Raw genomic sequence first — 72,089 nt, 5'->3', positions numbered from 1 at the left:
AAAGTTTCTTAATTGATAGGACCTTTCCGGATTCCCATAATTTTTATCATAATTTTTATTGTGAGTTTTATGTCCTATCTGTAAATTCTTAATATCTCCATTGGGTAAAAGGGGTACCAAATTTGTTTGGAAATCAACATTATTATTATTATTATTATTATCGGTTATTTGTAGAGTGCCAACAGATTCGGCAGCGCTAAATCTGTTATATTTCTACTGTATGTTGGTTATGTTGTTCGTTAGTACTTTTACTATTATAAGAATATACCTGATTGGATGAAAAATCTTCCATGTCTCGTCTTAGTTTTTTAATCTTATTAAGCTCTAGGTCTTTTGAGAAATTACTCACTCTAGTTGTATGTTATTGTTTAAAAAAATGTTTCCATTTATCTATTAGATGAAAGGGTTGAAGTTTCTCTGTTACTTTATCTATTTGTTCTGTTAAGATCTTTAATTTACACTCTCTATATCTAATTAGTAATTTGATCAAAGATATAGAGCAGTTATGTAACGTTTGTTCCCATTCTGTCTGGAATTCGACCTCATCAAGGTTAAATGCTGGAAATTTAAAAATTCTCAATCCTCTAGGTATATAATCATGGATAATATAATTATCTAATAGAACTAGATCTTGCCATTCTTTGGCATCTTTTAATAGTAATTTTTCTAGCTCTCTAAATAGTTCTAAGCTATCTTCTATATTTTCTATCCCACAAGATGTTCTCAATAAATCTAAATTACGAGATCTATTTACTCTGCTAATATTATCCCCAAATTTCTCCTGGTTAGGATAGATAGCGCTGACTCGCTGAGTATTTGTTTTCTTTTGTTAAATGTCACAGTACATGTTAGCATTCATGGTTCCCTTAATGAACTGTAGCTCCCCAGTGCCGGCAGCACTCATGCAGACCCAGACCATGACACTCCCACCACCATGCTTAACTGTAGGCAAGCACACTTGTCTTTGTACTCCTCCCCTGGTTGAAGCCACACACGCTTGACACTATCTGAACCAAATAAATTTATCTTGGTCTCATCGGACCACAGGACATGGTTCCAGTAATCCATGTCCTTAGTCTGCTTGTCTTCAGCAAACTGTTTGCAGGCTTTCTTGTGCATCATCTTTAGAAGAGGCTTCCTTCTGGGATGACAGCCACGCAGACCAATTTGATGCAGTGTGCGGCGTATGGTCTGAGCACTGACAGGCTGACCCCCCACCCCTTCAACCTCTGCAGCAATGCTGGCAGCACTCATACGTCTATTTCCCAAAGACAACCTCTAGATATGACACTTAGCATGTGCGCTCAACTTCTTTGGTCGACCATGGTGAGGCCTGTTTTGAGTGGAACCTGTCCCATGAAACCACTGTATGGTCTTGCCCACCGTGCTGCAGCTCAGTTTCAGGGTCTTGGCAGTCTTCTTATAGACTAGGCCATCTTTATATAGAGCAACAATTTTTTTTTTCAGATCCTTAGAGAGTTCTTTGGTATGAGGTGAACTTCCAGTGACCAGTATGAGAGAGTGTGAGGGCGATAACACCAAATTTAACACACCTGCTCCTCATTCACACCTGAGACCTTGTAAAACTAATGAGTCACATGACACCAGAGAGGGAAAATGGCTAATTGGGCCCAATTTGGACATTTCCACTTAGGGGTGTACTCGCTTTTTTTGCCAACAGTTTAGACATTAATGGCTGTGTGTTGAGTTATTTTGAGGGGACAGCAAATTTACACTGTTATACAGGCTGTAGACTCACTACTTTAGAGAAAATAATAAAATAACTACCTTAAAAAAGATAAGATATTTTAAAAACTCTGGCGCTGCAAAAATTGCTGCTAAAATTGGAAAATAGAAAATTGGATGAATATGATATGACTTACTTAGTTTAAAAATCGATATTAAAATATTATCAGACAAACTTTGGTCTTAATGATAACTTATGAACATTTGTTACATGTGCAAAAATATATTTTTATTAGACACAAAATAAATAAACAGATAAAAAATATAGCTGATCAGCTAGTACAATTAAAAATAAATAAGTGCAATATCAATAAATAAAATAACATAAACACAACAGAAATACAAAATAAAACTTGATCCAAAGAAAGTCCATAGGCCTTCAAGGGTTAATATGGGTTTGATCCAGAGCGGAATGAATTCAGAAACTCCTTCAACAGCTGAGATGTCGAATGCCAATTATAGCTGGAAGGAAGACCGTGTTTTGGTCTCTGCAGCAGCGGTCAATCACTGAAAGATAACAGTGGAAGCGGGTGTTTCTCTAATGTAGAAGCCGCCCATTCTGACGTTACGTGACGTAGTCATTACAGACCGGCTTCGATACTGTGAGAATCCCTGAGTGGAGCAGTTATCCGACATCGGCTTCTACATTAGAGAAACACCCGCTTCCACTGTTATCTTTCAGTGATTGACCGCTGCTGCAGAGACCAAAACACGGTCTTCCTTCCAGCTATAATTGGCATTCGACATCTCAGCTGTTGAAGGAGTTTCTGAATTCATTCCGCTCTGGATCAAACCCATATTAACCCTTGAAGGCCTATGGACTTTCTTTGGATCAAGTTTTATTTTGTATTTCTGTTGTGTTTATGTTATTTTATTTATTGATATTGCACTTATTTATTTTTAATTGTACTAGCTGATCAGCTATATTTTTTATCTGTTTATTTATTTTGTGTCTAATAAAAATATATTTTTGCACATGTAACAAACGTTCATAAATTATCATTAAGACCAAAGTTTGCCTGATAATATTTTAATATCGATTTTTAAACTAAGTAAGTCATATCATATTCATCCAATTTTCTATTTTCCAATTTTAGCAGCAATTTTTGCAGCGCCAGAGTTTTTAAAATATCTTATCTTTTTTAAGGTAGTTATTTTATTATTTTCTCTATTTTATTTGTGGAGACAGGGGTTCTCCATTACCTACTGGCATATTGGTATTTTAGAAAATCCTGCGCAGGGTTACACACAATTTTATCTATACTCACTACTTTACATTGTAGCAAAGTATCATTTCTTCAGTGTTGTCACAAGAAAAGATATAATAAAATATTTACAAAAATGTGAGGGGTGTACTCACTTTTGTGAGATACTGTGTGTGTGTGTATATATATATATATATATATATATATATATATATATATACACAAACAATATACTCCTTTCCATTCAAATACATTGTCATATGCCATATACCTTTTAACCATTATGTACATTATTTTATTTATGTATATATATATATATAAATAATTTGTATCAGATAGAGGGCCAGATTACAAGTCGTGCAGTAAATCTAAATTTACCGTTAGCCGGACAATGGACAATTAGCAAAACTATCAATGTTAATGGCAGGAACCCACCAGGGTGCAGGTCACAGTAGTAAAACTTTTTCAATCTGTCCCCACTCGCTGTATTTATTAAAGTGCCTTTTATTGTTTAAGTAATAATATATAATATCATTACTTTAAATGCATATTAAATTGAAACATTAATTCCTCATAAAGGCCTACATTCCAGGCTTTCCTAATTGACACACAAAAAAATACAAGTGCTCTTCATGCTGCCCAGCCACTCTCACAATTGACCAGGCCACATTGATCTGCATTCAGTTGATTTAGCATTCTCTACTCTCCTGACAGTCTCCTCTCTCCTTGCATGTCGCAGCTGCCTATCTTTTTCTTTGTGGTTTAACACAATAGCTTGCTTAGTATAATTTTTTATTTGAAGCAATTCATTCATCATCAAAAAGGGCCATCACTTTGTTGGCATGGGCGGCCCCATATTGTTTTTTGTGCAATCAACAGATTAGTGCACCTGAAGACCTACTGTAAGGGTTAAAACAAATGTTCACCAAACACATTACACTGATATTAGCACTCTCTGATAAAAATATTTCAAATATATTTTATTAAAAAACATTTCTGAGAGTTAAAACGGATATGGTATACGGCAAATTATTTGACTGGAAATGGCTATTAACATAGACACATAGATATTGACGGCAGATAAGAGCCATAGGCCCAGCAAGTCTGCCCGATATTACCTAACAGTATAAACTTATATAGTTCGTAGGATAGCCTTATGCTTGTCCCATGCATTTTTAAAGTCCCCCACAGTGTTTGTCGCTACTACCTCTTGAGGAAGTTTATTCCATAAATCAATCACTCTTTCTGTAAAGAAGTGTTTCCTCAAATTACTCCTGAATCTACTTTGCTTCAGCTTGAGATCATGACCCCTTGTTCTTAAATTTTCAATTTTATGTAAAATACCCACAGCCTCAGTTTTACTAAGCCCTTTAACGTACTTGAAAGTTGCCCCAGAAATGTTGCTGTCTTTTTACTTGTCCCTCCAATAAATCTTTGAACTGCATTGGGGTGCTGTTGCTTTGTTTGATCGAAAGCTTTTGCTTTAGCACAGTTGGTCTAACACAGTATGGGGATAGCGTGTGAGCAATAAGTGTTGGAATTTTTTTGTACAGAGCATCCCATTGATGTCTATGGGAGAAAGGTTAATGCGGTCACGATATCCAAAGTCCTGAAGTTAAAGCACATCGGACTTTCGCTTACGTGCAAACTTTTTATTTTTAACTTGTAATACACATGCTAACCCACCCTCGTTAAGTTTACTTTCAGCGCAGTTAGCGTGCGAGCGAAAGTAAAAGTTAGCGCAACACTTGTAATCTAGCCCAATGTTGGTTAGCCATGCAGGGTACCCATTTAGGATATTGACATTGATTTTGGATTTGTAAGTTTTTTGTAGGAAACTAACTATTACCAACTTTCTCAGCAGAGGCTCAATAAAGCATGTCCAAAAACAGACTTTTGTTTGCAAATCTTTTGCAAAGCAAAAAATAATTTCTGATGCATAAACAAAAAAGACGACTATTTAATGTTGATTTTAAAATATTTAGAAGAAATATTACATTTGAAACATAGAACAAATGTGGAGCATTTTATCAAACTAATATGACAATAAAAAGTCAAAATTAAATTATCATGGTGAAGATAAAGCATTTATTGTTGAGATTTTTCAATTTACTTCATTTGCCAAATTTACATCTTTCTCATGGTATCCTTTGTTTAAAAAGCATAACTAGGTAATTTTATAAAACAATGCACTACTGGTAGCTAGCTGGTGATTGGTGGCTACACACATATATCACTTGTGATTGGCTCACCAGATTTGTTCAGCTAGATTATAGAACAATCTTCTATTCATTGAGTTTATTAAAACCTTAGTAAGGGGTTGATTTTCTGTACAAAGTTTTGCAGGAGAACAATGACAGTAAAGGGACATAACTTTAAATAAACAGTAAAGGGACAGTAATGTCAAAATTTACCTTTAACAATTCAGAATATGCAATTTTAAATTTCCCAGTTCACTTCTATCATATAATATGCTTTGTTCTCTTAGTATTCTTTTATTGAAATGCAAACATAGGTAGGCTCAGAAGCAGCAATGCACTACCGTGAGCTAGCTGCTAATTGGTGGCTGCACATATATGCCTCTTGTCACACAGGATTTGCAGCACCCAGTAGTGCATTGCTCTCCAAGAAAATGAAACAAATTTATTAACAAAAGTAAATTTGAAATCTGAAAATTGTTTGCTTTATCTGAATCATAAAAGACAAAAATTGGGTTTATGTCAATTTAAAGTCTATGGGGCATATTTATCAAGCTCTGTATGGAAGACCGCTGCTCCATAACCTGTCCACCTGCTCTGAGGAATCTGCAGGGGGCGGCATTGCAAGAACAACTGGTGCATGATAAATGCCGAGAGCGTATGCTGTCGGCATTTATCGATGTGCAGCGAACATGATCCGCAATATCAGATCATGTCTGCTCGCACATTATTAAATAGGCCCCTATATCTAAACTTTGCATGTTTATTTTATAATATTATTGCTGTGAAAAAGAAGCATGTTATCTCTGCAGATACAAATTCACAGTTTTAAAACTACTAAATAAATAAATATCAATAAACCAATAAACAATATACTGTTGTAGAGAAGCTGCAGAATCTGAGCTCGCTTCCATTGAGCCGTTAAAAATGGAGCCGTAAGCTACCAAAGTGGCCGACAGCTAAATGTAATTTACAGCTCCATTTTAGTACCAGGTTTCCATTGAAAAGGATTTTGGGCAATTGAAAAATAGCTGAATGCCCTTTTAAGGGCAGTAAAAGAGCTGAATGCCCTTTAAAGGGCAATGCCCATAAAAAATGCCCCTTTAGGGGCAATGGGTAGTTTAGGATTTTTTAGTGTTAGATTTTTTTTTATTTTGGGGGGTTTGGTGGGTGGGGGATTTTACTGTTAGGGGGAACTTAGTTTTTTTTTAGAGGTAAAAGAGCTGTTTAACTTAGGGCAATGCCCTACAAAAGGCCCTTTTAATGGCTATTGGTAGTTTAGTATTAGATTAGGGGGTGTTTTTTTATTTTCATAGGGATTAGGTTTATTTTTTTTCGTTTTGATAATTTTGTTTATTATTTTATGTAATGTTAGACTTTTTTTATTTTCAGTAATTTTAGCTTAATTTAAACCATTTTTTGTTGTTTTTTTTAAGTAATGTTAGGTTTTTTATTTTAATTGCAATTTAGGATTATTTTAATTTATGTAATGGGGTTAATTTAGGGGGTGTTAGGTTAGGGGGCTTAGTGATTAATTATTTGCATTGTGGGGTTTTAGCGGTTTAGGGGTTAATAGATGTATTAGGTTAATTGCGATGTGGGTTAATGGCGGATTAGGGGTTAATAGTTTAAATAGGTAGTTTGCGTTGTGGGGGCATTGCGGATTAGGGGTTAATAGTTTTAATAGCTAGATTGCATTGTGGGGGTATGGTGGTTTAGTGGTTAATACATTTAGGGCTAGATTTATCAAGCCCCTGCGGCAGCAAGTTCTCACAAGAACTTGCTTGCCGCTATTTATCAAGCAGCGGTCACCAGACCACTGCTTCCCTAACATCTTCGCCACCTCTATTGTGGCGAAATTAAATCTCCTCGGTCGAGTCCGACCGAGGAGATTGACAGCTCCTGCCCGCGCGTGATTGGCTGTGCGCGGGCAGGGGCGGGATTGCATGCGAGTGCAAAATTGCGCTCGTGTGCAATGTTAATTACCTGCAGGTAATTTTGCCCCGCCACAGGCGAGCTGAGCATACAGGGGCGCATATACGCGCCCCTGTATGCCTCAGCGTTGATAAATCTAGCTCTTATTATAAGTTGCGATGTTCGGGGGATTGCGGATTAGTGGTTAATGGTTTAAATAGGTACTTTGCGATGTGGGGGCATAGCTGTTTAGTGGTTGATACATTTATTATAAGTTGCGATGTGGGAGGGATGGCGGATAGAGGGGTTTTAAAGTGTCGGGTCAGATTTCAATGGGAAAAAGGTTTTAAAGAGCACCTGATTCCTGTTTTACACATAGTTGAGCTGGGTGTAGTTCTTGTTAGTGTATCGGCAGCCTCCAACAGTGTAGTAACGGTTTACGTGGGCATTGGAAACCGGGTATAATTTAAAGATTAGTGGCTTCCTATACTTTCTATGGGACACGATAATGTTTTCGGCAGCCGGAGACCGATTGCCGAAATTGAGTTATAACGGGCCGTTGGAAGCAGTCAATAAACGATATTGCTTCTGACAGCATATTTATCGGTTTACGAGTGCACGCAAACGGAATTACGGCTCAATGGAAGTGAGTTCTCTGTTTGCACAAATAACTGCTAATAATAATAATAATGATAGAGAAGGTAGTGAAAAAGTATTAGTCATAATGCAGTATTAATCATAATATATTTTTACTAAGGATTACTAGCACAATGCAATTAGTTCAAACTTTCAACAATTTTTGTTGAGAATGTTACACAATTCAGAATTAACAGAAAAAGAGAAAATCATATCTATGACTTCAAAGATAGGTGCAGACAGAATTACAGCTATAATTAAACATTTCTAGAGCTAAACATGAAACTGAACAGTTGCAGTTCAGCTGTTTTTACTTAAAGCTTAGCACTGACAGACTTAAAGATTCTTATCTGGGTAAAATAATAGTTGGTGGGCTGAGGCAATGTTACTAAGGTTCACTAATCACGACAAGGATTACACCTGGGCAGTAATGGATGACCTCACTTAATGCCATAAAGAAAAAAAAAAAGACATGTTTAATGGATTCTAAGTAAATGATGAATTGAAAAAAGGAAACAATAATATATTTTTAACCACTGACAGTGTTCAAAGCTGTGATCTCTTCACATGCTTTTTGTTACCATAATAAGCTGCCCAGGTTTTTTTTTTTATAACCTTCAAAAAATGTATTTTATGAGGTCTAAGAAGAATATATGGTTTATTTATTCACATTATATCTGAACAAAAAATAATCTGCTGGAGTGGAACAGATATAAACAACAGGGAACCCTTTACATTTTACTTTGTTATGAAGCAACTTTCATTTTTTTTTCCGTTAGTGAATGTACTCATATTTTATTAATGGGAAATTAAACATTACATACATAAGCATAGTATTGAGGTCGTTACCCGCCTCCCTCTGGTCATGGGTGCCGCCATTTTGAAATCTATTACCGCATCCCAGTGCTGATGTGTTTGCACGTGTGTAGCAACTCTCCTCCAGACACCTACTGTATAATGTAGGTTCAAAAATGACAACACCTATACTTGGAGGGGGGTGCATGAAATACATTTAGGGCTATAATGCGTCTGCATTAACTCATGTGTATATTACAAGTCGAAAGTAAACGTGACCGCACTAAATTTTGCCCTCATTGGATTAGCGACACTGAAGACCTTGCGTAAAAAATTACGGCTAAAAAAAAGTAGCAACACACATAAATACATTAAAATACATTTCCACTTGAGTCATATGTACACTATCTGATACAAATTATACAAAATATGTGTGTGTATATGTACAGTATATATGTGTGTGTGTGTGTATATATATATATATATATATATATATATATATATATATAAATAAAACACATAATATACACATGTATACACATATAGACATATATATGCACCTTAGAGCCATTTCTAGTCAAATACCAGAAAACAAGAACAATCATTTTTATTCAATATTTATATTTAATAATGTGTTGTAACTGCAATTATTTTACAATCCAGTGTTCTTCACATAGGGGAACATGTTCTATGTATTTTTAAATAGATATTCCTGTATATACATAGCTGTATGTGTATATATATATAGATATATATAGATATATATAGATATATATGTAAAGATAAATATGTATATATATATTTAGTTAAAAATAAATAGAGCATTTTCTTCTATGTAAAGAACATTGAAATGTAAAGTATTTGTAACTACCTTCAGGTTAGCGCTGTAGGTTTAACTCCTGTCCGGTTGGAGTTTCATTGATAAGTTATTTTTATTTTTTTCAATCATAGGGGTTGGTCATAATCTTTCCTGATATCACATTTTCAAATTTGGATGATATTGTCAGTATGTTTTACAAGTGATCATAATCCTAAATATCTTCTGCTGACAAAAGGCCTCAGCTGCAAAAATTTGTTTTTTAACTGAAAACCTCACAAAAACATTTATGTTATCGGGATAGAAAGTACTTGTAGAAATCCAAACAAAAATGTCAAATACAAAGGCTATTTGGTAGCTTAGTGTTTCATTAAAGCTGTTTGAAATAATATTTTTGTGCAATGTGTCATGTTAGTACTAACATGTTTAAAATTAACCTATTATGTTCCACAACCATTGTGATATATGCTAAACTATATTATTACTATTTGATTAGGGGCTTCCCGTGGGAGTTGTCATGGAGTTGGGAGCTGAGAGCCTGTGATGAAGAGTGCACAAAAAAGGAGCATGCTCAAACCCACCACCCGACTGTATCCCTAGGCACTGAATGCTATCTTTGCTGGGACAAAGTAAAACTCACTAGCTATAGGTCAAAGTCTGCTGACATGATGAAGCCAGCTGAAAGCGGACACCGCCAGACTCTCTGGTGGAACATGGTGTATATACCCCACAAATCGACTTGTGGATACAGTACGAGAAGAAGGACCCTAACAGTGTGATGGACGGATCATACTGAAGTTGCAGACACAGCGGTTTCTGTAGAGATCGACATCGGTTGCCTTCGGTGGGATATCTGGAACAGCCGGGCAGTCTCCGGGATAGGAGCGGTGAGTTCTGCCTAAACCGTGAAAGGGCCCTGTCATAAAGGGTCAAATAAGGCTCCACAATCACCTCAGAAGGTAGGGAAACTCCCGTGTATTCTATCTGGCTTCCTGCAAGTACCTATCTATATGTGGAAACAACACATAGTGGCATGTTATGAACAACAATATGTAGTGGTAGAACCAACTACAAAAAGAGTATACTAACTAGCACTCCTCACCATTTTAACCACTAAGAAATAAAGAATATCAATCAAGCTGTACTGTATAAATAGATACTGGTTTACACTTGAGAGCATACATGAATGTCCTACTATTGAAAACACAAAAAAGGTTAAAAGGTAAATTTTATTAATTAAATGTTAAAAAATGAGGAAAAAATAAAATTAAAAACAAATAGTGAGAACACAATAATGGAGCACCAGTGTAACAATAATGGGATAACCGAGAATATTGTGCTGTCAGAATAATTCTGACCTAGATAATAACTCTAAATGATATCACATTGGCTGAGACTATATAATTCTTATCCAACAAATAGGAACCAAAAGTTCTTATCTCACCACATGAATATATAAGTGGTGAAAATTCTGATATTAATATATTGGCAAGGTATGTACTGTGTAATTGTTCAACTTAGAGTGTATACTATACAGGGATAGGCACAGACAAAGGCTGTGGCTGACATTTTCCAAAGTACAGACCTTAGTGAAGGACACCAAGGTATATTTGAAATTAAAAACATTGTTTTATAGTGCTTGGTGTTATTATACTGATGCAAATACCACTGATCCTATAACCAGCCCTCCTCTGGCTATACCCATGAGCCAGTGTCACTACTGTGTCATATAGTGCTGGGTGTTATTATACTGATGCAGATACCACTGATCCTATAACCAGCCCTCCTCTGGCTATACCCATGAGCCAGTGTCACTACTGTGTCATTATATAGTGCTGGGTGTTATTATACTGATGCAGATACCACTGATCCTATAACCAGCCCTCCTCTGGCTATACCCATGAGCCAGTGTCACTACGTGTTATTATACTGATGCAGATAAAACTTATCCTATAACCAGCCCTCCTCTGGCTATACCCATGAGCCAATGTCACTACTGTGTCATTATATAGTGCTGGGTGTTATTATACTGATGCAGATACAACTGATCCTAAAACCAGCCCTCCTCTGGCTATACCCATGAGCCAGTGTCACAACTGTGTCATTATATAGTGCTGGGTGTTATTATACTGATGCAGATACCACTGATCCTATAACCAGCCCTCCTCTGGCTATACCCATGAGCCAGTGTCACTACGTGTTATTATACTGATGCAGATACCACTGATCCTATAACCAGCCCTCTTCTGGCTATACCCATGTGCCAGTGTCACTACTGTGTCATTATATAGTGCTGGGTGTTATTATACTAATGCAAATACCACTGATCCTATAGCTAGCCCTCCTCTGGCTATACCCATGAGCTAGTGTCACTACTGTGTCATTATATAGTGCTGGGTGTTATTATACTGATGCAGATACCACTGATCCTATAACCAGCCCTCCTCGGGCTATACCCATGAGCCAGTGTCACTACTGTGTCATTATATAGTGCTGGGTGTTATTATACTGATGCAGATACCACTGATCCTATAACCAGCCCTCCTCAGGCTATACCCATGAGCCAGTGTCACTACTGTGTCATTATATAGTGCTGGGTGTTATTATACTGATGCAAATACCACTGATCCTATAACCAGCCCTCCTCTGGCTATACCCATGAGCCAGTGTCATTACTGTGTCATTATATAGTGCTGGGTTTTATTATACTGATGCAGATACCACTGATCCTATAACCAGCCCTCCTCTGGCTATACCCATGAGCCATTGTCACTACTGTGTCATTATATAGTGCTGGGTGTTATTATACTGATGCAGATACCACTGATCCTATAACCAGCCCTCCTCTGGCTATACCCATGAGCCAGTGTCACTACTGTGTCATTATATAGTGCTGGGTGTTATTATACTGATGCAGATACCACTGATCCTATAACCAGCCCTCCTCTGGCTATTCCCATGAGCCAGTGTCACTACTGTGTCATTATATAGTGCTGGGTGTTATTATACTGATGCAGATACCACTGATCCTATAACCAGCCCTCCTCTGGCTATATCCATGAGCCATTGTCACTACTGTGTCATTATATAGTGCTGGGTGTTATTATACTGATGCAGATACCACTGATCCTATAACCAGCCCTCCTCTGGCTATACCCATGAGCCAGTGTCACTACTGTGTCATTATATAGTGCTGGGTGTTATTATACTGATGCAGATACCACTGATTCTAATCAATAACTTATCTGTGAAATGATAATATAGCGATATATTTCCTTTTTTATATATTCACCAGATACTAGAAATACTAGATGAACTACCAGAAACGAAGGGGTTAATGACAGGATATAAACCTATAATTGCATTCTTTAATATCGGCAACTTTATAACATCTACATAAATATCCAATACTGATGCTTTGGACTTATATTCATTGCTTGCAATAACAATGTTACAATATATAGAACTTGGGCCCGATCCGATATGCAGCGTCGCCCGCAAATGCCGGCGACGCTGAATTTTGCGCTGGTTTGGTATCCAATATACAGCGTAACCTAGAAGTTACGCCCGTATATTTCTGCCGTCGCCCGTAGTTTTTTGGGCCATAGGCAGGTATCAAATATATGGAAGAATGAAAACAGCATCAATCTGCAGGGAGGTGCACGTACCCAGGTCCTGCCAATGACCTCCAATAATGTCCAATTTCACAAAAAGAACAGCACCAACCAAAGATGAGTAAAAGTGTATCTTTATTGGGACATCTCCAAACACAGCACAGAACACGACGTTTCGGTCAGATGACCTTAATCATGTGATTAAAAACAAGACCTATAACCACTCCTTATATACCCACCTTGGGGGAGGTGATAATTACCTATACAGGTGAATTTTATGCATTCTGTTTCAACATTGAACTCTTTAGCAACCTCTAGTGGTAAAACAAGGTCATTTATCATTCTTACATATTACTTGGTTAACTCACAGGCAAAAAACACAAAAAAAAAAAGGTATGGCAATATATATATGTACATACATAAAGCCTTATAACATTTCAGAAGATATATGAAAAAATGCAAAACCCCTAACCAAAGATATGATAATATCCCACACATATATGATTAAAATAAATGTTTCAAATCACATAGCCAGACTATTGACAGAAATGAATAAATCTCAAGTGGAACTAACTCACATTGTAATGTTCCAATCTATCTCTTTATTCATTCCATATGGAATGAGGGATTGCAGAGTATAAATCCAAAAAGTCTCTCTACTTTTTAGTAATTTTTGTCTATTCCCCCCTCTTCTTGGTCTCTTAACTTGCTCAATTATCTGAAATCTCAATTGAGAAATACTATGTCCTGCAGTCAAAAAATGATTGGCAACAGGGGCTTCTTTAATGCCACACCGTATGTTAGATTTATGTTCATTTATTCTATCTCTTATTCTCCTAGTCGACTCTCCTATGTAAATTTTGGAACAAGGACATTTAATTAGATAGACTATATAATCAGAGTTGCAAGTAAAGAAGCCTGGTATTTTATATTTCCTTCCAGTAAGAGGGTGAAAAAAGCTATCTCCTCTAATGATATTATTACAATTACAGCAATTGAGACAGGGGAAACATCCTAATTTGGGAGTAGATAACACTGTTTGAACTTGTTTCTTTTTTGGACCTATATCTGCTTTTATTAATGAGTCTTTAATATTTTTACATCGCCTGTATGCAGGCATAGGTAACTGTTGGAAATCAATAACATTAGGGTTCAAGTCTTTGATGGTGGACCAATGTTTCTTAATAATGTTATTGATCTTATTACTTAAAGGGTTAAATCTAGATATGAAAATCATACGTTTATTTTTATTCTTCTCTTGTCTCTTGTCTAAATTATATTCTCCTTTAAGAATAGTTTGTCTGGGGATATTTTCTACTTCTTTAATATGGCGTTCAATCAAGGGCTTTGGATAACCCCTCTGTAGAAACAGATTACCCATTTCTCTAAGTCTACTGTGAGCTAGCTGATCATCTGAAACAATTTTTTTAACTCTTAAGAGCTGACTCTTGGGAAGACTGTTGATAAGAGGTGGATAGTGTGCACTTTCATATTTCAATAGGTTGTTCCTATCACTTTCTTTCCTAAATAAATCAACCTTTAGTTCTCTACCATTCTTTTGAATAGTAGTATCCAAAAAATCTATAGATACCTCACTACATACCAATTTAAGTTTAATGTGTCTAGTTGAAATGTTGAGGTCATCTACAAAGGACTGCAATGAGCCAATGTCACCCCCCCACATGCCAAAAATATCGTCTATATATCTATACCAACATAATCCATATTTTTGGAATGCTTTCTGAGTGTATACAAACCTCTCTTCATAGATATTCATAAAGACATTGGCATATGTGGGGGCGACATTGGACCCCATCGCAGTCCCCTGGCATTGAATGTAAAAAGTATCCTGAAAAAGAAAATAATTGTGGTATAAAATTAACTGTAGTAGCTCAAGAATAAAATGACATTGAGAATTAGAGAATTTACCACTAGACATAATGGTTTGTTTCATAGCGCCCATCCCGCTCTCATGTGTGATTGATGTGTACAATGATGTTACATCTAATGAGAATAAGATAAATTTGTCACTTTGTAATTGTACGGAATCTAACTTTGTTATAAAATCCCCAGTATCTCTAATGTAAGACATAGATTGAGTAGCAAACGGTCTTAGTACTCTGTCAAGATATTTAGATACATTAGATAGAATAGAATCTGTGCTGGCTACTATGGGGCGTCCAGGTGGAGCAGAACTATCTTTGTGTATTTTGGGCAGTGTGTAAAGGACTGGTATAGAGAATGAATCAGGTATTAAATACTTCTGTTCTTTTATAGAAATAAGTCCATTACACACTGCCCTATTCACACAATTAACAAGACATTTCTTGATCTCAAAAGATGGATCAGTATTCAAAACCTTATATACATTCTGGTCTGAAAGTTGTTTCTCAATTTCTTGTATATAGTATGTTTTGTCTAGGATGACAGTTGCGCCGCCCTTGTCGGCCTGTTTACAAATAATATCTTTGTTCTCCTTTAATTTAGACAGGGCAAGCCATTCAGCCTTAGAGAAATTCTTATGCTTATTCGATGTTATAGATACACGATTTTTTTCTTTCAATATATTGATATCCCTTAACACTAGCTGTATAAATGTTTCAATGCTATTGTTATAGACATTAGGTGTAAAAGAACTTTTGTTTTTAAGATCTAAAGTGTTTAAAGATAAGGGATTTTCATCATGCAGCAATTCATTACATCTCAATATGTCATTATTCTTAGACTCTAATGTTGCAAAATATGCCTTTAACTTAATATTCCTAAAAAAAGAAAAAAGATCACGTTGTAATTCAAAAAAGTCACATTTAGTAACCGGACAAAAAGATAGTCCTTTCTGAAGTACTTCTCTTTCGACATCATTAAGAGCATATGCAGAGATGTTTACCGTTAGTTCCGGTTGCTCTGACGTTCTTTGCTGCGAGTTATTCTCTGAGCTTTTGGTGCTTTCGCAGCTGACTTCTTCTTGCTTGCGGCGGTGTTTGCGGCCGCCTCGCTTCCGCTTCCGCTCCCGTCTGAGTCCCCCGACGTATTAGCTGATGATGATTGGCTAGTGTCGTCATTACGCCAACGGCGTTGTCTCCTCCAATGGGGTGTGCCTGATCTTTTTCCATCATCCTGAGTATCCTTCTTCCAACGATACACATTATCGTTTCTGTAATCTTCTTCGTCTCTATGAAACTTTTGTCGTTTCCGGCTCTCTATCGTTGCCTTTAATTCTGTAATAGTTGTCTTGACAGATGTCAGAAGTTTGTCTAGATCTTCAGATGACAAAGAGGCTTTCAATACACTCTCCAATCTCGTCAACTCTTCTTTCTGCACATCTAAGTCTCGCTGTAAGTACTCCACAGTCAGTACCAGCAAATCCAAGGAACACTTGTTGAGTATGTGAGTAAACTTTTCACAATATTCTTTATTTTCACACATCAGAGTAGGTCTAACATTCATACGTAACCCTCTAGGGATCCGTCGGACTCGATAGTATTCTGCCAATGTAGTGGCATGTAGGTCATAGGCTAGATTCTTTTTGGATATTCTTTCATATTCTCTAGATGAGTTTTCAACCGGTGGGGTTTGTAAAAAGGTTCTTGAACCCCGCACCAGCGTAGTAATCCGTGAGGCTTCCAAGTCACTGTAAGTAAACGTTTTGCTTAGAGGTTCAGTCCCATTTAATTCCATTATGCTTGTTATATAACACAGCAGCAGTGATGCACGTAATCCAAGGCAGTCAATATATCAAATATATGGAAGAATGAAAACAGCATCAATCTGCAGGGAGGTGCACGTACCCAGGTCCTGCCAATGACCTCCAATAATGTCCAATTTCACAAAAAGAACAGCACCAACCAAAGATGAGTAAAAGTGTATCTTTATTGGGACATCTCCAAACACAGCACAGAACACGACGTTTCGGTCAGATGACCTTAATCACATGATTAAGGTCATCTGACCGAAACGTCGTGTTCTGTGCTGTGTTTGGAGATGTCCCAATAAAGATACACTTTTACTCACCATAGGCAGGTATACCAAACCAGCGCAGTTTGGTATCCAATATACAGCATAAGGACTTACGTGGCGAAAATAGAGAAATCTTACTCCATTTTCACCTCGCCACAAAAAGCAGCCGTAGTAAGCCTTACGCTGACTATTGGAGCCCCGTAACTCCCTAAACTGCCTGCAAAATAAACCTAACACCTAACGCATGCGCAATGTCTATCTACCTATCAACCGCGATCTGCTAAATAAAACCTAACACCTAACGCATGCGCAATGTCTATCTACCTGTCAACCGCGATCCCCCACCGCAATCCCTAATAAAATATTTAACCCCTAAACCGCCGCTCCCGGACCCCGCCGCCACCTACATTAACTACCCCCTAATGTGATCCCCCTACACCGTCACCAACTATATTAAACTACCCCTTAAAGTGAGCCCCTAACCCGCCGCCACCTATATTAAATTATTTAACCCCTAATCTAATTCCCCTACCCCGCCGCCACCTATATTAAATTAATTAACCCCTAATTTAATGCCCCTACCCTGCCGCCACGTATATTAAATTAATTAACCCCTAATCTAATCCCCCTATCCCGCCGCCATCTATATTCAATTATTTAACCCCTAAAATACAAAACTATCCCTACCACTAAACCTAAGTCTAACTCTACAAATATCCCTGAAAAGGGCTTTTTGCGTGGCATTACCCCAAAGTAAACTGCTCTTTTGCCAGCCCTTAAAAAGGCTTTTTGCGGGGCATGCCCCAAAGAAAACTGCTCTTTTGCCAGCCCTTAAAAGGGCTTTTGGCGGGGCTTTGTCACAAAGTAATCAGCTCTTTTGCCTACAATCTAAATCCCCCTACACCGCTTCCACCTATAATAAATGTATTAACCCCTAATCTAATCCCCCTACACCGCCGCCACCTATATTAAACACATTAACCCCTAATCTAATCCCCCTACACCGCCGCCAGCTATATTAACTATATTAACCCTAATTATATTAGGGTTAATATAGTTAATATAATTATTATATTATATATATTAACTATATTAACCCTAATTATATTAGGGTTAATATAGTTAATATCGTTATTATATTATATATATATATTAAGTATAATAACCCTATCTAACTCTAACATCCATAACTAAACTCTGATTAAAATAAATCTAATATTAATATTATTAATGAAAATATTCCTATTTAAATCTAAATACTTACCTATAAAATAAACCCTAACGCCTAGATTTAGAGTTTTGCGGCCAAAGGGGTGCGTTAGCTACGCGTGCTTTTTTCTGGCCGCACCTTTTAAATACCGCTGGTATTTAGAGTTCACAGAAGGGCTGCGTTAGGCTCCAAAAAGGGAGCGTAGAGCATATTTACCGCAACTTCAACTCTCGATACCAGCGGTGCTTACGGACGCGGCCAGCTTCAAAAACGTGCTCGTGCACGATTCCCCCATAGGAAACAATGGGGCAGTTTGAGCTGAAAAAAAACCTAACACCTGCAAAAAAGCAGCGTTCAGCTCCTAACGCAGCCCCATTGTTTCCTATGGGGAAACACTTCCTAAGTCTGCACCTAACACCCTAACATGTACCCCGAGTCTAAACACCCCTAACCTTACACTTATTAACCCCTAATCTGCTGCCCCTAACACCGCCGACCCCTATATTATATTTATTAACCCCTAATCTGCCCCCATAACGTCGCCGCCAGCTACCTACAATAATTAACCCCTAATCTCACCGCTACTATAATAAAGTTATTAACCCCTAATCTGCCTCACTCCCTCCTCAATAAGCCTATAAGAAATAGTATTAACCACTAATCTGCCCTCCCTAACATCGCCGACACCTAACTTCAATTATTAACCCCTAATCTGCCGACCGGAGCTCGCCGCTACTATAATAAATGTATTAACCCCTAAAGTTAAGTCTAAACCTAACCCTAACACCCCCTAAGTTAAATATAATTATTCCTATTTAAAGCTAAATACTTACCTGTAAAATAAACCCTAATATAGCTACAATATAAATTATAATTATATTGTAGCTATTTTAGGATTAATATTTATTTTACAGGCAACTTTGTAATTATATTAACCAGGTACAATAGCTATTAAATAGTTAATAACTATTTAATAGTTACCTAGTTAAAATAATTACAAAATTACCTGTAAAATAAATCCTAACCTAAGTTACAATTAAACCTAACACTACACTATCAATAAATTAATTAAATACAATACCTACAATTATCTACAATTAAACCTAACACTACACTATCAATAAATTAATTAAATACAATACCTACAAATAAATAGAATGAAATAAACTAACTAAAGTACAAAAAATAAAAAAGAACTAAGTTACAAAAAATAAAAAAATATTTACAAACATTAGAAAAATATTACAACAATTTTAAACTAATTACACCTACTCTAAGCCCCCTAATAAAATAACAAAGCCCCACAAAATAAAAAAATGCCCTACCCTATTCTAAATTAAAAAAGTTCAAAGCTATTTTACCTTACCAGCCCTGAAAAGGGCCCTTTGCGGGGCATGCCCCAAAGAATTCAGCTCTTTTGCCTGTAAAAAAAAACATACAATACCCCCCCCAACATTACAACCCACCACCCACATACCCCTAATCTAACCCAAACCCCCCTTAAATAAACCTAACACTAAGCCCCTGAAGATCTTCCTACCTTATCTTCACCACGCCGAGTTCACCGATCGATCCAGAAGAGCTCCTCCGATGTCTTGATCCAAGCCCAAGCGGGGGGCTGAAGATGTCCATGATCCGACTGAAGTCTTCATCCAAGCGGGAGCTGAAGAGGTCCATGATCCGGCTGAAGTCTTCTATCAAGCGGCATCTTCAATCTTCTTTCTTCCAGGTCCATGTTCATCCCGCCGACGCGGAACATCCATCTTCACCGACGACTTCCCGACGAATGACGGTTCCTTTAAGGGACGTCATCCAAGATGGCATCCCTCGAATTCCGATTGGCTGATAGGATTCTATCAGCCAATCGGAATTAAGGTAGGAAAATTCTGATTGGCTGATGGAATCAGCCAATAAGAATCAAGTTCAATCCGATTGGCTGAATTCGACGGACGCCATCTTGGATGACGTCATTTAAAGGTACCTCATTTGTCGTTCAGTCGTCGGCCGGGATGGATGCTCCGTGTTGGAGGAGTGAAGAAAGAAGATTGAAGATGCCGCTTGATGGAAGATGCCGCCGGATGGAAGAAGACTTTGCTGCCGCTTGGATAAAGACATCGCCCGGAACGGATGAGGAGTTCGGCCCGGTTGGGTGAAGACAAGGTAGGGAGATCTTCAGGGGGGTAGTGTTAGGTTTATTTAAGGGGGGTTTGGGTTAGATTAGGTGTATGTGGGTGGTGGGTTGTAATGTTGGGGGGTGGTATTGTGTTGTTTTTTTCAGGCAAAAGAGCAGTTTTCTTTGGGGCATGCCCCGCAAAAGGCCCTTTTAAGGGCTGGTAAGGTAAAAGAGCTTTGAACTTTTTTAATTTAGAATAGGGTAGGGAATTTTTTTTATTTTGGGGGGCTTTATTATTTTATTAGGGGGCTTAGAATAGGTGTAATTAGCTTAAAAATCTTGTAATCTTTTTGTTATTTTTTGTAATTTAGTTTAGTTTATTTAATTGTATTTTAGTTTAGATATTTGTAGTTTATTTAATTTATTGATAGTGTAGGTGTATTTGTAACTTAGGTTAGGATTTATTTTACAGGTAAATTGGTAATTATTTTAACTAGGTAGCTATTAAATAGTTATTAACTATTTAATAGCTATTGTACCTAGTTAAAATAAATACCAAGTTACCTGTAAAATAAATATAAACCCTAAAATAGCTACAATGTAATTATTAATTACATTGTAGCTATCTTAGGGTTTATTTTATAGGTATTTAGATTTAAATAGGAATATTTTCATTAATAATATTAATATTAGATTTATTTTAATAAGAGTTTAGTTAGGGATGTTAGAGTTAGATAGGGTTATTATACTTAATATATATATAATATAATAACGATATTAACTATATTAACCCTAATATAATTAGGGTTAATATAGTTAATATATATAATATAATAATTATATTAACTATATTAACCCTAATATAATTAGGGTTAATATAGTTAATATAGCTGGCGGCGGTGTAGGGGGATTAGATTAGGGGTTAATGTGTTTAATATAGGTGGCGGCGGTGTAGGGGGATTAGATTAGGGGTTAATACATTTATTATAGGTGGAAGCGGTGTAGGGGGATTTAGATTGTAGGCAAAAGAGCTGATTACTTTGTGACAAAGCCCCGCCAAAAGCCCTTTTAAGGGCTGGTAAAAGAGCAGTTTTCTTTGGGGCATGCCCCGCAAAAAGCCCTTTTAAGGGCTGGCAAAAGAGCAGTTTGCTTTGGTGTAATGCCACGCAAAAAGCCCTTTTCAGGGCTATTTGTAGGGTTAGACTTAGGTTTAGTGGTAGGGATAGTTTAGTATTTTAGGGGTTAAATAATTTAATATAGATGGCGGCGGGGTAGGGGGATTAAATTAGGGGTTAATAATTTTAAAATAGATGGCGGCGGGGTAGGGGCTCATTTTAGGGGGTAGGTAAGGTAGATGGCGGCGGTGTAAGGGGCTCACATTAGGGGATAGGTAAGGTAGATGGCGGCGGGGTAGGGGCTCACTTTAGGGGGTAGGTAAGGTAGATGGCAGCGGGGTAGGAGCTCACTTTAGGGGGTAGGTAAGGTAGATGGCGGCGGTGTTAGGGGCTCACTTTAGGGGGTTATAGATTTAATATAGATGGCGGCGGGGTCCGGGAGTGGCGGTTTAGGGGTTAATAACTTTATTAGGTGGCGGCGGGGTCCGGGAGCGGCGGTTTAGGGGTTAATACATTTCTTTGTCAAATGTCAAAACAACAAGTGCAACAAACCACCTAAAACTAAGTTTTAGGTGGTTTGTTGCACTTGTTGTTTTGACATTTGACAAAGGCACAGCAATGTGCCGAAACGTTATGTCTGTATTTTAATTGAATTAATAAATTAAATATTTTTTAAGAAAAGCCCAGTGAGTGCCTGTATCTCTGGATCGTTTGGATACTCTCTCAGCAGGCATTACTACTTGTGGGTGAGATTGTGCTGTTATTTTTGGACTTTGTATATATATATATATATATATATATATATATATATATGTGTGTGTGTATATATATATATATATATATATATGTGTGTGTGGTGTGTGTATATATATATATATATATATATATGTGCGTGTGTGTGTGTGTATATATATATATATATATATATATATATATAGTGTGTATATTAAATTTAACTATCTATTTGTTAACTGTTAAGATACATACCTAGTAATGCTCAAAATATTTGCTTTTTTTGTGAGTATATTATGCTTAGAGGTAGCCAGTAGAAACTGATAACTACCCATAGGTTCTATTTCTTTTTTCTTTAAGTAATATAGGATAAGAACTCTACTAATACTTTTACAATCTGAGCTGTCTAGTGACCCTGTATAAGCTACAGTATTCTCTTTTTATCACTAAATCTTTCAGATATTGTCAATACTGGCCCCTCCCCTTTATCACTTAATTGCTGATTGCACGTTATATTTTCACACTCATCATATCATTTCTCTTTTATATTTCTCTCTCTTTCTCCCCCGATACTGTGCACTCACAAACTCACTCACTCACTCACCCCCTATTTGCTTCTTTCACAATCACCACTCATTAATTTCCCACTAATTATATTTATGGAAAGATACCTGTCACCTAAAACACCAGCAATGCCAGTCAAAAATAAATAGAGGGAAACTAGGAACAGCTTTGAGTCTAGCTCTGAAGCTAAAATGGATGCTGGTAATATCAACATAAGTAATTCTGATATTTCAGAAATTTCAAAACAAATGGCTAATTTACTACTTCCACAGTTTGATCAAATCAAAACCGAATTGTCAAAAATCTCTTCTGAAAATAAGAATTTCACTGCTAGATTATCCGAAATAGAGAATAGAGTCTCAGATATAGAGGATTCCTCTTTAAAACAGGAACAACTCTTACAGGCTCATAATAGCAAAATCCTTGAATTAACTAATAAAATAGAGGACCTAGAAGTTAGGTCATGCAGAAATAACCTTAAGGTGGTCGGGCTACGAGAGAATCCTGCATTTGCTGATTTGATGCATTTTTCTTCCATTTACCTGCCCCAGTTTGTAGGTCTAAATATACAAGAGCACAATTTTATAGTGGAAAGGGCCCATAGAATTGGTGTACAGAACAGCACTCATGAAAATGCTTATCATAAGAGACCTATTATGATCAAATACCTTACTTTCCAGGATAAAGTAAACATATTAAGAGCATATAGGAAAATTCAGAACCTAGAATAAAATTCTTATTTTTTTAAGACTTTTTGGCACAGACGGCCTCTAAACGAAAAGAAATAGCTACCTTTTGCACTATATTGATTAATCTGGGACTCTCTGCTAGGTTGATCTACCCTGCCAAAATAAAAGTCCATGTAGGCAGTGAAATAACCACTTTAGTTACAACCAAAGAAGCCATAGGATTTATTGAAAAATGTAAGGCCTAGATTTAGAGTTCGGCGGTAAAAGGGCTGTTAACGCTCCGCGGGTTTTTTTCTGGCCGCACCATAAATTTAACTCTGGTATCGAGAGTTCAAACAAATGCTGCGTTAGGCTCCAAAAAAGGAGCGTAGAGCATTTTTACCGCAAATGCAACTCTCGATACCAGAGTTGCTTACGGACGCGGCCGGCATCAAAAACGTGCTCGTGCACGATTCTCCCATAGGAAACAATGGGGCTGTTTGAGCTGAAAAAAAACCTAACACCTGCAAAAAAGCAGCGTTCAGCTCCTAACGCAGCCCCATTGTTTCCTATGGGGAAACACCTCCTAAGTCTGCACCTAACACCCTAACATGTACCCCGAGTCTAAACACCCCTAACCTTACACTTATTAACCCCTAATCTGCCGCCCCCGCTATCGCTGACCCCTGCATTACACTTTTAACCCCTAATCTGCCGCTCCGTAAACCGCCGCCACCTACGTTATCCCTATGTACCCCTAATCTGCTGCCCTAACATCGCCGACCCCTATGTTATATTTATTAACCCCTAATCTGCCCCCCACAACGTCGCCGACACCTACCTACACTTATTAACCCCTAATCTGCCGAGCGGACCTGAGCGCTACTATAATAAAGTTATTAACCCCTAATCCGCCTCACTAACCCTATCATAAATAGTATTAACCCCTAATCTGCCCTCCCTAACATCGCCGACACCTACCTTCAATTATTAACCCCTAATCTGCCGACCGGAGCTCACCGCTATTCTAATAAATGTATTAACCCCTAAAGCTAAGTCTAACCCTAACACTAACACCCCCCTAAGTTAAATATAATTTTTATCTAACGAAATAAATTAACTCTTATTAAATAAATAATTCCTATTTAAAGCTAAATACTTACCTGTAAAATAAATCCTAATATAGCTACAATATAAATTATAATTATATTATAGCTATTTTAGGATTAATATTTATTTTACAGGCAACTTTGTAATTATTTTAACCAGGTACAATAGCTATTAAATAGTTAAGAACTATTTAATAGTTACCTAGTTAAAATAATTACAAATTTACCTGTAAAATAAATCCTAACCTAAGATATAATTAAACCTAACACTACCCTATCAATAAAATAATTAAATAAACTACCTACAATTACCTACAATTAACCTAACACTACACTATCAATAAATTAATTAAACACAATTGCTACAAATAAATAACATTAAATAAACTATCTAAAGTACAAAAAATAAAAAAGAACTAAGTTACAGAAAATAATAAAATATTTACAAACATAAGAAAAATATTACAACAATTTTAAACTAATTACACCTACTCTAAGCCCCCTAATAAAATAACAAAGCCCCCCAAAATAAAAAATTCCCTACCCTATTCTAAAATACAAATATTACAAGCTCTTTTACCTTACCAGCCCTGAACAGGGCCCTTTGCGGGGCATGCCCCAAGAATTTCAGCTCTTTTGCCTGTAAAAAAAAACATACTATACCCCCCCCCCAACATTACAACCCACCACCCACATACCCCTAATCTAACCCAAACCCCCCTTAAATAAACCTAACACTACCCCCCTGATGATCTTCCTACCTTGTCTTCACCATGCCAGGTTCACCGATCCGTCCTGGCTCCAAGATCTTCATCCAACCCAAGCGGGGGCTAGACATCCACTGAAGAAGTCCAGAAGAGGGTCCAAAGTCTTCCTCCTATCCGGCAAGAAGAGGACATCCGGACCGGCAAACATCTTCTCCAAGCGGCATCTTCTATCTTCTTCCATCCGATGACGACCGGCTCCATCTTGAAGACCTCCAGCGCGGATCCATCCTCTTCTTCCGACGACTAGACGACGAATGACGGTTCCTTTAAGGGACGTCATCCAAGATGGCGTCCCTCGAATTCCGATTGGCTGATAGGATTCTATCAGCCAATCGGAATTAAGGTAGGAATTTTCTGATTGGCTGATGGAATCAGCCAATCAGAATATAGTTCAATCCGATTGGCTGATCCAATCAGCCAATCAGATTGAGCTCGCATTCTATTGGCTGATCGGAACAGCCAATAGAATGCGAGCTCAATCTGATTGGCTGATTGGATCAGCCAATCGGATTGAACTATATTCTGATTGGCTGATTCCATCAGCCAATCAGAAAATTCCTACCTTAATTCCGATTGGCTGATAGAATCCTATCAGCCAATCGGAATTCGAGGGACGCCATCTTGGATGACGTCCCTTAAAGGAACCGTCATTCGTCGTCTAGTCGTCGGAAGAAGAGGATGGATCCGCGCTGGAGGTCTTCAAGATGGAGCCGGTCGTCATCGGATGGAAGAAGATAGAAGATGCCGCTTGGAGAAGATGTTTGCCGGTCCGGATGTCCTCTTCTTGCCGGATAGGAGGAAGACTTTGGACCCTCTTCTGGACTTCTTCAGTGGATGTCTAGCCCCCGCTTGGGTTGGATGAAGATCTTGGAGCCAGGACGGATCGGTGAACCTGGCATGGTGAAGACAAGGTAGGAAGATCATCAGGGGGGTAGTGTTAGGTTTATTTAAGGGGGGTTTGGGTTAGATTAGGGGTATGTGGGTGGTGGGTTGTAATGTTGGGGGGGGGGTATAGTATGTTTTTTTTTACAGGCAAAAGAGCTGAAATTCTTGGGGCATGCCCCGCAAAGGGCCCTGTTCAGGGCTGGTAAGGTAAAAGAGCTTGTAATATTTGTATTTTAGAATAGGGTAGGGAATTTTTTATTTTGGGGGGCTTTGTTATTTTATTAGGGGGCTTAGAGTAGGTGTAATTAGTTTAAAATTGTTGTAATATTTTTCTTATGTTTGTAAATATTTTATTATTTTCTGTAACTTAGTTCTTTTTTATTTTTTGTACTTTAGATAGTTTATTTAATGTTATTTATTTGTAGCAATTGTGTTTAATTAATTTATTGATAGTGTAGTGTTAGGTTAATTGTAGGTAATTGTAGGTAGTTTATTTAATTATTTTATTGATAGGGTAGTGTTAGGTTTAATTATATCTTAGGTTAGGATTTATTTTACAGGTAAATTTGTAATTATTTTAACTAGGTAACTATTAAATAGTTCTTAACTATTTAATAGCTATTGTACCTGGTTAAAATAATTACAAAGTTGCCTGTAAAATAAATATTAATCCTAAAATAGCTATAATATAATTATAATTTATATTGTAGCTATATTAGGATGTATTTTACAGGTAAGTATTTAGCTTTAAATAGGAATTATTTATTTAATAAGAGTTAATTTATTTCGTTAGATAAAAATTATATTTAACTTAGGGGGGTGTTAGTGTTAGGGTTAGACTTAGCTTTAGGGGTTAATACATTTATTAGAATAGCGGTGAGCTCCGGTCGGCAGATTAGGGGTTAATAATTGAAGGTAGGTGTCGGCGATGTTAGGGAGGGCAGATTAGGGGTTAATACTATTTATGATAGGGTTAGTGAGGCGGATTAGGGGTTAATAACTTTATTATAGTAGCGCTCAGGTCCGCTCGGCAGATTAGGGGTTAATAAGTGTAGGTAGGTGTCGGCGACGTTGTGGGGGGCAGATTAGGGGTTAATAAATATAACATAGGGGTCGGCGATGTTAGGGGTAGCAGATTAGGGGTACATAGGGATAACGTAGGTGGCGGCGATTTGCGGTCGGAAGATTAGGGGTTAATTATTTTAAGTAGCTTGCGGCGACGTTGTGGGGGGCAAGTTAGGGGTTAATAGATATAATACAGGGGTCGGCGGTGTTAGGGGCAGCAGATTAGGGGTACATAAGTATAACGTAGGTGGCGGTCGGCAGATTAGGGGTTAAAAATTTTAATCGAGTGGCGGCGATGTGGGGGGACCTCGGTTTAGGGGTACATAGGTAGTTTATGGGTGTTAGTGTACTTTAGGGTACAGTAGTTAAGAGCTTTATAAACCGGCGTTAGCCAGAAAGCTCTTAACTCCTGCTATTTTCAGGCGGCTGGAATCTTGTCGTTAGAGCTCTAACGCTCACTGCAGAAACGACTCTAAATACCAGCGTTAGAAAGATCCCATTGAAAAGATAGGCTACGCAAATGGCGTAGGGGGATCTGCGGTATGGAAAAGTCGCGGCTGAAAAGTGAGCGTTAGACCCTTTAATCACTGACTCCAAATACCAGCGGGCGCCCAAAACCAGCGTTAGGAGCCTCTAACGCTGGTTTTGACGGCTACCGCCGAACTCTAAATCTAGGCCTAAGACTGGCAATTGATGCTGAGTCTTGCATAAGTTAGAGCTGTAATCTTATATGCTTATGTTGTCTATTGTGAATAACAAAACAATGTTAAGGTATGTCCGGGTTTCTTCTCAGTTCAACTTACTTTTATTTTTTCCCCTTTTTTTTTTTTTTTTTTTCTGTCCCATGTCTGCTCCTCCCCTTCTCCATCAGGTGTCTCCCTTCTGCTGTGTAATAAACACTTTTCTAGTTAAAAATTAATACACTTAAACTAATTTTGTGGAATGTAGGAGACATCACTAATACGATTAAGAGGAAACAGATTATCTCTCAGCTCAAGAAACATAAAACTGATATTGCATTATTGCAAGAGACTCATCTTTTGGAGGAAGAGAATCAAAAATTGAAAGGGAACTGGGTGGGAGAAGTTATTGCTATCCCTTGCTTTTCTCGGAAACGTGGAGTTGCAATGCTCTTCAACCGACAGATTACCATATTATCTATCAGGAGATAGACCCCAGCAAGAGGTGTATTATTATGAAACTGCTTATAAGGAAACACCTCTTAACCATATGTAATGTTTACGGCCCTAATAATATTGATGCAAAATGTTGGGGACATCTAAAGAATAGACTCTTGACTTTGTTGATTCCAATCTAATTTTAACTGGAGATTTTAATTTGGTTTTAATAATATTGATAGAGTCCGTTCCCTAGATAGCTGTAGGACAAATATAACAACAAAAAATATGACTAAGCCTTTGAAAAATGTCTGCAGCGCTTTAAAGATTAAGGATGTTTGGAGGGTACATAACCCTAAAACACACACATTCACCTATTAATTCAAACAATACAAGTCTTTTTCACGTATTGATTTCTTTTTAGTTGCAGATATAATTTTTAGATGTAATCCAATAGCTCATATAGGGGACTTTACTCAATCTGATCATGCAAGCATATCCCTGGATCTTTACTGGGAGGAGATAAAATTTGATCCCTCTAAAAGCTATATTTTCCCTAGTTTTTTAGTAAGTAATGCGAATTTCAAAAATGGGCTTATTGCAAAATGGAATCAATCCTATACTCATAAAAACAATATTTATTGGGAAGCCGCAAAGGCAGTTTTCAGGGATGAAATTAAAGTATACCGGCAAAATCTAAAACAACGATACCAGCTCAAAGAAGTAGAACTCTCTAACTATTTAAAAAATAGATGCAATGCTTATATAAGCTCTCCTACTCAAAAAATGTGGGATTGTTATATTAGGGCAAAAAAAGAATGGGAGATTGTTAATGCACATTAACGCAATTGCACATTAGTGCAATACATGAACTTAGATGCAGAGCAAAATTTTACAGATAAGGTGATAAGACTGGTAAATATTTAGCCAGATGTGTAAAAAATTAAGAGAAACAGAATTATATCAAGGTAATTAATAATTACGGTACTAGAGTTTCTAATGCTGAGGAAATCAGTCAGGAATTTAACAATTTTTTCAACAGAGATAAACATTATTAATAAAGCTATATTTTGGCAGAGGATAACACTACCTCGCTTGACCCCTGAGAACTTAAAGTACCTGAATTCACCCATTACAGAAACAGAAATCTATTATGCAATAGATAAACTGAAAATCAATAAGGCTGCCGGTCTTGACTTCTTACCGGGAGAATTTTACAAATGATTAAAACAAGAAATTACACCCACCCTATTAAAATTATTTCATGATTATTTCTTAAAGGACCAGTAAATACAGTAGATTTGCATAATCAACAAATGCATGATAACAAGACAATACAATAGCACTTACTCTGAACTTTAAATGAGTAGTAGATTTTTTTTCAAACAAATTTCAAAGTTATGTATATTTCCAGTCCCCCTGTACCATGTGACAGCCATCAGGCAATCACAAATTCATAAACGTATATTCTGTGAATTCTTGCACATGCTCAGTAGGAGCTGCTGACTCAAAAAGTGTGAATATAAAAGACTGTGTACATTTTTCTTAATAGAAGTAAATTGGAAAGTTAATTAAAATGACATGCTGTATCTGAATCATGAAAGTTTAATTTGACCTGGGTGTCCCTTTAAATGGATTAAACAGTTTTTTATTTCTTTTCTCTATATATTTATAATCCCTGCTTCATACACGGTCTTAATAGTAAACTATTTAACAGGTGAGCTAATATGGGATTATCACATGTATATCAGCTCAATGAAATGGATACTCCCCGAGTGTGTACTTTTGAAACTCTGAAAAATAGCTATGATCTCCCAAACACAGATTTGTATGCCTTTTTTCAAGTCCGACACTGGTTTTCTGAGTCCACTAAGGAATTTAACTTTAACTGGACACAAACCGGGGTACAAATGGGACCCTCTGTATAAAGCAGATACCCACTCCATTAATTTCTGGTATAAATTCATACTTTCCAATTTAGGTAAAAGCAATCTTCTGAAATTAAACAGAAGCTGGGAACAAATTTTAGATAAAACCGGTGAGGATATGTTGAAACACAGTGTCCAGAACTTAGAGAGAGCCACCCTTTCTGCAGCATGGTGAGAATCTCATATTAAACTCATTAATCAGGTTTACATTATTCCAGCTAAACTTAACAATTGGTATCCTAATACTCAAAATTACTGCCCTAGGTGCCATTTATCTGAAGCCAACCTGATCCATATGTTTTGGAGTTGCCCTAAAACTCAAAAATGTTGGTTCCGTACTAAGTTTTGACTTAGTAAGGTCCTAAAAAGTAATATCAAACTTGAGAAAAGACACATTTCTTCTATATGACAGGCAAAATACCTGGGTCAATACTTGCTATATTAACATAACTATCTTAGGAGGTAGGTACCTTATACTTAAAAACTGGAAAAGTAGTAGGGAACCAACTATTAATAATCTTATAAACCTTCTTCAATCACTGGCAATAATAGAACAATTTGATAGCTGTACCTGTACAGAAAAAGATATTAAGAAATATCACAAGAAATGGGCAGGGTTTATTAACTTGTATGAAAACAATATCCAAAGACAGTTCCTATCACCTCTCTAAAATGTTGCATCTTTTTAGTTTACTAACTCGCCCCCTGACCTTAACCTGTGATGCTACCTTGATGTTGGGTAAGAGGGGAGCTCCATGACATGGCCAGAATTTTTATGTATTCCCCCCCCCCTTTTTGTTGTTGTTTTTTTTCTCTTTCCACCTGATTTGATGGGTATTGTGGGTTAAATACACCAATTTTCTGACAATATAAATTATGTTTAGACTGTCATAATCATTTCTTTTACAGTGCTTCTTGAAGATTTTAATGTTATTTTTGAACTTGTGACACAAATTATATCTGCCAAATCGCTCTATTTTATTTTCTCACATTCATTTATTTGTAAGAGAAATTGGGTATACAATGAGTGGCTGAAGTGGTATCTTATGGCTATGGCATAGCCTACTATTATATATGCTGACCCAGCTCTGATCCAAGCCTGGCATAGAGATTTTATTTAGAGATCATCTTTTGTTTGACTGACACATTATGTCATGATTGCTTGTTTTTTATGCATAGTATGTAATTGGACATGTGTATGCTTTGTATCGTATTCTTTATTATTTTACTTATATTGTATAAAGGCCCAAATTGCATCCCAATAAAAATAAAAATTAAATTGAAACAATTATTTGATTATGGGCATGATGGGTATATTGTACATACCTGCTCAATTTAAAAAAAGCTAAAAATTTTTTTACCAACCTTGTAATATTTGTATTACTATAAGCAGATTACGACACAAGATTCGTCATATGGAAAATAGTTTTTAAAAACACAATTTTGGCATATCTGATTTAAAAAAAAATGTGCAAAAGATCTTGAACACCAAAAAACAAGATAAAATACCAAACAGTAAAATCTGTTTAACGATGACAAGTGCTGGAAAAAATGCTTTCAAAAACACAAAAGTAGAAAAATTAACATTTGAAGAGATTGATTGTTAAATTGATTTTCTAGATATTTTTAGTTGTGATTTCTGTTTTCATGTATTTGGCTATTAAACACAAAAATGCATATATTTTCAGACCGTCCAATAACAATAAACTGTATAAGAGAGATGAAGAAAGGCCTAATTAATCTAAACCCTATTCATCTGTACATCCAAAATGTTGTTGTTGGCTATTTCAATGTGTATTGTTCATGTGCAAAATAATTGTTTAATCCCAAAATAACTTGAAATGCTTACAAATATGATGAAAAGGTCAATTTGGCATTTTGGCAAATGTTTTGAGATGTCAAATTTGATCAATTAAAATAAATTAAAAATAGTGTTAAAAAGCTGTTGAAAAGTATCTAGAAAGTGGATTGAGATTACCATAAACAGGAATGTCCCATGTTATGCATAGGACTTTCTATCAGTGATAAAATAATGCAGCATTCACAAGCCTAAGTAAAGTTCTTACACCACTTAAATTAATAGTTAGGGGGGATAAAGGAGAGGGTATGATATAAACTTTCAAGTATAGAAAGAGATTCAATAAAAGCTACAGATAAAAATATTTTAACAATAATAGTAATACCAGAACAACCAGTTCATAATCTCAATTTAAAATGTACTAAATTAAGAAGTAATTTGTGAAAGCTGGTCAGTATAATTTTGAGGGGATTCAAGAATGCATTTTATATGTACAAGACTACCCAAAGAAATAATTAAACTAATGCTTCATGGGAAGGCACTATAACCATTAGGATTCTTATCTGCAAAGAAGATACAGTTTTTTATCTATATATTCTATTCAATAGCAATGTTCTAAAACAGTTCTTAGAAGAAAGAGTATGCCAAACTTTCAAACTTAACAGTACATTTTTTTACCATATCTCTTGATTCTATTTCTAATACAAACAAATCCAGCATAGCACTTCCTGGTATCAGAGAATAATAAAAATTATACTCTTAGAAAAATTATACTCTTAGAAATAGACCAATGTCCATCAGTCTCATCTCTCAGCTATTTATGTATTCATTTTGCTCCTTATCCTGCTAAATTATAGTTCCTTGTAAAGGTGTTTGCACTGCCATTCCTTTCCCATGTCCAAGTCTCCTCTTCCAACTGCAAAACTTAAATTTGCTCTGCTATGATAGTCATTAGCCATGCATTTGATGTTGTATAATTTTATCTGTACATTCAAAAAGGATATTCTTTCAAAATGGAATGATTTTTTTGTTCAGTTCAGTTATGCAACAGTACTATTGTAATGCCTTATTAACTGGCAGAGGCATCTGTATACCCAATGTGCCTTGAGGGATATGGCTGCAATTCAATGAGGCGGCCCACAGAAGGTTTTAAAGATCATCTAGGGTTGCAATGTTCCTTGTTCAGAGGAGGATTGCCTAGTATTTCAGGGCTGAAACATACTTTTTAGGTGGGATCAGACTGATAAACTTCAGGAATGTTCTTCTTTTTGAAAAGCACAAATGGGTTAAAAGTGGCTGCTCCCAGGTAGTGGCCTATCAAGGAACAAGCTTCTCTTTCTGTGTATAGTTGTATTATAGCACTTGGAAAAGTCTCTCGAATCATATGCTATTGTCCCATGTGCTCTAGGTGGAGTATCTGTATTTGGCAATTATTGTAACAACAAATATAAATTAAATGTATTTAGCTGTGCAATCCCAAAGTATATCGCTCAATGGGGCTTCTCTCCAACCACCTGTATTGATCCGATTTGATGCACTCCTTTAGTGCAATATGTGGCCAGAGTAAAACACTGTTGTTTGCCCAGATCTCTAAGCACTCCCCACCATCAATGATCTCAAAGTCACACAACCTCCTCCATTAACAGCTATAATGCAGCATGCAGAGAAGGAACAGAAGAGACTCTTACCCCACTCAATGAATTATGTGGTGGACTGGAGGGAGAGGAGCTAACCTTTGTTGCTAGACTTCCTCGATCTCCAGCTTACCATAGGGAGCGGTCCAATGCTCCAATCAGCATACAGTTTAAGTGTAACTATATATGTATCCTGCTCAATAGCCACTGCTGTGATATTCAATCTCAGATTGGAGATACAGCCATACAATCACAAGAACTGCCAAACAAGTAAGCAGGCCAAGACAAGCCAAAAACTCCAAAGTAAAAATTTTCTCTCCTGAAGGGCTGAACAAAGTAGAATATAATAACTAGGGTGCTAAGTATATTAGGGTTCTTGAACAACAACAACAAATGTGGCCTCCCTGCCCAATTTGCCTAGAGGGATATGGCTGTGCTTCAATAAAGAGGCCCACAGAAGGCGGAAATAATTATCTTGTGTATATATATTTCTATCAGATAATGCACCACTTTGCCGAATAGTTTTGTCCAGTCCAAAAATTGGCTGGACAAAATTATTGGCACCTTCTCAAATTGTAAGAAATAATTGCATTCCAAGTTTGTGATGCTCCTGCAATTTGTAAATAAACTCACCTGTATCAATTAACAGGTGCTGACAATATAGAAATCACACCAGCAACCAGTTAAAATGGTGAAAAATTGACTCAACCTTTCTGTGCCACACCGAGCATGGAGAAGAGAAAGAGCAGCAAAGAATTGTCTGAGGATTTGAGAACAAAAATTGTGGAAACGCATGGACAATCTCAAGGTTACAAGTCCATCTCCAGAGATCTTAATGTTCCTGTGTCCACTGTGCGTAACATTGTCAAGAAGTTTACAGCCCATGGCACTGTAGCTAATCTCCCTGGACGTGGATGAAAGAGAAAAATTGATCAAAAATTGCCACAAAGGATTGTTCAGATGGTGGATAAAGAATCACGATCAACTTCCAGACAAATTTAAGCTGACCTTCAGGCACAGGGTACAAATGTGTCAGCTCGCACTATACGTCGCCATCTGAACGAAAAGGGACGCTATGGTAGGAGACCCAGGAGGGCCCCACTGCTGACACAGAAACATAAAACAGCCAGATTGGAGTTTGCCAAAACTTAGCTGAGGAAGCCAAAATCCCTTTGGGAGAATGTGCTGTGGGCAGACTGAACAAAATTACAGCTTTTTGGTAAAGCCCAGCATTCTACTGTTTTCAGAAAAAGAAATGAAGCTTTTAAAGAAAGAATACAGTCCCTACAGTCAAACATGGTGGAGGTTCACTGATGTTTTTGGGTTGCTTTGCTGCTTCAGGCACTGGATGTCTTGACTGTGCGCATGGCATTAGGAAATCTGAAGACTACCAAAGAATTCTGTGGTGAAATGTAGGGCCCAGTGTCGGAAAGTTGGGTCTCCATCAGAGGTCATGGGTCTTACAGCAGGACAATGATCAATCTCATAGAGCACCGGTAGAGAGATCTCAAAACAGCAGTTGGGAAAAGGAACCCTTCCAATCTGAGAGACCTGGAGCAGTTGGCGAAAGAAGAGTGGTCCAAGATTCCTGTAGAGAGGTGTAAGAAACTCATTAATAGTTACAGGAAGCGATTGCTTTCAGTTATTTTTTCCATGGGGTGTGCTACCAAATATTAAATTGAGGGTGCCAATAATTTTGTCCAGTCCATTTTTGGAGTTTTGCGTGGAATGTGTCAGATTTGGCTTTTTTTTCTCCACTTTTTTGTGTCATACCAATACAAACAAAAGAAATAAACATGAGAATGCCTAAACATTTGCAATTGCAATATATATATATATATATATATATATATATATATATATATATATATATATATATATATATATATAGGTATATATATTTATATATTATTTAGTCTTTTTAATTTGATCCTATACTATTAAATCAGTTTGTTTATTTTTATATTTGTGTATTATGAAGGTATGTTAATCAATTAATTTTAACATTTACAATAAGGAATATCTGCATTTGTGCAGTTTTATGCAAAGTTTCACATACGTTTTTAGCAGGGTAACCATATAAAAAATTAACTAATAATTGTTAGAAGCTCACATTTGCCTATAAAGATGTACTTGTCCTGTTTGAACTCAGTTTATATATTATATTCATGATGTGCTGTATATTGACAGCAAATATATGCCATATTTCTGTGATGATCTTTCTGAAGTTCCCTGAAGTCTCAAAACTTAAGTTAACATCCTCTGCTACTACTAAGGGATGGTGGTAATAAGTAGCAAACAAAGTCCTTCTAGCACTTCTGAATGATTTAGAGACGCTTACTTAAAATTCACATTATTAACACCAGGCCCATATAATAACTTTTGTGGGCCATATGCAGTTCTATCTTCATAAGTCTTTTGCTCCATACCTTTCTTTAAAAATTATACTTTACGTCAGCATTGGTATAATGGCAACTGTAATCAAGGCTGGATAGCCTTGTGGGCCTCGTATCCACAATAATTCAGCTGATTCCTGTAGCCAAGCAATGTTGTCACCAAAAGACATTGTCCCCACCTGCATACTGACTTGCCACCCCCCTCACTTCTACCCCCAAGTGTGAACCTCTGTGATCTGAGGCTGAGCCTGTTGTGTGCTATGTTCTTTGGCACAGCTGTCATAAAATTAAAAAAAAAAACTGCTGAGACTATGAGACAACAGACAACCTGCCCCAGAGCAGAAGTGTATTATATTATATATATATTATATTATATATATCATCTATTTACAGTAGGGATTTGGATGTGATAAAAAAATTCAAACATGTTCTTCTGCCCCACATGTTCTTTTTTGTTTTGTTTTAAAAGTAATTAAAACAAGTTTGTGGCCCCCTAAAAATATTGACCTAGTTGCTGTATCTACTGAGTCTCATTGATGTTAATACTGACTAACATACCCCAAAAGCAGAGAATGTGTTGTAGCTTATAACCTTAAAATGCATCAGTGCTGAGACTATAAACTTCATAGCACTTTATGAACATAACTCATGTGAAGCACTTTATTATATTTACTTTTGGAACAAAGTGGAAAATTCTTGCTATTCACTGAAGCACAGAGCACTTTCACCAAAGATTGGTAGTTATGTCTTACTATAGCAAGTTAAGTAGTTAATGTGCCACATACCATAAAACACTGAGCAGTCTTAAGTGTAATTTAGCTGTGGATGTTTAGTGCTTTTCGCAAGATTTATGTTTTACTTTAATGTTAAAATGAATATACTCAGTTTTTCAAAACACACAAAGCAGAAATTCACTACCAAAATCAGTATAGTATGCAGACTTTTAAAGTAGTTTAGCACCGGATTGTTTCATGACGATGATGACATCTTCATTTGTGGATACTCTAAAGCTGACAATTGACCGTTGTTTAAAGCTATGTATATATAAATATTGTAAGATGGTTCTTCCTCTGGTCCATTGAGAAATCACATGGAAAAAAATAGCAGACACCAAAAAGTAGTTAAACCTTGAAAGTCTATAGTTTATTGTGGGTACACAAACACAGTATACATTGCTGCTCCTACCTAACATACTAACAAGTGATCAGATGCATTTTCTGTGCCACCGGCACATTCCAAGACTTGTGTTCCACTTGGTTTCACATTCTGATGCCTATAATTTTGATTTCACTATGTACTGCTCTTAGATTCACAACAGTAACAGTAAGTTAGTTTATGTCTCTAGAACTTGTCTCTTGCCTGACTATACATGTAGACTGCAACTTACAGTATATGATTAGAATAAACCTCTTTGTAGTGACTTTTCTTTGCTACATTCACTTCTAGATGGTTTGTTCCTATATTGTAATAATTTTCCTTTTTGCCATCCAGCATATAATAATAAAACATGTACTTTATAGTTGTGTCCTTTATTTACCATTACAGTTCCTGTATTGCCCCAGCAACATTCAACATTAAGCATAACATCACATGTAAACAGTAAATATTACATAAAGGCCAAAAGTTATCAAGGTCTGTCGGACCTGATCCGACAGTGCGGATAAGGTCCGACAGACCTCACTGAATACGGCGAGCAATATGCTCGCCGTATTCATCATTGCACTAGCAGCTCACAAGAGCTGCTGGTGCAACGCCACCCCCTGCAGACTCGCGGCCAATCGGCCGCCAGCAGGGGGGTGTCAATCAACCCGATCGTACTCGATCGAGTTGATTTCCGGCGATGTCTGTCCGCCTGCTTAGAGCAGGCGGACAGGTTATGGAGCAGCGGTCTTTGTGACCGCTGCTTCATAACTGCTGTTTCTGGCGAGTCTGAAGACATATACGGAGCTTGATAACTAGAGGCCATAGGCTTTTTCTGAACCTCATGACTTGAAATTCTATTATACGGCTAGATTACGAGTTTTGCGTTACGGTTTTAACGCTGAAAAAATGTATGTAAAAACAGTAACGCAGCCATTACGAGGCGTGTCGGTATAGCTATACCGCAAGCATTTTAGCCTGTAACGCAACGTCAATCCCGCACTCAAAAAAATGACGTTTTTGTATGGGATTTCCATAGCGCCAGTATTACAGGTTGTGCGGTGAGGCTAAAAAGCTTGCGTTACAGCCTATACCCACACAATCCATATCGCCATCTTAGAGCAGTAGTTATGGATTTTGTGTAACAAAAATGTTTCGTAAAACTCATAACTAAAATGTTACAAAGCACACTAACACCCATAAACTACCTATTAACCCCTAAACCCCCACCCTCCTGCATCGTAAACACTATTTAAAACTTATTAACCCCTAATCTGCTACTATAATAAAGTTATTAACCCCTATTCCGCCGCTCCCCGCCACCGCCACCACTACCTAAACCTATTAACCCCTAAACCACCAGCCCCCCACATCGCCACTACTAAATAAACCTATTAACCCCTAAACCACCAACCCCCCCACATTGCCACTAATAAATGAAACTATTTAACCCTAAACCTATGACCCCCTAACTTTAAATTAAAGTTACAATATCTCTATCTTAATAAAAACTTACCTGGGAAAAAAAAAACTAAGTTTAAACTAGCAATTAACCTAACATAACTATTATACTAAAATGTTATACTAAAATTAAAATAACGACCAATTAAAAAAAAAAAACTATTATAGGAGTAAATTAGAAAGTTGCTTAAAATTGCATGCTCTATCTGAATCATGAAAGAAAAAAAATTGGGTTCAGTGTCCCTTTAAGTCTAAAATTACAAAAAATACTAAATTACGAAAAATGACAAACAAAATTATCAAAAATTAAAACAATTACACCTAATCTAATAGCCCTATACAAATAAAAATGCCCCACCAAAATAAAGCCTACAATAAACTACCAATAGCCCTTAAAAGGGCCTTTTGTAGGGCATTGCCCTAAAGAAATCAGCTTTTTTACCTTGAAAAAAATACAAAGACCTCCCCAACAGTAAAACCCACCATCCAACCAACCCCCCAAAATAAAAAAACCTAACTCTAACAAAAACCTAAACTACTTATTGCCCTGAAAAGGGCATTTGTATGGGCATTGCCCTTAAAAGGGCATTCAGCTATTTAAAAAAAAAGCCCAAACCCTAATCTAAAAAAAAAACACCCAAAAAAAGTAAAAAAAAACCCTAACACTAACCCCCGAAGATCCACTCACAGTTTCTGAAGTCCGGACATCCATCCACATCCAGGCAGCGAGAAGTCTTCATCCAGGCAGCAAGAAGTCTTCCTCCAGACAGCATCTTCTGTCTTCATCCAGGTGGCATCTTCTATTTTCATCCCAGCGGCGTCTTCTCTTCAACCCGGCGACATGGAGCGGATCCATCCTTAAAGACATCCTGTGCGGAGCCTCCTCTTCATACGGTCACCGCTATACACTGGATCTTCAACGAAAGGGAGCCTTTTCAAAATGGCGTCCCTTGCATTCCTATTAGCTGATGTGATTCTTGAAATTGAAATCAGCCAATAGGATGAGAGCTACTGAAATCCTATTGGCTGTTCAAATCAGCCAATAGGATGAGAGTTACTGAAATTCTATTGGTTGATTTAAATAGTCAATAGAATTTAATTAGCTCTCATCCTATTGGCTGTTTAGCTGATTAAGAAAGACCTTTGGAAGCCCAGGATCCCCTGAAATTGTCCATGCAATAAGTTGGAGAGAACCTTGAAGTACTAGGTCTTGAAAATCTCTGTTTGGATCCAACAGGAGGTAAGGAACAAGAGGTAAAAGAACTGGAAACTAAATTGACATTTCCAGAAGAGATGGGTAACAAGATTAGGTCAGCCAGAACAGGGATTTCAGAAAAACAGAAAAAACAAAATATTGTTCCTCCTGACGACATTCAAAACACGAGAAATCATCAAAAAAGGTGGAAAGCCATACGCTCCCTGAAGGGGCTAGGTCTGAAGAAATGCATCTACTGCCAACACTTCTGGACTGGACGCCAGTTGTATAAGGGAAGAATCTGATAATTCAGATGAGACGCAAATAAATCTATTGAGAAAGGACCTCTGATAAATTGTACATTTTGAAAAATATCTTGATGTAATCTCCAATCGCTTGAGTCTGATATATACCGGGAACCCCAATCTGCAGCTGTATTGGAGAGACCCAGAATATATTCCGCTCAAATGGATATGTTGTTCTGAAGATATTGATGGACAAAATTCTTTGTGATATTGGATAATTGTTTGGAATGAGTTCCACCCAAGCGATTCAGATAACGAACTGACAAAATATTGTCCATCCTTAAAAGAATAGAAATGGAAGAACTTTGTTTGATATAGCTTTTTATCGCAAAAGAACCTGCAATCAATTCCAGACTATTTATATGAAAATTGTGTTCTAAAATTGACCATTTGCCCCCAGTTATTTGAGAACCACATCTGGCACCCCAGCCTGAATTGATTGCATCTGATTCTATTAAAACATCTGGGGCTTTTTCGAATATAGCTTTGCCATTCCAAGCTTCTATATTGGAAAGCCACCAAATCAATTCAGTTCTGGCTTCTTCTGACAAAGAAATCCTGTGAGAATAAGAGAAACCCTTCCTTAAAAAAAAAACATTTTTAATCTCTGTAAAACTCTGTAATGTAATGGTGCTGGAAAAATTGCTTGAATTGAGGAAGAAAGAAGTCCCACAATTCTCGCAAGAGTCTTGATTGGAAAATATTTTTTCTTTAAAAGATGAGAAATTTCTAATTTTATTTTCTTTACTTTCTCCAATGAAAGGTCAATAAAGTATCTATTAGAAATACAAAAAAAGTAAACTTCTGGGAAGGTAAAAGAACTGATTTTTTGTAATTGATAAGAAAACCTAAGTTCTTCAAAATATTCAAAGTCATTTTTAACTGTGATAGAAGAAGAGAAGGATCCTGATTCATAAGAATTATGTCGTCCAAATAAATGATTAGACCAATACCTCTTTGTCTCAACCAAGCTACTACGGTTTCAATTTTTTTGTGAAAACCCAAGGAGCTGATGACAGACCAAAAGGGAGACAAGTAAACTGCCAAATCTGATTTCTCCAAACAAAATGTAGCAAGTTGCGATGAGAAGGATGAATAGGACCTGTTAAATAAGCGTCTGTTAAATCCAGTTTTACTAACCAGTCTTTGTCCATAAGACAATCTCTCAGAAGATGAATTCCTTCAATCTTGAAATGATTGTAAGAGAGGATTCCTCAAATTTATAATGATGAAGGAGAGGAACTCGTATAAAGAAATGTTAGCATAGGTTGTATACATCCCTGAACAGTTGACTCTTTAGGGAGCGCTTGAAGCTTTCAAAAATAGGGAAGAGTCTTGTGGAGCGAGGCAGAGAGTTCCACAAGATGGGAGCCAGTCTGGAGAAGTCCTGTAAATGGGAGTGTGATGAGGTAACAAGAGAGGAGGAGAGGAGGAGGTCATGAGCAGAGCAAAGGGGACGGGAGGGAGAGTATCTGGAGACCAGGTTTGAGATATAGGGGGGAGCAGTGCAGTTGAGGGCTTTGCTTGTCAGAGTGATAATTTGTGTTTGATCCTAGAGGCAAGAGGAAGCCAGTAAAGGGATTGGCAGAGAGGTGCAGCAGATGAAGATCGACGTGTAAGGAAGATGAGCCTGGCAGAGGCATTCATTATGGATTGTAAAGGAGCTAGGTGGCAGGTGGGGAGACCAGAGAGGACAGAATTGCAGTTATCAAGGTGAGAGTGGATTAAAATCTTAGTTGTGTCTTGTGTAAGGAAGTGTCTAATTTTAGAGATGTTTTTAAGTTGGAAGCGGAGGCTTTAGCCATAGAGGCCCATTTATCAAGCTCCGGATGGAGCTTGAGGGCCCGTGTTTCTGGCGATCAAGCACGATCAGGTTGATTGACACCTCCCTGCTGGCAGCCCATTGGCCGCGAGTCTGCAGGGGGCAGCGTTGCACCAGCAGCTCTTGTGAGCTGCTGGTGCAATGCTGAGTATGGAGAGCGTATTGCTCTCCACATTCAGTGATGTCTGTCGGACCTGATCCGCACTGTCGGATCAGGTCCGACAGACATTTGGTAAATCGGCCTCAAGGACTGAATGTGAGGAGTGAAAGAAAGATCTGAGTCAAATGTGACCCCGAGACATCAAGCATGCTGGGTAGGGGTAATGATGGAGTTGTCAACAGCTATAGAGAGATTGGGGGTGGAGATTTTTGAAGAAGGTGGGAAAATAAGGAGCTTAGTTTTGTAGAGAGAGGACATCCAGGAAAAGATGTGAGAAAGCCAGTTAGTGACACGGGTTAGCAAGGAAGGAGATTTTGGTGTCGTCGGCATACAAATGATATTGGAAACCATGGGACTTTATTAGGGAACCTAGTGATGACGTGTAGATTAAGAAGAGAAGGGGACTGAGGACAGAGCCTTGCGGTACTCCGACAGAAAGTGGTGATGGGGCAGAGGAGGCCCCAGAGAAGGCTACACTAAATGTACGGTTTGACAGGTAGGAAGAGAGCCACGAGAGTGCTGTGTCAAAGAATTTTAAGGATTGGAGGGTTTGGAGCAAAAAAGGGTGGTCAACAGTGTCAAAGGCTGCGGACAGATCAAGGAGGATAAGCAGAGAAAAATGCCTTTTGATTTTGCTGTAAGTAGGTCATTGGTAACCTTAATTGCTTTCTCTGTGGAGTGATGGGTACGAAATCCAGATTGCAGTGGTTCAAGGAGGGAGTTTGATATAAGGAAATGGGATAGGCGTGCATATACTAGTTTTTCAAGAAGCTTTGAGGGAAGAGGGAGGAGTGAAATAGGGTGGTAGTTGGATGAGGAGGTAGGATCAAGGGAAGGTGTTTTTAGGATAGATGTGACTAGTGCATGTTTCAAAGATGAGGGAAATATACCGGTGCTGAGGGAGAGGTTGAAAATGTGTGTGAGTATAGGGGTAATCGTAGCAGAGAGGGAGGGGAGTAGCTGTTAGGGGATAGGGTCAAGGGGACAGGTAGTGAGGTGAGAACGCAGTAGAAGTGCCGAAACTTCTTCCTCAGTAACAAGGGAGAATGAGCTAAGTTTAAGGTTATGTGGGTTGTGGTTGATTGAGAGCATTTGGGGGGTTGAGAGGATAGAATTATGTTGAGAGCTGATTTTGTTTCTGATGGAGTCGATTTTGTAAATTAAGTGGCTGGCAAAGTCTTGAGCTGACAGAGAAGTTGTATTAGGAGGTGGGGGAGGGCGGAGAAGAGTATTGAAAGTGGAGAACAGACGTTTTGGGTTTGAAGAAAGATTAGAGATGAATAGAGAAGTAGTGTTGCTTATGGAGATTTAGGGCAGAATAGTAGGAGTTCAAGATGAATTTGTAATAAAGAATATCAACTGAACTCCGAGATTTTCTCCAGTGCCGCTCAGCAATACAGGAACATCTGCATAGGTACCTTGTCAGAGGAGTATGCCAGGGCTGAGGATGAGTGTGTGATTTCTGAGCTATGGTAAGAGGGGCCAGATTTTAAAAGGAAAGAAAGTGTGATGGCACTACTAAAGTAAAGAGGGATGGGCTAGTAATAACCAGAAAGTAGCCTTATATTTATTATTTAATGCCCTTGAGTGCTGTGTACTTGAACGCAATGTAGAGTTAGTGACCAAGTAGTCACAAGAAAGAGTACACTTGAGAGCACTCACCCCCTCATAAATTCATAGAGGTGTGGCGTGTTGTGTGTGAAAGAATTGACACATTAAAAACATAAACACTTTAATAGAATTCGGAAAAGCCGGTTCACCCGGCGAAACATGTCAGGAGAAGGGGGAATTGGGTCCCCTCTATTTTAGAGTCTGGATGAACTGTTAGCTATGTAAAATCTGATATCTGAGCTGACGATCAAACGTATACTCAGATTAGCCAGTTAGCCATATGATTTCAGGAGTAATACTCCATATATTGAGACTTGACGTCTCTTAGAGTGGTCACAGCTGTTACCGCTGCCCTCCCGGGTCTGTCTTATTACTATTTAAATTACTATTGAATAGCAACACTGTTGCGTTATAGGTTGCAACAGTAATATTGTTGTGGTATAAGGTTGGAAATATATTGTTATAATTTACCTACAATACTATACTGGGGGTCTTTATACAAACCATTATTTGACTACTGGGTAGTGCAAAAATAGGACTAAGATTTTAAGTTATTTTGACCTGACAGTATTTGATTTATCCTTTACTCTATCCATAACCTACAAGCAAACACTTTGTTTTTACATTGCCTGACAGACCGCTACAGCGGGTATTGATACCGATAAAACAGAATCACATCACATGGTACTTAAGCAATGTGAATTTAGCTAAGCAAGCAATGATCCTCAAACAAATACACGATAAGGATCAGAGCAAATTTGTGGCCTGAACGATTTAGAATACAATTATTTGCTTACATATTATAGAGAATCGTTACATTGATATTGAGCTTTCTGTGTACATTACTCACTATCGTTATTGATAGCGCAATACCCTTTAATTATACTGAGTCTTGTGGAATATAGTTAATAACTATCACAATATGGCTATCACTTCTGGACTGTGATTAAGTCAGCCTAAGGATACTGATAACAACTAACAGTGATTACTATTACAACTATTAGTCCTAACAGTAGCAAGCTGCTTAGCAGCTCTTTCTACATCAGAAAATCTTATGTACCCGAGTATAATTGTTTTCCCTTTACACAGACTAACACAGCAATATGGTATTACAGAGGAATGTTACAACCTGTAAGAATAACTAAACCAAGTTATTAGAAGATATACCAATATTGTTTTAAAGAGGTAACCTATGCCTAGCATGTCAACCTATGATGCTCAACACTCATTTTGATAATTTGACTTAGATTTGACCTATGAGCAGCGGCTAATAACCAATAGAACTAAAATAGGAGTTAATACATAATAAGTAGTAGCACTGTATTAACCATATATAATTAACTCTTTTGGGTTAATATCATTACATTTAGTGCTCATCTATTAGTACTCCTCATTTATTTGGTTCACTCTCACAATCTGAGACGCCAATCATATTTGCAATAACTGACTGACCACAAATATTACTAATACAGTCAGATATTCTCAGACGTATTACACAATACTACCTATCAGTTCTCCAGTGTTTTTAAAATACACCCAGTTTTTAAATAAATTCTATTAACCCTTTAAGGACACAGCTTTCAGTTTGCTCAATTGTTTTATGATGGAAAAATTCCGTCATATGTCCTTAAGAGGTTAAAGTGTTTATGTTTTTAATGTGTCAATTCTTTCACACACAACACTCCACACCTCTATGAATTTATGAGGGGGCGAGTGCTCTCAAGTGTACTCTCTTGTGACTACTTGGTCACTAACTCTACAAGAGGGGCCAGATTGTCAAGGACGTATGTAAGGGTGGAATTATAGTGGCAGATAGATTGGTCAGGTCAGGAAAAAGAGAAGGATGAGAGAAGAGGTTCGAAGGAATTAGCAAGCTGTTGCTTATCTAATGACATAAGGCTTCTGTGAAGTTTGGTGTGAGGAGTAGAAGGAGGGAGAGTTGTAGGGAGGGATGATATGTTGCAAGCAAGGAGATGGTGGTCAGAAAGAGGGAGTTTGTGAAGTTTGAGAGAGTGCATCGATAGCTAAAGATCAGGTCAAGAGAGTGATCGTCTGTGTGAGTGGGAGAATCAGTCCATTGTGACAAACCGAAAAAGGAAGTGAGTTGCAGAAGTTGTTTTGCAGATGAGGCAGTGGGATTGTCAAGAGGGATGTTGAAGTCGCCAAGAATGAGGGCAGGGGTGTCTGAAGAAAGGAAATAAGGTAGCCAGGCAGCAAAGTGATCTAGAAATTGAGTTGAGGAGCCATGGGGTCAGTATATGACTGCAACACGTATAGAGAGAGGAGAGAATAAGCGAATCATGTGGGTTTCGAATGAGGAAAATGTGAGGGAAGAGATAGGTTGTATTTGTTGAACGGTGCAATGAAGGAAAGTAAAATACCTACACCACCTCCTTGCCTATTACCAGACCTAGGAGTGTGGCTAAAGTGGAGACCCCCATGTGACAGAGCAGCAGTGGATGCTGTGTCTATGGGAGAGAGACAGGTTTCTGTTAGGGCCAGAAGGTTAAGGGAGCGAGAGATAAAGAGGTCATGTATAGAAGTGAGCTTGTTGCAAACAAAGCAAGAGTTCCAGAGTGCACAAGTGAAAGGGGTAGTTGCTTTTGATACAAGAGAAATGTGACTAAGGTTGGCAGAGTTTTGTTTTCTGAGTCTATGGGACAGTACACATGGATGTGCACGGCTAGGCAGTTGTTGGGGACCAGGATTAGGGGAGATGTCACCAGCAGTTAGTAAAAGCAAGAGGGAGAGTGACATGAGATGAGATACAATTTTGTAGTGATGAGATTTTTTTCTGAGATGAGGTGTTGGGGGAGAGAGAGTGTTTAGGAATAGGTAAAGTTCATGAGCACAAAAGTAAGGTGAGTTTAAGAGAGATGGGCTAATGAACAGTGCAGATGGAGAGGGAGGAGTAATTGAATAATGTATTTTGCTATAGAGACAAGAGGCAGCAAAAAGGAATGTGAATATATTGAGCATTTTTACAAAAGTGGGAACCAATTAATCACATAAGACACAGTTTTACAGTAGCAGTTGCATAAGGAAACAATGAGGTACATAAAACATAATATTACAAAAGTACTTGCCTTGTGTCTTGCCCCTTGCCCAATCCTTGTATAATTCTTGTATAATTCTTGTATATTTCTATTGTTAATGCCTCACTTATAAAATGTTCACTTAATTCTTGTATAATTCTATTGTTAATGCCTCACTTATAAAATGTTCACTTTAAAAATGTGAACATATGCTATTGTTACAATGTACACTGCCCAGGCCGTGGGCAAGATTTATCAAAGTGTGAATAAGAAAATTCTCACATTTGTCGTAAAAAAAAAACTCACAAATAATATCACCATATTTATGAAAGGTTATGCGCCAATAAAGTTGCAACTTTTCATATGTGCGAACAAATTAACTCATGACCATTCGGAAGTCTTAAATATATGCAAATAAGTTGTCTGGAAATGCCTAATTCTTGTATTAATCTCTATTGGCATTTTAAAATGCCCGTATATATTCGCAGTTCTCATATATTTATGAAAAGTGGTGCATGCAATATTCACTGCTTTTAATCTCGCCAATTTGTAGGTTGCGAGGAGTGAAAAATAAAGAGCGATATTGTTGTTTGTCTGGAGGGAAAATGGAAATATGTCTTTTTCTTGCTGTATCTAGGGTTATAAATTGCCCACAACAAGGTGCAGAACCTGAATAATATTAATAATGAAATAACTAAAAGGTATACACAAATTTATAAAAAAGTAAAATAATTTAAGTGCAATTGAAATAAGTGTATTTAAAAGAACGAAGAAAAGCTCCAAAAAACGGGCAACCTTCCTCAATGAAAGAGAGCCAAAGAAGGGGCAAAATAAAAATTAATTTATTATATAAGAAATAACATTCTTACACACGATCACTTGATTAAAACAACAAACCATTTACCTGTGTCTAAAATTAAGATTGATAAATAAAGTGAAAATGAAATTTTCACAAGAAAACTAGGATCAGCCATTCGCTTGACATCGCAAAAAAGTTCTAGAATTTTAATAAATACTGGCAACATTTTTGACTTCACACATTGCGAACTATTGTGGAAATAATCGCAACTTTTTAGGCACATTTTTTCGGGGCTTGATAAATTTTGCCCAATCCACCCCTGTGCAATGCACCTCCTAAACTAGTGTGAAATATATGCAGGTAAGGCAGTCAGCTGAGTCCACTAAATTTAGTTGATTGCTAATCAAAGACAATTTGAAAGGCCATTTGGAAAGTTAAATTCTGGTCTGGTCAGGGTAAGATGTTAGGTAAACAGACAATAAAATTTGGAGGAGGTTAAAGCTATGGCATAAGACAGCTATACATTTTAGAATAATAGCAAGTATTTATAAGGATTGAGCATCACATGGCAATTAACAAAACAATAGAATTAAGACATTGGATAACAGTACAACAAATGTAGGACTAAATTATCAACCTAAAATAAATTAAAGACAATTAAAACAGAAAATAAATAAACTTTATTCTTAAATGAAAATAAATATACAGTATATAGAAGTAACTTTCAAATACTTATCCTTTGAGAGCAGCAAAGTGAAAAGAGGCAGTTGGGATAATATTTGGACAGTTTATAACAGAATTAACTTTTCTGATTGGTCTGCTGTAGATCACACCATCCAGGGTTTCATTGGTCACTATATTAATTTCTGTTCTTTCTATGTTAAATATTTAATTGTTCATTGTTACTTTTAATGGCTGTTGAACAGTAAAGGAAAAGGCTTATGCAAAATAGGAGTCTCTGTTCTTGTAATAAAATTCAAATAGGACATTTAAAGAGAACATTAGAAATACTATTACAAATATATAGATTCAAATTTTTCGTATTAAAATATTGCATAATTAGAATATTACGTTTAAAGAGAGCTTAGAAATACTATTACAAATATATAGATTTGATTTTTCGAATTTGAATATTGCATAATTTAAATCGAATTATTAGAAAAATTCTAATCGAATATTACATTTAAAGGGACACTGAACCCAATTTTTTTCTTTCTTGATTAAGATAGAGCATGCAATTTTAAGTAACTTTCTAATTTACTCCTATTATCAATTTTTCTTTGTTCTCTTGCTATCTTTATTTGAAAAAGAAAGTCCAGAACCTTGGACAGCACTTGTTTATTGATGGATGAATTTATCTATCAATCAGCAAGAACAACCCAGGTTGTTCACCAAAATGGGCCGGCATCCAAACTTACATTCTTGCTTTTCAAATAAAGATACTAAGAGAATGAAGAACATTTGCTAATAGGAGTAAATTAGAAAGTTGCTTAAAATCACATGCTCTATCTGAATCACAAAAGAAGAAAATTGTGTTCAGTGTCCCTTTAAGAAAAGCATTACAAATTCTATTACATTATATGAACGTTAGAATGTTGTGCAAACATTCAAATGTCTACATTTCTAAACAAACGAATGAATGTATTGAAATTTGTTTAAATGTTCGAATATTGCCAAACATTCGCCCATCCCTACTTGTAATTACAAAAGAATGTTATGCATTCCTCTAAAAAATTAACATATCGACTTCCGGTGGGCGGAGCTAGCGGCTGGCAGCAAGGGAGAAGAGCTCCGCAATTCAACTCTAAATATATCCTATTTTCTGCTGCCAGCTGCCTTTTCCCACGTTGCCGCCTTGTTGGGTAGCTTGAATAGGACCCCAACCGGCCAGGACAGGATCGTGAAGGGCCGAAAATCGCCCTTGCCTCGGAAGGCATTTATAACTGCGCCACGCTGCGCACCTAACGGACCTCGCGGGCGCCATCTTGGAGGATTCCTCCCCATCTCCACACCCGTCTCAGCCCTGACGGAGCTGCAAAATCATACAGGCTAAGGTGTACACCAGCAACGCTACATGTTACCGGTTAGGCCGGACTATCTACCCTTGCGACGGCTGCAGAGGGGACAATAACAAGCGGTACTCAGGTAACATGCAGCCTAAAGGGACACTGCAGGCTAACTGATTAACTCACTTTAAAAGCAATGCCGATGGTAACAGACTGCACCTAAATAAACCGGCCTGCTTCACTTTACTTTAGAAGAATTATAACAGGGCACAAGTTTGTAAATAACTGGGGGCCTGGGATAAAGAGCTGCAGCGCTGGAGCTGTGAACAAACCCAGCAACTTCTGAACGTATAGTGGCTTGACAAACAGAACACTTTACCCCATTGCATAGCTGGTATAGCTAAATTTTTTCAGGACTATATTTATGGTCTATGTCTTCTGAGCGGGGCAAAAATTTCTTCTTACTGCGTAGCTGGTATAGCTAAATTTTTATATCTGTCTCTTGTGATCCTGTGATTGTACTTGAGGCCTGCAACTTCTGAATGAATAATTTACCAGACAAGTGATACACTTTACAGTTTCATAACTACCCCAGAGAACTTTTCTTATTGCACTTGGGACTAACATTTCTGGTGTGAGACAGGAGGGGAGTGGAGCCTGTTGGGCAGGAGGAATACTTTTGTGGTGAATGCAGCTTAATTGTTTGTTTGTTTCTTACTCATCTTTCTCTCTCACAACCTGAGGGGCTGTTGCATCACACAGAATTACAGTGCCACTTCATGGTATATTCACAACATTCCAGCAATCTCAGTCCTTTTGTATAATTTGTTCTATGAAAGTGGACGAGTATTTTCACAGGCTTCCTTCGCCTTCAAGTAGCACCATGAGTCAAAGATCAAAAAATCAGGAAAAGAGGCACAAAATCCTTATAGAAACAGAGGCAAACACCTCACTTGCAGATATTGAAAATAATTCACCAGGTGATCACTCCTCACTCTTGCAAGAGCTTAAAGCATTCTTCTTACCAAAGATGGACAGTTTGCAAGCTGGTGTTGATATCTTAACCAGCGAGGTGAGGCTTTTTTCTACATGTATGTCTGCTGCAGAACAGAGAATCTCGGGGGTTGAGGATAGGCAACAAGAATCAGAAATTTCATTGAAGCACTTACTGAAACAGAATCAACAGCTAATGGATAAAGTAGAAGATCTAGAGAACCGCAGTAGACGGAATAACCTGCGAATTGTGGGTGTTCCTGAATCCATCAAGGACAAAGACCTATTGGAGTTCACCGCCTCAACCCTTCCAAAGCTTCTAGGTCTGCCTCCAGATTGCCTGCCACTGGATATTGAAAGATCACACCGCATTGGCCCTAACAGATATTTGGACAACTCCAAGGAAAAACCACGACAAGTAATCTTTAAGTGTTTAAATTTCCAGGACAAGCTAGCCATTCTCAGAGCATACAGAGCAGCTAAAGAAGTCACTTATGAAGATCACCGCCTCTTGTTATTTCAAGACTTCTCGGTGGAAGTCACTAAAAGACGCAAAGACTTTGCCTCACTTTGTTCCACCCTGCATGAACAAGGGCACAGATTTGCTCTCATGTTTCCAGCTACCCTGAAGATCCAGACCCTTTCAGGTCCAAAAACTTTCCATACGCCTGCAGCAGCGCAAGCTTTTCTGTCAACAGAGCGAAGGCAGGATAATGGCTGATGAGACTCTAACAAGTATCAATGTTCTCAATTTTTGCATAAAATATATCTCATGATGTGCATTGTTTTTCAGAGATCCTGGTTATGGTTGATAGTTCTAAGTTGGTGTGTACGCTTGTGGGGCTTGGGGAGGGAGCACTGGGATGCCAAGGCTCTTTCTGCTCTTAGGTACTTGCCTTTGTTGGAAATACTCTCTTACGTCAATGGCGTTTGCAGGTGTTGCAGTGCCTCTTCTCCGGCCCGTGTGAGCGACATAGGTTTCATAATAAGTATAGTTGTTCATATGGTTTGTTTTCCTAATACTCTCAATGTTTGCTCTAGTCCCAGCTCTTACATACACCATTTTATTAAGGCTATGCAACACCCCCCACAGTACATTAATCATGGTTCAGAAAGGTATGCTATTGGTGGAGTCCCTGTTCATCTTAGGTTTCCCCCTCCCTTTCCTGTATGCTTGGCCCTTGACCTACATTTAGCACCTTTGGACGGCGATCCCCTGTCTGCCCTCCAACTCCTGTTGTCCACTGCCGTTGGTGCCGCAGGGATACTTTGTTCCGGGGGTGTTGATTCTGAGTGCATGCTATGTAATCTCCCACCTCAATCCTTATCTGGCCACTGTATGTCTGATCCCTTCCCTTTGCCCTGCGCTGCATCCCTTGAGGTAAAACTGTACCTTGAAATGTTGAGTATGTTTTTCAATATAAATGTAATCGTGATTGGAAATTTTTGGTCTCAATACAGAACATCTAATCATTGTATGTCTGGCCCCATTGTCCTGCCCTATACTGAGCCTCTTGAGGTTATTTTATATTTTGCAATGTTGAATATGTCTTGCACTGTATATGCGGCTGTGGTTGGAAAACTCCGGCCTCAGCACAATATTAATGCTGCTATGTGTTCTTGCTTTCTCTGCAGCTGCTGTGGGACCAGTGCCTGGGGGCCTCTGGCTCCCCCTCCTCCGCCACACCGCCAACTAACGAAAGCTCATCACTGCCATCACACAAACGTAAGTCAAAACACAAAGCCTATACTCATTGCATTCAGTGTAACATCTAGATGGGCTCCCCTATCGGGCCGCATATTTTTCACCACTATAAGCTTTAGACATGACACCCCTGCACCCCTTGCATTTAATGTAACACCTAGATGGGTTTCCTTACCGGGCTGCATGTTTTTTACCACTATAAGCTTTAGACATGTTACCTCCCATTAAAGTCATTGCTTGGAATGTAGGGGGCATCACGTCCCCGGCAAAGAGGAGCATGATTCTTCACCACTTAGACTCATTACGGGCTGACATAGCTTTGCTCCAAGAGACGAAACTGACAGCTGAGGAACATGAGAAGTTAAAAATATGTTGGGTCGGACAAGTTCTAAGCTCCCCTACGGAGGGTAGGAAGAGGGGGGTTGCAGTCCTAGTACGTAAAGGTTTAGCAGCTGCTTTTCTAAGGTAGAGATAGACAAGAAGGGGAGATTTATAGTTGCCTTACTCCAGATTGACACTTCCACATACACCCTTTGCAATGTTTATGGCCCCAATGCATACGACCCTGACTTTTGGACGAACCTTCTAGCCATATTGGCCACATACAACGCTCCTATAATTATGGGGGGTGATTTCAACTTGGCCCAGGCTCTCCCCCTGGATAGGTTTAAGGACCCTTCTGTCTCAAACACCCTGAAGATAAGTATGTCTAGATATAAACGTGAGGTATCCCTTGTTGGCTACTTTAAAGAAACTTTGAACCTGGTAGATGTGTGGAGAGCTAGAAACCCTGTTGAGAGAGATTTCACTTGCCTTTCTAAAACGCACCATACCATGTCGCGTATTGATTATTTTTTAACTGCACCAAGTATTATGCCACAGATTTCTTCCACAAATATAGGTCAAGTTACTATTTCAGACCACGCCCCAGTCACTCTGATCCTTCAGCCTCAGCTTCCTAAGCCTCCAAATAATAATTGGAGATTCCCTCTTCACCTTTATAACAATATTGAGTTCCGTCATCATTTAAGGGCCTCCTGGACACACTATGCGTCGGACAATGCTTCCCACTTAGGAACTCCAGATTTATTTTGGCATGCCTCCAAGGCGGTGATGAGAGGCCACATAACCTCTTTTACAGCGCATCATAACAAGCAGCTTAAGAGGGTGGATGGTGCTCTTCTTTCTCAGCTCACTGAGGCCTACAATAATTATCTATCTACCCCTACGTTACTGACTAGGAAAACGTACTATGACCTTAAGCAGACTAGGGATACATACCTCGCTCAACAAGACAACAAAGTCAATATTCACAGACAGGGTCGTTATTATCAGCATGGCAATAAGGCCGGCAGGTTACTCGCCAAATTGGTTCACTCTTATAAGCCTAAGTCCCAGATTCTAGCTATTAAATCCAGGAGTAACATAACTGTTGACTCTAAGGAAATCATGGCAGAATTTGTAGACTATTATACTTCCCTATATTCTCAACAACTAATTCATCTAGAAGCAAAGCACCATTTTTGGGACGCAGTGCAACTCCCCACCCTTACGGAGGACCAGACCTCCCTCTTAAACTCCAAGATACAGCCTCGGGAGGTTCTTAGGGCCATTCGGCAGAGCAAGCTGGGCAAAGCGGCGGGCCCTGATGGGCTGCCCGCGGAATATTTTAAGTTATTAGATGAGGAGCTGGCCCCTGTCCTATCATCCCTGTACTCTGCGTATCTGGCTGGCACTGAGCAAATGAATGACAGATTTTCTGAAGCCAACATTTGTCTTCTATTGAAACCCGATAGGGATCCCATTCATACCTCCTCATATCGCCCGATTTCATTGTTAAATGGAGATTATAAACTTCTGACAAAGATTTTGGCAGATAGGTTGGCGACGGTTTTACCACATATAGTTCATGCCGACCAAACTGGCTTCGTAAAAGGAAGGTCATCTGTCAGCCTGTGGAAGATAATCTCACCCCTGTAAAGGAGAGAGGGAATTTTTAGGACCACAACTGCAGGCTTAGGAGTGTTGTGAAAGTATCAGTGATTCTGTGTAAGTGAGGGAAGGCAGCAAGGTTCAGAATCATTAGATACAGTTCACTTTTATTATAAGGATAGGTGTGACAATGGCTGAGACCTCAGAGCGTATAGCCCCACTCAGTATTGACAAACTGGTTCCCACATATAACAACAAGCAATTGCAAGTTAAAGTTTTAGACAGACCATATCTAATCATAAGTGGCAGCAGACATAGTGTACAACTTTAAGGCAACAAATAGAGCTAATGAGATTTAGGTAGTAGTTAGGTATTGAAACTGAACAAATAAGAATATAGGTAGAATAGAGCGTTTAAATATGAAGGAATCCTAACTAAGATTCTGAGACATGTCAGGAGTAATTACTGAATATTCGTAAGTTACTGCGGTATGAGTATGAAGGAAGCGCTTTTGAGACTTACTAGTAATAGTAATGGGTGAGGTCTGTCCGGACAGAGCGAAGTTCCCCTGCAGAGTTTGGGGAAATTGCAGCGTGTGCGATGGCGTGTGACGTCACCGCTTGCCGGTTCCGGTCCTGTGTTTGGTAGAGAGGTGAGCAGCGTCTGTCTCAAAGGTTGCAAGGAGGTTAGAGGGTGAGAAGCTGGATTCAACAATCAAGCAATTTGGTATGAGTAGGAGGGAAATTTAAACTGCTTGTTGGGGAGGAGTTATGTAAGTGTGAAAAGACACAGCTATACAAAGGATAAGGCAAAGAACTTAGGCAGTTATGACAGGACCCCCCCCCCAAAGATCAACTCCGGGGATCGAGTCCAGGACGATCAGGATAACGTTCATGGAACCTGGCCACCAATCGGGGGGCAGAGAGATTGGAAGCCGGTTCCCAGGAGTCCTCCGAATCAGGGTAGCCCTTCCAATGGACCAGATACTGAAGCTGCCCACGAAAACGTCGGGAGTCCAAGACATCTTGTACCTCATACTCCAGGGTGGCATCCTGTAGATGAGGAAGTAGAGGAATAGAAGGATCATGGTGACGAAGTTGTCTATAAGGCTTGAGGAGAGACACATGAAAGGTAGGATGGGATTTCAGATTTGCTGGTAACGCGAGGGTAACAGCGTTCATATTCACAATTTTTATGATGGGAAATGGTCCAATGAAGCTGGAAGATAATTTCCTGGAAGGAAGGGGTAAATGTAGATTACGTGTTGATAACCAAACGTAGTCACCTACTCTATATTTAGGCGAGGAAATCCTTTTTTTATCAAAATGGAATTTATAGCGATCCTTGGCGATGCGAATATTTTCAGCAGTTAGTGAAAAAGATTCACTAATAGTGTTGATGAGGTCATTCACAACAGGACAGCTGTTGCTGTCCATAGAATCCCATTCAAAAGAAGGATGGAAACCATAATTAATGAAGAACGGTGTGAACTTTGTAGAGGAATGGATGGAATTGTTGAAGGCGAATTCTGCGTATGGTAGTAGTTGGGTCCAGGTATCTTGTTTAGCTGAAATGAAACATCTCAAATATTGTTCAATGCACTGGTTTGTCCTTTCAGTCTGGCCATTAGTTTGGGGATGGAAAGAGGTACTGAGACGTCTAGAAATACCCAATGAGTGACAAAGTTGTTTCCAGAATTGGCTGGTGAATTGAGTTCCCCTATCTGAGGTGATACTATTCGGGAGTCCGTGATACTTGAATATATGATGTATCATTAAGGAAATGGTTTCAGAAGAAGTTGGCAGCTTATGGTAGGGCACGAAATGTGCCATTTTACTAAATAGGTCTACGACTACTAATATGGTGTTATTCCCTTCAGAAATAGGTAGGTCGACTATGTAGTCGATTGCTATGTCCTTCCAAGGACGGTCAGGAGTCGGTAATGGGATCAATTTTCCGTAAGGGGGAGTCCTCCCTTTTTTTGTAGTTTCGCAGATTAAGCAGGTTTTAACGTAATCCTCAACATCAGAGAGGCAGGTAGGCCACCAAAAGAATCTGGAGACTAATTCTTGAGTTTTCTTTATGCCCATGTGTCCAGCAGATGGAGAATCATGTAAAGTTTTTAAGACTGTTGCTCTGAGACTGTTGGGTACATAGATTTGTTGTTGATAATAATACAACCCATCCGAGTGTAAATCCAAGACCTGTAATGGTTTATTTGAGTCAGCCTGTTGTGCTGATTTGAACTGAATGTTTTGTTCTGTAGTTAAAGCTAAGAATCTGTCAAGAGGAATTAAAGGTGAAAGGTTTGGATGTGACACTTGGTCCACCAAGTGTCTTGAAAGGGCATCAGCCTTCTTGTTCTTGTTTGCAGGACGGTAGGTGATAAGATAATTAAATCTAGCCAAGAATAGGTTCCATCGGACCTGTCGTGCGCTAAGAGTCCTATTAGATTGTAGGTATTCTAGATTTTTGTGATCCGTGTAAATCAAGATTGGAAGAAGGGTCCCTTCTAGAAGGTGTCTCCATTGTTCCAATGATGTTTTGATTGCTAACAGTTCTTTATCACCTATTGGGTAGTTTATTTCAGCTGAATTAAGAATACGTGAATAGAAGGCAACAGGATGCAGAGGATCTTTTGGAGTCTGCCTCTGTGAGAGGATTGCTCCTAAAGCATAATTAGATGCATCCACTTCCAAGATGTACTGCAACTCAGAATTAGGGAATTGGAGGATAGGGGCCGTAGTGAAAGCTTTTTTTAAGAAGTTGAATATTTCTTCTAAATCATCGTTCCATTTGAAGTGTGTGTCAGATTTGGTCAAGTTAATTAATGGTCTAGTCAAGTCAGCAAAATTTTTAATAAACTTTCTGTAGAAATTGGCGAAACCCATGAACCTTTGTATATCCTTTTTACTTTTTGGGGAAGGCCAATTTTGAATTACCGATATCTTATCATTATCCATCTGGATACCTTGGGGTGATACAATATAACCTAGAAATTTAATTTCTTTGGAGTGAAATAAGCATTTTTCTAGTTTAACATAAAGAGAGTTCTCTCGTAACCGTGTTAATACTAGGGTGACATGTTTGATGTGTTCAGTAAGTGAGGTAGAGAATATGAGTATGTCATCCAAATATATTACCATAAATAAATCCAAAAAATCCTTGAAAATATCATTTATGAAATACTGAAAGGTAGCCGGGGCATTACAGAGGCCAAATGGCATCACAGTATATTCAAAAAGGCCGTAACGTGTACGGAATGCTGTAAGCCATTCATGACCCTCCTTTATTCGTACCAAGTTGTAAGCCCCTCTTAGATCCAATTTAGTGTATATAGTAGCATTTTGTAATCTATCAAGGAGTTGAGGAATTAAAGGCAGTGGATAGCGGTTTTTTATCGTACGCTTGTTTAACTCTCTGTAATCAATAATGGGTCTTAGGGATTGATCTTTATTTTTAACAAAAAAAATACCAGCCCCAGCTGGGGAGGTGGAAGGACGTATAAAGCCTTTCTTCAAATTATCTGCCAAATAAGTTTTTAGATGTTGTAACTCAGGATCAGAGAGGGGAAATATATGGCCGTAAGGTATATCAACACCTGGTAGGAGATCTATAGGGCAGTCATAAACCCTATGAGGGGGTAGATTCTCTGATTCTTTTTTGTCAAAGACATCAGCGAATGTTATGTATTCCTTGGGGATTTGTAAAGGAACATCAAGTAAAATTTGTTCATGATGGAGACACAAATTTTTACAATAAGGAGAATCAAAGATGACATGTGAAGTTGACCATTGTATAGTGGGATCGTGTTGTTTAAACCAACTGATACCAAGTATAATGGGATATAGAGGTGAGGGTATAACATCAAAAGTAAGAAATTCTGTGTGTTGGTCATGTGTGGTGAGCCTTAAAGGTATGGTGTGGTATAAGATGGGTCCTGATGTAATTTCCTTACCATCAATAAAACGAAGTACACTAGGCACCATTTTCTTAACTAATGGAATTTTATTTACAGTAGTGAATTGGTAATCTATATAATTGTGGCTGGCACCAGAGTCAAGGATTGCTTGTGAGTTGAGTCTTTGCTGATCCCACTGTAATAAGATAGGAAGGGAGCAATGATTAGATTGTGTTTGTTTAGCAGATAAACATATACTTGTGGTGTTCATCTTACCCTTCCTACGCTGTAATTGAGAGCAGTCCTTTACAGAGTGATCGATGCCTCCACAATACATACAGAGATCTAAAGCTTTTCTTCTTAATTTTTCCTGTAGTGTTAATGGACCTCTGATGAAACCGAGTTCCATAGGGATTTCAGAGGCTTTTGTAGTTGTCTTAGGTGGATGCAGAGTAGTAACTGTTTGTTTGGTGGATGTTTCTAAGTGTGACTTTTCTGAGCGTCTCTCTCTGATGCGTCTATCTAATGTGATGCTAGCATCTATTAGGAGTTCTAAAGTCTCTGGGAGGGGTTGTCTGGCTAGCTCATCCTTGAGAGTATCTGAGAGGCCTAGGCGGAATTGATTGCGCAAGGAAAGGTCATTCCACTGTGTATCAGGGGACCATTTCTTAAACTCTGCGATGTAGTCCTCCACAGGCCTTTTATGTTGTCTCAGAGACCTCATTGCTGTCTCAGCAGACAGCTGTTTGTAGGGATCATCATAAAGCTGTCCCATTGCTTTAAAAAACTGATCAAATGAGTACAGCAATGGGTCATTGGTCTCAAAAAACAAATTTGCCCATATACGTGGTTCGCCACGCAGATAGGAGATTGTGGTGAGAACCTTCAAATGATCATTGAAGTATGTTTTGGGTTTTAATTGGAAATATAAGGAACATGAGTTTTTGAATTCCCTAAATTCTGAACGAATACCACTAAATGTTTGTGGAGGATTAGGTTGGGGTTCACTAGAACTAATACGTGTAGTGAGGGTATCAATTTTTTCATTGATGTATTGCTTTAGGGCAGAGTTTTCTAATTGTAGTGTATTTAACCCTGTTGTAAGGTTATCTACAGTTTGAGTTAATTTCTCTACATGAGATAATAAGGCTGCTGGGTCCATAGTATGGGCTTGATTGTTATTGTCAGCCTGTGGAAGATAATCTCACCCCTGTAAAGGAGAGAGGGAATTTTTAGGACCACAACTGCAGGCTTAGGAGTGTTGTGAAAGTATCAGTGATTCTGTGTAAGTGAGGGAAGGCAGCAAGGTTCAGAATCATTAGATACAGTTCACTTTTATTATAAGGATAGGTGTGACAATGGCTGAGACCTCAGAGCGTATAGCCCCACTCAGTATTGACAAACTGGTTCCCACATATAACAACAAGCAATTGCAAGTTAAAGTTTTAGACAGACCATATCTAATCATAAGTGGCAGCAGACATAGTGTACAACTTTAAGGCAACAAATAGAGCTAATGAGATTTAGGTAGTAGTTAGGTATTGAAACTGAACAAATAAGAATATAGGTAGAATAGAGCGTTTAAATATGAAGGAAACCTAACTAAGATTCTGAGACATGTCAGGAGTAATTACTGAATATTCGTAAGTTACTGCGGTATGAGTATGAAGGAAGCGCTTTTGAGACTTACTAGTAATAGTAATGGGTGAGGTCTGTCCGGACAGAGCGAAGTTCCCCTGCAGAGTTTGGGGAAATTGCAGCGTGTGCGATGGCGTGTGACGTCACCGCTTGCCGGTTCCGGTCCTGTGTTTGGTAGAGAGGTGAGCAGCGTCTGTCTCAAAGGTTGCAAGGAGGTTAGAGGGTGAGAAGCTGGATTCAACAATCAAGCAATTTGGTATGAGTAGGAGGGAAATTTAAACTGCTTGTTGGGGAGGAGTTATGTAAGTGTGAAAAGACACAGCTATACAAAGGATAAGGCAAAGAACTTAGGCAGTTATGACATCATCAGTGTTAAATATTAGGAAGACTCTTGGTGTGGTGGCCCATTATTGGTATAACGCACATGCACAATCCCCCTCTCAGCTACCAGATGCTTGCCTTTTGATTGGAGTGCATTTACACACTTCATTATCTCACTTTTGTATCCGGGGTAATTTTTCTAACTTCTTATAGCAATTGTACACGGCCCCTAGGGCATCTCTCATAATAAATGGAGGGCTTTCTCCCTCTTTCACGCTGCAGAGATTTATGAGACAGGGGTGCCCCCTTTCTCCTCTCCTCTTTGATCTGGCTATTGAGCCCCTAGCATCCTATATTAGACAGCACTGCGCAGGTCTGAACATACATGGCCGACGGCAGCATTTATCTTTATATGCTGACAATCTGTTGCGCTTCGTAGGTAACCCTTGTACCAATTTACACCCTCTTTTGGATATTATTGAGACTTTTGGCAAGTTTTCAGGGTACAAGATTAATATCGACAAATCTGAAGTCACATGGTTACAAAACTCTTGTAACACAAACCTGGCGGATACTGGTCTCACAATCACTGAAGGCTGCTTTAAATATTTGGGCATTCGTGTACATGTTAATCCTCATAAATTGTATTCTCTTAATCTCAGTGGGATTGTAAGTGATATTAAACAAATGTTGCTGAGTTGGATGAAGCTCCCCCTTTCTCTTTTGGGAAGGGTGCATCTTTTCAAGATGGTCGCTCTGCCTAAGCTTCTTTATCCCTTGCAAATGTTGCCCCTCCTTCTCACCCAACAAGACATCGCCTCCTTGCAGACCTCCATTGGCAATTTTATTTGGCAGGGTAAGAAACACAGGATAGGTAAGACTCCTCTGTCAATGCCGGTAGGTAGGGGTGGGCTCCGTCTTCCCAATATCATGTGGTATAATTGGGCAGCCCTTTCCAGATTTGTACTAGATTGGCTGGTAGGGAATGACTTCTACACCGTCCCTGATCTAGAGTCCAACTTCATTAAACCGCTACACTTGGCTTTCTTGCCTCATGCGGATCTTAAATCGCTACCCATGTTTGTACAAAACCATGTCTTATTTAGGGACCCCTTGAGAGCCTGGGCCAAGATTTGTAGACTCTGGGGATTGCAGAAATCTACTAGTAAATATCTTCCAATACAGGGTAACCTCAACTTCCTTCCTGGATACACTACACAGGCATTTCAGACATGGCAAGAATCAAAACTCACCAGACTTTATCAACTACTGCATCCCTTGACCTTTGACATAATACCCTTTCAAGACTTGCGGGTGAGTTACGACCTACCGAGCACTCACAGGTTTGCGTACTTCCAATGCAGACATTACATCTCTACACTAATTTCAGGGGGATTGTTGTCTAAGGAACCTTCCAATATAGATAGACTTTGTGCCTTGGCAAAGTTGGGACCTTACAGACTCTCACACACATACAATCTGTTGCTTCGCCATTTTGAGGACTCCACTTTGCGTGGGATCGTATCGAAATGGTCACATTTTGAAGACTTAGAGGTGGACACTACGCTGATCACTTTGAGCTTTGAGAGGGCAATTCAGGGTACTATCTCTGCAAAACTGAGAGAATCACACCTGAAGTTCCTGCACCAAGCTTATATTACCCCTGGCATGCGTGCAAAGTGGGTTCGGGGGGCACGTGATATATGCAGTAAATGCAGCCGGGATTCCCCTGATTGGATCAATCTGATGTGGGGGTGCCCAAAAGTGCAAACGTTTTGGCAGAAGATTTCGTTTTGGCTGGGCAAATTAACCAAACAAAATCTATCCCTCTCAGCACAGTATGTGATTTTTCTGACGCCTAGAGACCAGACACATAACAACAACACTTTTATAATTACAGTCCTCATGTTAGCTAAACAGGCTATTCTTAGGGAGTGGGTGGGTGAAAGAACCCCACCATTTCAGCAGCTGCTTGGGGCAGTACATACTCAGATGCTAACTGAGCAGGCAGACACAAGGGGAGACCCTGAGAAAAGAGTGAAGAGGTTTCTCCTTAAATGGGAGGTATATTTGATGCAGTTACCGGACATAGTTAGGGATAGAGTTCTCCTTCCCTTTAAAAACAGTCAGTATGTCCTAAATAAAAATCTAAAGGGTAATTGGTGTCTCTCCACTGATTCAACCTGTTGAGGATTTCATTCATTTGCGAAGAAGGTGTGGTGTTGGCTGGATGGGGGGGATCCGGAGGTACCCTAGGTGAGTATGAGTATAATTGTTGTTTGTTGATCTTTCCATTTTTCCTTCTATGCTATTCTCTCTCTTTTCTTATCTTAGTTATTATGCTTTTTCTTTTTCTTTTCTTCTTTTTCCCTTTATTTTTCTGTATACTAAAACATTCTTGAAAAATGATGAGTCCAAGTGCATGCATGAAGATTTCATTTAAGTATCGGGCCTTATAACACGGTCACTGCTTTATATGTCTTACTATGCATTTGTTGATATCAAAACCTATTATACCAATGTGACTGTACTTGTCATGTATGTCTTGGATTCTTTTCTATAAATAAAGTTTAAAAAAAAAAAAAAATTAACATATCAGCAGAGCCTGAATATTAGAGAACAAATTAACACCATGAGCAAACAGTTGTTTTCAAAGGTTAAACTCCACCAACCACTTTCCTTATTTGGAAATAAGGGTCTGGAGATGACAGGGCTGGTCACTGTCATTGTTTTAATAAAAATCTCTATTGTTTGCAGTAATAATTAGATAACAAACTGCAAATTAGTGACAGATAAGTTTCAGTATTGAAAAATCCACAATTTTCAGACCAAAATTATAGGTAAAGGGGGCAAAATAAATAATGGAAGCACATTGCCAAACAGTTGTACTATGCATAACTATTTATTTTAAATTAGAATATCAAAGTGTTTACAGAGACTTTAACTGGACATGGAAATAGAGCACTTGGATTAATATGATACTCCCAGATCTAGTATTATATAATATTTAAAAAATTGAAATATACATTTTTTTGCTGCCACCCAATCTGCCATTCTGCATCATGCTTGGCTACATATTTTGCCAAAAATATGAAATGAACATTAAACACCTTGAGATTATACAGTACAATGTTTAAATATGTCTAGGGACAAAACTTTACAGTATACTTTTAAAATTAATTTTTTCCCCATTTTCCTATAATTTTATGGACACTAAAACATTGCGCTTCTTCTTCTTTTTTTCTTTCATTATTTAAAAAACTAATATAATTTTTAAAAATTCTCCTACATAGTATTCTCAGCTGAGTATTTGCTTTGAATATATTATTCTATCTAGCATTTATTTAATGTGTTTTTATAATTAATATTATTATTACCATTATTATTATTAATAATAATAATAATAATAATAATTCTAAAGCATGCATTACACAGCTTAAAGAGACTGTATAATCCATCTATCTATTAAAACTATTAATTTTTTTTAATCAGTCAACCCAATGTATTGGTCTAGGCTCATTTTGGTATATTTCATGCCCCATAAAATTATTTACATACCGCTTGTGCAGTTAAAACACAAATTGTTGTAAAAGCTTCTCTAGGATCCTTTTTGTTCAGAAATAGAAGATATGCATGGCTTTGCCATTGCTTTATGTTAATCAGAAGGCTGCTAATTGCAGCTGTGCACCACACTTCTGAAAGTGTTATGGGGTTAGCTGGTAAAGGTAATAGTATTGTAGTGTACGGATTGCAATCTCACCTGACACCTCCCAATTTCATGATCCCTACCTGATCCCTTCCAAACAGCTCTCCCTACAACCCACACTCCTCACCAACATATTAGATACTGGCACACAGTCTGCCAGTATGCAGGGTTTTTTTTCTGCAGTGTAAGGATCCCTCCTCAACCCTCCCACCTCCTTGATCCCTCCCAAACGACTCTCTAATTCCTCCCCCCTCCCATTAGTAGCAAAAAACTTAGATTCTGGCAGCTATCTGCCAGAAGCCAATTTATAGGTATTTAATTCATTTTCTGTAGTGTAGAGATCCCCACCCTCCCAGCGATATTTATGTTGGGACCCCCCCTCTAATTTCCCCTTTTTCTGTAGTTTAGCGACCCATCCCTCCCTCTCCCTTCAAAACGTCTTTTCTGTATTGTAGGGTCCCACACCCACCCACCTACCACCTTCCCTTCCACACCTCCCACCAGCACCAATGGATGATCGTTACAGACAGTGTCACTGTCTGTAACAATCTAGCAATCTGGCTTCATATGGAAAACAGAGCACTGATCATGCTCCATTACCATGTGAAGGCAGATGCCCGAAGCCCAAAAACAGCAAGTCTCAGTTGTCACTTAACAACCAAGGCTGTTTGGGCTTCCAACATGTCCAATGTAGATCTACCTTATGAGGTACGCTGGGATTTGCAACCCATAGCGTAGATCTATATCGGATTAGGGTAAGGGGTTAAATATGTGATTGTTTTCATGTATAAAATAACGACATTTATCTTAATTCTCAAATATAATTTATCATGCAATAACTCCTTTTATTGCTAATTTATATTGGACCATATGTCAAATGACCACTTTCATACTGACTATCATTGGCCTACATTTCACATATGAGGCCAATCATATTCAAATCAATTTCTTGGATATAATCTTTTTAGAAATGCAAAAGGACAATTTAGAAGACTAATAAACTGTTAACCAGAGGATATAAGAGGAAGGCTATAACCACAGTGAGAACACTAGTGGATGTGATACCCATATCATGTTAATTAAATAAGACAGTCAATGCATGCTCGCAGCAGATGATAGTTTGCAAGAGGTAGTCTCACAGAGTTGTCGCTTTGCTTATAGAAAAGGTATTAAAATAGGCAATAGAGTGCCTCCACTATTATCAAATCACAAAGTATTTCTAAAAGCTCTTGGTTAAATTTTAAAGGGCTTTATAAATATCTGTAGGGATGTTATTTTTGTCTACTGTTACAGGTTACACATACAAAATAGACTCATGTGGAAATGAGAAAACTGATTGGGTTTTTAAAGGTGTGTAATGGATTAATCAATTTATGTCTGAGTACAGTGCAATGGTGAAAAATGTTAGATATGCCACTTTTATTGTCATGTTTTAGCATTAAATGTTTTTATTTTTAATACAATTTATATTTGATTAACACTTTTGAGCCCGCTAATCATGCTTTATCTTTGCTAATAATCTTTATCACAGCTTTATCACAGCTGATTTAGAAAAAGGGTAATTCCCTGTTAGCCAGTGTATTTGCAAAAGAATAAATTATTTTGAAAATAAAATAAATAAATGAATAACCAAAGTGATGTACAGGTTATACAATTAAGGACCACCCAGTACAATATAATTGCATAATTAAAATGTACATAATAAAAAGATGATGCAATAACACCTACTCTGAATTTCAAATAAGCAGTAGATTTTTCTAGCAAATGCATTTTTTATCCCATTTTCCTGCCCCCTATATCATGTGATAGACATCAGCCAATCACAGACTAGTATACATATTCCCTGTGAACTTGTGCACATCCTCAGTAGGAGTTTGTTCCTCAGAAAGTGCGTATTTAAAAAGACTGTGCAATATTTAATAATGGAAGTAAATTGGAAAGTGTCTTAAACTGCAATCTCTTTCTGAATCATAAAAGTTTATTTTGACTTGAGTGTCCCTTTAATGACTAACTAATAGTGTTTTGTATGATGTCATTTTACATTATGGCTGCTGGACCTTTCTCCATCCTCTTTGTGTTATTGATAACATAATTAATTCTAATGAATCATATCCTATGTACTCTTGTTGGAGTTGTTAGTTTATGGGAAATAATTTTATTTTAAGAGCTTCATTTCAGCATTACCTTTAGCGGATTAATTAGCTGCAAGTAAATGTTCTGAACCATCAGTTGAACTTCAGGATGCAAATGTCATCTCTCTTGTACTGTCACTTTTTTTTCTCTAACTAAAATGGAAATCTGTAGATTTTTGCTTCTTTTTAACCAAACAGTCAAGGGGTCGATCCGATATAAAGCGTCGCCCGCAAAAGCCGGCGACGCCAATATTTGCGCGGATTTGGTATCACATATACGGCGTAACCTAGAAGTTACGCCCGTATATTTCTGCCGTCGCCCGCAGTTTTTTGGGCCATAGGCAGGTATACCAAACCCGCGCAGTTTGGTATCCAATACTCCATTTTCACCTCGCCACAAAAAGCAGCCGTAAGAAGCCTTACGCTGACTATTGGAGCCCCATAACTCCCTAAACTAACTAGAAAATAAACCTAACACCTAACGCATGCGCAATGTCTATCTCCCTGTCAACCGCGATCCCCCCCCCCCCCCCGAAATCCCTAATAAAGTTATTACCCCCTAAACCGCCGCTCCCGGACCCCGCCGCCATCTACATAAACTAACCCCCTACTGTGAGCCTCTAAAACCGCCGCCATCTACCTTATCTATCCCCTAATCTGACCCCTTACACCGCCGCCACCTATATAAAAATTATTAACCCCTAATGTAAGCCCCTTACACCGCTGCCATCTCTATTAAAATGATTAACCCCTAATTTAATCTACCTACCCCGCCGCCAGCTATATTATCTATATTAACCCTAAGTATATTATAGTTAATATAGGTATTACATTATATATATTAACTATATTAACCCTAATTATATTAGGGTTAATATAGTTAATATAGTTACTATAGTATTTATATTAACTATATTAACTCTATCTAACCCTAACTAAATTTATATTAAATTAATCTAATTCATTTATAAACTAAAATATTCCTATTTAAATCTAAATACTTACCTATAAAATAAACCCTAAGATAGCTACAATATAATTAATAATTACATTGTAGCTATGTTAGGGTTAATATTTATTTTACAGGTAAATTGTTAATTATTTTAACTAGGTATAATAGATATTAAATAGTTATTAACTATTTAATATCTACCTAGTTAAAATAATTACCCAATTACCTGTAAAATAAATCCTAACCTAAGTTACAAATACACCTACACTATCAATAAATTTAATAAACTACTAACATCTATCTAAAAATACAATTAAATTAACTAAACTAAATTACAAAAAAAACAAACACTAAATTACAAAAAATAAAAAAAAGATTACAAGATATTTAAGCTAATTACACCTATTCTAAGCCCCCTAATAAAATAATAAACCCCCAAAATAAAAAAAATTCCCTGCCCTATTCTAAATTTAACAAATTTCAAAGCTCTTTACCTTACCAGCCCTTAAAAGGGCCTTTTGTGGGGCATGCCCCAAAGAATTCAGCTCTTTTGCATACAACAAATACAATACCCCCCCCCCCCATTACAACCCACCACCCACATACCCCTATTCTAAACCCACCCAAACCCCCCTGAAAAAAGCCTAACACTACCCCCCTGAAGATCTCCCTACCTTGTATTCACCACACCGGGCCGAACTCCTGATCCGATCCGGGCGATGTCTTCCTCCAAGCGGCAAAGAAGAATTCTTCCTCCGGCGACGTCTTCCTCCAATCGGCAAAGAAGAATTCTTCCTCCGGCGACGTCTTCCTCCAAGCGGCAGCAAAGTCTTCATTCTTCCGGCGGCATCTTCAATCTTCTTTCTTCGCTCCGCCGCCGCGCAGCATCCATCCCGGCCGACTGCTGAACTTGGAATGAGGTACCTTTAAATGACGTCATCCAAGATGGCGTCCGCCGAATTCCGATTGGCTGATAGGATTCTATCAGCCAATCGGAATTAAGTTAAAAAAATCTGATTGGCTGATTGAATCAGCCAATCAGATTCAAGTTCAATCCGATTGGCTGATCCAATCAGCCAATCAGATTGAGCTCGCATTCTATTGGCTGTTCCGATCAGCCAATAGAATGCGAGCTCAATCTGATTGGCTGATTGGATCTATATGGGATGGCTCGAGTTGCGAGCTGAAACTGCGGGCGACGCCGGTTCCCTCGCTTGCGCCGCAAACTGCGATCGATATCGGATCGCGCCCCATGTTTCTGGTGTGAAACACCCTGCTCTTTGACTCACTATATATATTATACTTAATAACTGGAAAATACTATTGGCTAGATTACGATTTTTGCGTTAGGAGGGGTGTGGTGCTAACGAGCAGTTTATGCTCACCACTCACTTACAGACAGCGCTGGTATTATGGGTTTTTACAAACCCAGCGTTAACCGCAAAAAAAGTGAGCGTAGAGCAAAATTTTGCTCCACATCTCACCTCAATACCAGCGCTGCTTATGTTAGCGGTGAGCTGGTAAAACGTGCTCGTGCACGATTTCCCCATAGGGATCAATGTGGGAGAGCCAGCTGAAAAAAAACCTAACACCTGCAGAAAAGCAGCATTTAGCTCCTATCGCAGCCCCATTGATTCCTATGGGGAAATACATTTTATATCTACACCTAACACCATAACATGAACCCCAAGTCTAAACACCCCTAATCTTATACTTATTAACCCCTAATCTGCCGCCCCCAACATCGCCGACACCTACATTATATTTATTAACCCCTAATCTGCCGCCCCCAATGTCGCAGCAACATAACTACATTTATTAACCCCTAATCTGCCGCCCCAACTTCGCCACCACTATAATAAAGTTATTAACCCCTAAACCTAAGTCTAACCCTAACCCTAACCCCCCCTAACTTAAATATAATTTAAATAAATCTAAATAAAATTACTACAATTAACTAAATAATTCCTATTTAAAACTAAATACCTATAAAATAAATTGTAGTGTAGTGTTAGGTGTAATTGTAACTTAGGTTAGGTTTTATTTAACAGGTAAATTTGTCTTTATTTTAACTAGGTAGTTATTAAATAGTCAATAACTATTTAATAACTATTGTACCTAGTTAAAATAAATACAAAGTTGCCTGTAAAATAAAAATAAGCCCTAAGCTAGATACAATGTAACTATTAGTTATATTGTAGCTAGCTTAGGGTTTATTTTATAGGTAAATATTTAGTTTTAAATAGAAATTATTTAGTAAATTGTAGTAATTTTATTTAGATTTATTTAAATTATATTTGTTAGGTGGGGTTAGGGTTAGATTTATGTTTAGGGGTTATAAACTTTATTATAGTGATGGCGACATTGGGGGCGGCAGATTAGGGGTTAATAAATGTAGGTAGGTGGCGGCGATGTTAGGGCCAGCAGATTAGGGGTTAATAATATTTAAATAGTGTTTGCGATACGGGGAGTGCGGCGGTTTAGGGGTTAATATATTTATTATAGTGGCTGCGATGTCCGGTTCGGTAGATTAAGGGTTAAAATATTTATTTTAGTGTTTGCAATTTGGGAGGGCCTCGGTTTAGGGGTTAATAGGTAGTTTATGGTTGTTAGTGTACTTTTTAGCACTTTAGTTAAGAGTTTTATGCTACGGCGTTGTAGTGTAAAACTCTTAACTACTGACTTTTAAATGCGGTACCAGGCTTGACAGGAGAGGGTCTACCGCTCACTTTTTGTCAGACTCGTAATACCGGCGCTATGCAAGTCCCATTGAAAATATAGGATACGCAATTGACGTAAGTGGATTTGCGGTATTTCCACGTCTGGCCAAAAAAGTGAGCGGTACACCTGTACCTGCAAGGCTTGTAATACCAGCGGGCGTTAAAAAGCAGTGTTAGGACCGGTCAGCGCTGCTTTTGAAGGCTAACGCCAAACTCGTAATATACCCGTATATTTGCAATTCTCTTCAGTGATTTCTGACCAGCTTACTTGTTATAAGATATACAATGGCTTCCTAACTTCCTGCAAAACTACCCCAAACATTTTTAAAATATGTAAAATATATTATTCTGACTTGTAATCCTATGAAAACATTGCACTATTGTCACAGATACCAGACGGCTAAGGCTACCCCCAGCCCCCTACAACCTCACACCTCTTGTTTCTCAGTGGTTTTGGGCTCCTCAGAGCAACCACCATCTCTGGAAGCTGTTCGTTTGCTTTGTTTTGGCTTGTTTTTGTGTTCAGAGAAGAGTTGGTTTATGACCAGGAAAACCCTCCTAGGCTGGCCGGGCTCTTGGAACTCCTGGTCGGCCGCCTTACAACGGACACCCGCCTAACCCCTCTCAGCCTGGCCAGGCTCCTGGAACTCCCGGTCAGCCACAGGACAGCAGAACACCCGCTAACTTTACCCCTGGTCGCTTCAGCAACCATGTGCCCCAGAGCTCCGCTCTATTGGGGATTAGTAGCCCCTAGGGAGGACAAGAGGTGGGAGAATTACCGGAGGGGAGCTGCTTTGGGAACCAGGAGTTTTGGACACCCCTAACCCCATAACTTCAACGGACTGTAACTCCAGTCCCCAGTAATGAACTGTGGCATTTGGGGACTGAGAGATTTAAAATGACACCCTGGAAGTGCCGGCGCTCCACCGGGATCACCCTGAAACCGCCACCCCTATGTACTGGGATTATGTGGGACTGTGGCTTCTATGGAGGTGCCAGCATGTCTAGAGGGGTGGGAATGGCGGGAAAATTGGGGCATTGTTCAGCGTCTTATCAAGATCATTTGTGTGTATAAAAGGAGTGTATGTTTCTCAATAAAATCAGTTCTTATTTCACCTGAATGCTAGTCTGTCTAGTTATTTGTGTGAGCTCCAGCTAAAATCACTTTCCTAGGCTACATAGCAGCCTGTTCCAGGCAGAGGAAGGACACTCTGGCAGAGCTACCTAGTCTGGGTAGCTGGAGTCTGCCACAGGGTGGGACCCTGAGTACTGGTGCTGTCGGGCATCAGGGGTGGCTACAGGCTGTGGTCACTTGCCAGCTACAAAGCTGCAGTTGGCAGGGAGGAAGCAGGACCTGTTTTGCAGAGTTAACCAGTAGGGGCCACAGTAGCTGGTAACTATGGAAGTCGAATTTCTAAGGAGAGTCCAGGAGGTGCTGGCCCAGCTGGATGGTCCAATTTACCAACAGGACATGCTGGAACAGAGGGACCTGATCCGCCGGGAACTCTGGAGGAGCCATGGCTGGAGGATGGCTCCCCGACAGAGGGCTTTGGCTTTGGCGGCCCTGGATTGCTGTTTAGAGAAAGGACAGAGGACCCACAGTTTGGGAGCGAGACAGACCAGGGTCTGGAGGATATCTCTGGGCTCCAAGAGGAACTGCTGGACGATCTGGATTTTATAATTGACCAGGAAGAGGCACTGGTCAAGGAATACAAGAGGCTGCTGGATCTCTCAGATCTGGGGTGCAGCCCTCTGGGATTCATGGAGCTTGACCATGGAGGAGTGGCAACAAAGAAAAAGGGAACCAGGGCTGCAGGATCCTGATCAGCAGTCTGGCTCTGAGCTTATAGACTTGGACAAGGGAGCCACCCCAGCAGAAGTGCTGACAACAGGGCAGAGAGCCGCAGGCCTCTGCCCAGTACCTGTAACAGCTCCAGGAAACCCGGGAGCAGAGGTAGTCGTCCTCCCTCCGCTTACAGAAAACCCCTTGCAGGGAGAGATGGATGTCGATGGCAGAGCCATCCCCTGAGAACGGAGGTAGTCGTCCTCCCTCCCCATAAACAGAACCCCTTCCCGTGAGAGGAGACAGTCGGTCTCTCTCCCCAGCGGCAGAGTCAGGAGCTGGGAGAGGAGACAATCAGTCACTCTCCCCAGCGGCAGAGCCAACCCCTGGGAGCGAAGGTAGTCATCCTCCCTCCCCGTTAACAGAACCCCTTCCTGGGAGAGGAGACAGTCGGTTTCTCTCCCCAGCGGCAGAGCCAGGAGCCGGGAGAGGAGACAGTCGGTCTCTTTCCCCAGCAGCAGAGCCATCCCCTGGGAGCAGAGGTAGTCGTCCTCCCTCCCCGTAAGCAGAACCCCTTTCTGGGAGAGGAGACAGTCGGTCTCTCTCCCCAGCGGCAGCACAGTTTCATATGGAGCAGAGGTAGCAGACCTCCCGTCCCAGCGGTAGATCTTCTTCTTGGGAGAAGAGACGGATGGACTCTCCCCTCAGTAGCTTGGCAGGGTCTCTACCCTTTTCTTGTCCCGGAGTATTTCTCACCGAGGGCAGGTGTTTCATTGGGCAAGGAGGAT

The sequence above is a fragment of the Bombina bombina genome, chromosome 5 (assembly GCF_027579735.1).
Source record: "Bombina bombina isolate aBomBom1 chromosome 5, aBomBom1.pri, whole genome shotgun sequence".
NCBI classification, from domain to species: Eukaryota; Metazoa; Chordata; class Amphibia; order Anura; family Bombinatoridae; genus Bombina; species Bombina bombina.
Note: the sequence above shows the minus strand (reverse complement) of the source record.